The sequence below is a fragment of the Phragmites australis genome, chromosome 4 (genome assembly GCF_958298935.1).
Source record: "Phragmites australis chromosome 4, lpPhrAust1.1, whole genome shotgun sequence".
Lineage (NCBI taxonomy): Eukaryota > Viridiplantae > Streptophyta > Magnoliopsida > Poales > Poaceae > Phragmites > Phragmites australis.
In genome coordinates, this window is record NC_084924.1 from 7,012,259 (window position 1) to 7,080,314 (window position 68,056).

Consider the following 68,056-nt stretch of genomic DNA (forward strand, 5'->3'; position numbering starts at 1 on the left):
CACATTTGGATAGTAGTTTTTCTTTATTCGTGCTAAAATTTTGCAATTCAAAGAGACTCATAACTTTTCTAGCAGTAGCATAGTAGAAATGAAAATGTATTTTTATTAAAAAAGTATGTTTGGCTTGTGAGCTTAACGAACCAAGCTGAACCAACTTTCTGACTTGTTAACATAACAAACCGAGCTGAACCGACTCGTTATGATAACGAGCTAAAATGAGACAAGCCAAGATGAGCTGGCTCGATATCTAGGCCTAACCATCTCACATAGCAAAACACAGCTTTAGTGTTGTTGTCGGACGCTTATGCCACTTGTGGTTGGTGCCATGGACGAGCAAGAGCAAGCATATGTGTCGCCATAGTTGAGGATCACCAGATTTAAAAAATCCTAACGGTGTTTAGAAATGTTGAGCAGATCACTGGGCGATGCCGACACCAATCCCTGGTGGAATCCCTATTCAACCTTCACTCCATATGAATAAGGAGGCCCTTACAACTCTATCGGTTGAGATCGCTGACACTAGAGATTGTATATTGGCTAAACTTAGTCACTTCAAGTGTGGAGCTCTGATGACGGCTTGACGTTCTTCGTCATTCTTGGTGTTACGTGGTGTAGAAAGACTTTGATGTAATTTTTAATTTCTTTCAGGTTTCTTTTATAAGTTGTAAAGACCATTATGTAATTTTTGAAGTTCTCAAAAGCCTTTTTGCAAAAGTGGCAGTTGTAGACTCAAGGCTAATGCTACGAGTTGTCCCTTTTTTCCTTCTCCTCTTTGCAGCTCGCATCATCTAAGATCTAACATGCCTACAATAAGAACAAGTGAACAACTCTGTTACTATGAATCTAAGGACGGTAACTATCCTTTACCATTGTTCCTTTAAGATTCATGATAACTTTTCGTCGTAGACGTAGAGCATCAGCCACCTCCCGTAAAGGTAGATCGAAGATCTTCGATCAATACCCATGGACACACAACCGCGAACGGGAACGCAGTACGGTGGTCGCTGGCAGCCGGCGAACCAAACCGGTGGGCATGTCAAGCCACTCGAGATCCTGACAGAGCAGTAACTCCCTACGGACACGCCCGCCCAACGACCCAGACTCGCTTCCAAACTCCAACGCACCGGACGGCGACAGTGGCCGCCGCCGCCGCCGCCGCCGCACAAACTGAAACTCACACGTGCGCCGCCGCCACGTATCCCGCCGCACGGCATCTGTAAAGCCTCCCTTGTCGCCTCCCGGCATCCACCCCGCCCCCGCGCTTTTATTCCCCCCCCCCCCCCCACGATGCCGTCGCGCAGCTCGTCTCCCTCACCGGCCCGAGACCCCCGCACCCACCACCACGGCTCCCTCTCCCTCTCGCGCCCTGGCGCCGTCCCCAGCCGCCGCGATGCCGCTCGCGGCGGAGCTCGAAGACGCGGAGGAGCAGGAGGAGGATCGGATGAAGGGGGCGACCGGCGCGCTTGAGGGCCTCGTGGTGGGGAGCTACTGCCACGACGTGCTGCTCCGGGGCGGACGCGTGGTGGGGGAGACGCTGGGTGGGGCCGCGGCCTTCGTGTCCAACGTGCTCGACGCCGCGTCGCCCAGGGAGGAGGAGACCGCCTTCGTCGTGGTGTCCAAGGTCGGCCCCGACTTCGCCTACGCCTCCGCGCCGGCGCCTTCGCGGCATCTGCCGCTGCTCTGCGCCGCGCCCACCACCTCCTTCCACGCCAAGTTCTCCGACGCTGCCGCCTCGGCGCACGCCCCGGACCGGGAGCTCCGGCGGGTGCGCGCCTGCGACCCGATCTACCCCGCCGACCTCCCCGACCGCCGCTTCGCCTACGGACTCGCCGTCGGTGTCGCAGGAGAGGTGCTGCCGCAGACGCTCGAGCGGATGATCCAGCTCTGCCGCGCGGTACTCGTGGACGCACAGGCGCTGATACGGGCGTTCGACGGCGAGGGCGCCGTCCGCCACGTGGCGCTAGAGGGTACGCCGTACGCGCGGCTTCTCCCGCGACTGGCGTTTCTCAAGGCCTCGTCGGAGGAGGCGCCGTACGTGGGGGTGGATACCGCGAGGCGGCGGTGCTGCGTTATCATCACCGAGGGGAGGGACGGGTGCCGGCTGTACTGGGACGGTGGGGAGGCGCGAGTCGCGCCGTTCCCCGCCGTGCAGGTGGACCCCACCGGCGCCGGAGACAGCTTTCTCGCCGGTTTCGCGGCCGGGCTGTTGTGGGGGTTGTCGGCGACGGACGCCGCGCTGCTGGGAAACTTCTTTGGCGCCGCGGCCGTCTCGCAAGTCGGCGTGCCCACCTTCCATCCCAAGATGTTGCAGGTTTGCACCATTTGTACTTTTTAAGCTCCTTGAACACTCGAGTCAGAAAGAATCATTCTGTTAAGTGTTGATCAATAAAGTTCTTGGCATCACATATCAGAAGCAAAATCGTACCTTTAACATGCTACAGCTGCCTGCAACCTGGAAGTGACACAGAAATATCCATCAATGGCATCTCCGGGTGATTTAGACTTCTGTTGGAGCAGTATTTGATTGTCAGGCAAGATTTGAGCGTCTTGATCATTTTGGCATGACCCTGGAAGACTTGGCTTCAAACTTTCAAAGGTAGAATTCTGATGATATTGCAAAGGGCTGAACGATCTGCAACCGTTTAGGGTAGCTTTCAGGCTGGAAGGAAATAGCCGATCCCGTTCTTTCAGACTGGAGCAGTATTTGGTAGTCAAGCAAGATTTTAGCGTCTTGATCATTTTGGCATGACCCTGAAGACTTGGTTTCAAACTTTCAAAGGTAGAATTCTGATGATATTGTAAAGGGCTGAATGATCTGCAACCGTTTAGGGTAGCTTTCAGGCAGAAGGAAATAGCCGATCCCATTCTTTCAGACCGCAAGCAGCCATCAGAGAACATAGGTGGCGTTAGTTGGCAAATAAACAGTGTGTTCAGTGGAACTCTAGGAGTATTAGATAGCAGTCATCCAGTCACTAGCTACAATCAGAACAATGGGTATATGTCTAGTGAAGATTCCACTCCTTTATTTATGATCCTTCTATTTACGGTATGCCTGCAAAATCTATTTTGTGGCTAGCGTTAGCATATCTTTGACCTATCACTTCACATTCGATTATGTGGATGGTGATTAAGGTCGCTTTCTGGCTTGGTTGGCTGGAAGAAGTGAAGAACATATTCTTACATCCACGGTATCTCCATCTCTCCTTGAGGACCATTGATCAACGTATCGGTTGTCACGTTCATACTTTCCTCGAGATCATTTTCCTTCGGATGCCCAATAGCCTTTGAATCTGTTTCCAGTTTCCACAGTAAGAGTTATTTTCTACTCGTATATGGTTAGCTCCTTGTTGCTCAACAGTTGAATCCTTATGACCTGCTTATAGGATTTTCATATTCTTAATAGGGGACATATCTCAATATTGTTCACAGTGCAATTATAATTGGGCACACTTAACATTTCACTTCTATGGAATGTTAATGATCTTTTTGTTATTTGGATCGGTTGCAGGCTGTTAAAGAAATACTTGAGGAGAAGACAATAAAACGATTTAGTACATGTATAAACGACGCTACTTTTACCTTCGAGAGGTCAAATATACACGATGAATTGCACGCATCTCTCCGAGAAGCGGCAAGGCTGATGCTTGAGCAGCAGAAAACTGATCCTTCAAAAACAGTGATTTGTTCGACATAGGGACTGACGTCTCAGCCAAGTAGTGGATGCTGTTCTGAAGTTTGTGGCAAAATAATGCACAACTGCTAATCCAGATTTCACATTGAGGTCTGTGTAAAAACACGTAGCCAACATTGGGGAAACGTTGTGCATACGCTGTGTCTCCAGCTTATATTACTAGGATACTCGTTATCGGTTTATATATGCTGGTAATAGCTGACGAGAAAATGAAGACAACAGATCAGCTGAGCTATGCCGCTTGGGCGCTTGTACGCATTCTGATGGCTATATCGAATCATTTTGCTCTTGTGAGCTTTGAACGTGTGGTTAGCATTTTACCCAGCATATGTTGACTCTTACAAAATTCTGGCCTAGAAGTAGCAGAAAACAGAAGTACAAGCTGAATTCTCTTTCAACCATCTTGTTATTGAAAACAGAAGTAGCCGAAAACCACAGCAGAAATTTCATAACGAAATCTTTGGTGGCATCGCAAGGTATTCACATACTCAATTTAGATTCACAATAACTCCCAACAGATAGTTATTCTCTTACAGACAGATAATCTTGGATTACATTGTATGATTCGGCATTCAGACACAACAATGGTACAATCGCAAAGAAGAAATTCAAGTAGTTAATTAAGTCTCTTGGCTGACGCAAAGTAAGCCCCGTACCATTTCAAGTTTTCCATACATAGCAATAGACATCCAATGTTACACCTCTTTATTGTTTCTTGCCGCAATTCTTCCCTTGTAGCAATCAATAAGTTACAAAAACTACAGCACCCATTAGCACTGGACACACAAGAAAGCGAGGCAATGGTGTGTGTCTCGCCTTGTCACAAAATTGCTTGTCCTCAGGTATATAACTACCTCAGATGGCGATGACAGAAGCTCAGAATAGTGCTTCCTTCTGTGCTGGATAGGGCAACCGGAATTCAGTTTGGATCTTTTGGTGAGTGTGAGTAAAATGGAGCTATCGTGCATGTTATCTTGGTAGCATACAAAGTAAATAACACACAAGATAGAGAAGAACGAGTCCTTACCATCACATTTCTGGAACTGTTTCTTACACGAAACCACTGCTCAACCATGCTTTCTAGTTGTTGCTGTAGAGAAGGTGCTCAGAAGCAAGAACTGAATGGAACACGGTCAAACATGTGAGTTGGTGGTACAAGGTGCTTACAGTTGTGCATCAGTAGATGTCCGTTTCGATTTGTGCTTTGACTTCTTCTCTTTTTTCTTATGCCTGTGGAGATAAACGAATAGCAAAAAAAGTATGAAGGATTGGTGGGTAATAATAACGATACAATACATGCTGACACGTGGAAATAAGAAAGCCTACTCATCATGTGAGCTTGGATCCAAACAATGTTTCAGCTTGCGGTCAACATGCCTCATGTCCTTGACAGTAGGTATTTTAAGCTGGTCAACCTGCAAAGATACACAAAAAAATACAAAGGGCGTGACAAAGGTATAATAGCTATCAAAATGATAAATGATAATGTAATAAAGCATAGCACCTGGCATGTCCATATGGTTACCAAAATTAAGTGCAGAAGTGGCAGATCAGAAGAGTCCTCTATGTTTCCTACCATATTGATGACGGATGGATTCTAATCTTTAATCTTTGTAGGGCTCCAGCTCATCTACCAGTGCACTAAGCCCTAAGGTTGCCACAGTTTTAAGTTTCCAACGTAGTTGTCTGTGGGCCCTAGTGTAAGTTTTACAATACAATGGTCAATGGGGTTTGCTCTTGTATGAGCAAGCATTCAAAAACATTTTATTAGGGGATACAAAAGTCAAAAATGAAACTTAAGAATAAAAAAAGAAAGGTCCCATTTCTCCGCACTGCCCCAAGGTCCAGATGGGACCCAGGGTTGAGCATTGCTGCACCTTTTAAAAGTTTTTTACTTTGCTCTTTCTACATAGAATAACAAAATGAGCACCTCTATTTTGAAGTCAAAACAGAAATATTTTACTCGAATACATAAATCTTCCTGTACCTAGCAAGATACCACAGCATAGTACAGCAACACCATACTGGCACTCAATATTAAAATTTGGTAAAAGACTTTATCTAGTGTCCTCTATGTTGCTGCCTACTTAGGAGTTAGCACTCACTGCTCAGTGTTTGGCTCCAGCAAGCCTTTTCTTTACCATTGTGAATTCTCTTTTATGAAGGGGACACATGAAAGTTCTAGTCTTTACTAGTGGTGACTGGTTATACAACTCTACTGACGAGGTCTTGACCATCAGTAAATCCATGTGATTCTACAGCACTGGGAGTTTCATAATGTGGGTTAGCCTTATCATGTATAACTCCCAACCTACATGATGTTCCAGAGATCATACTGTATTCGGACAATAGATTATCAACAACCTTCCGAGCATTTAAACATTTTCAATTAACTATCGTGGTTTCTAATCATCCTGCGTAACACAAAGTGTAAACTAGTCTAGTGCAGCATGATGTAAGGCTGGTAGGTTATATCATTATACTAAATTGTATTGCCCCAAGCCAGGCAAAATTCCGTACCAAATAATTGATTGCATTGATTGACTGAACAAACTGTTCAACCGGGCAATCAGAATGTTGCCTTGAAAAGATACTTTCCAAGTATCTGCGAACAATCAGTGAATTTAGTAACATGAACAGTGAATAAATAGAAAGAAAGAAACTGCATGATGAGACACAACCCTGAAATATGTTAAATCGTAATAATCCAGATCAAATGCTCATGACCTTTCAAAATTGAGGACCCTGTGAACATCATTGGACTTGTGCAAAGCAGCCAATGCCAACTGCAAAAATTGAAACACGGAATCTAATGAGATCACATAAGAGATCGGATGAAACTTGGAAGTATGAGTAAGCTAAGCTTGAAAAGTATGCACGTTGGTTGGAAGCTTTCTCAATCAGATACAAAATCAAAGCAGTAAATTTATGAAAATGGTAATAATAAAGAGTTTAAGGTTACCTGTCCAGGAGTATATAGAAGAGGTGCATCAGTCAACATCATTTTGTCAACCTGGGATATCGCGGTTTGATGAAACTCCTGTAGCAAATGAGCGGAAAGCACAGAGGCTGTACAGCATAAGTATTATATAATGTCGTAATTATGTCGTTTCTTTCCATGTAAGGAATAAACTGAGAGAGCATTTATGGTATATGACCCAACTTGGAAATTCACACTATATCTGATCTCATAGATGGTTGGATTATCTTTTTAGTAAGTGTAAAATGTGTATGTATCTTTACTGAAAAGAATAATAGTCTTACGACTCATGTGCCGATATTCAAATGATGTACTTTACTGAAAGGAAGTGATATAAGTTAATATTCAGAAGTAGTGTGCCATAATAAATAGTAGATACACAGGCTGCACATATTGTGTTTCCTATAGTGTGTACATCGTTTACATCCAACATAATTTTCACATCTAGATCCATCCATTATTCCATCAATGTTTTGATCGCCACATATGAAATACAGACATTGTAACCAAGATAACTCAATCTTTGCACTTGTCACATGCAGAATTATTAACGTGGTGGTATTTTAACTATTCTAAATTCTAAATGTAAGAATTAGTGTTACAACCTTGGTACTAATAGCATCCGTACTCCCCTAGTACTATCAACCCTGTGCAATTACCATACCAAATGTGTCTAATAATGACTCCCAATTTCTAGATTGATTTCTGGCATTTGTAAGATACTGTGATGATGCAAGTGGTTAGTAGGAAACATTGTGCAGATGAACATAGTTTACGTAAGCTATTGCGATTTGAACATGTCAGAAAAAAAGCAAATACAGCAAACAATACCTTCAAACGTTGGAATGCACCATTACCTGCCCTGCAGAAATCCTTCATACAAAAAGAAATGGCATTAGACAATGAAGACTGCACTGAAATAAGCTGAACTGTGATGAATTTATGACACTGAATGCCATGGAACTCCTAAAACAGAGCAACACGAGAAGTTGAACTTCTTGATTTGCAGTATGAAACAAATACACGAAACTTACCTCCAGATCATCAATAAATCCTTCAATAGATCGATACGGAGCATAAACAATGAGATCAAAGTCTAAAGACTGGAAGCCAACAAGAAACTTAATGTCATATTCTGGTTGCTTGGAGACGCTAACAAAACCAAATGTGGAAATGGCATACCTTAAGAAGAATCATCTCATTATTTAGAATGATCTGATGGTCCTGCTGAATTCCTTTACCTAGTTCCTCCGCAGAAACATGATTTTCTTCCACTTTGCAAGAAGCATATACACATGTTAACCTGTCAAACGAAAATTGGTTTACTTGGAATTTACTGGGAAAAATTCTAAATGGAATCAGGAAAGACCTTGATTGTATAGGCATAGGACAAGACGCAACACACGTCCATACTTTTTACCAAGACACACACACACACACCAGTCTTCACATAATACGCTTATCTTAGCTAAGTATGAATACACTAGAAATCAATCTGTACGTTCTCAACCATAGAATCGTATTTGTTATCGTTGCTTCTTACATTATATGCTTTGGGTGATGCTCCATTACAGACCACTGTAGATAGAATCTTTTGAAATATATTATGGCAGTAGCCTGCAATCAATAAGCAGCTGTTAGCACAAAATCATAAGCTAACAAAGGCTCTATCTTGAAAGTAGGATCCTTTACCTGGATTTTGTGAGGGAACTTGAATGCTGCACATACTTCCTGAATCTTCTGCTCGTAAAATACCCGCGTCAACTGCTCCTCTTCGTAAGACAGAGGCTTTACATCCGAGCTCCCTTCAACTGAAATTTTAAAAATTCAACAATCAACACTAACATGACTAAATGTAAGTTGCCAAACAATGAAAGCACAAGACTTTGGAGTGAACCAAACACAAAGACACAAATTTGGGGTGCCACACATTGCGTGCGCAAGTAGACATACAAGTTCGAAACCAATGAATGGTGCGTACCATGATCCGGCGCAGGCTCCGGGTAGGAGAGCGCGCCGTCGACAGGGTCCACCTTCAACCGCGTCGTCCCATACTTCACAAAGAGCAAGAGAGGATCAATAAGCACCCCACCCATCCATCGATTAGCTAATAATCTCAACTGCTGAACAAATAAACTCCAAAACGGTGGCCGGGGAACCCAACACAACCTGCGCGAGGGTCTCCGCGGCTCGCTGGTTCGCCGCCGCCCACCTATCCATCTGCGAAGCACACACCAAGGGCGTGATACCGTGGTGTCAGAACAGGAAAGCAGCCGTGCCAACACAAAGCAAAGCAAACCCTGAACGCCAGGGGCGGAGAGGACGGGTCACCAGATCGTGCGGCTGCAAGATCCACCTATCCCTGTGCGTGGAGGTCCGGAAATCCGCCATCTTTGCGCTCCTCCTCCTTCACAGTCTCCGGTGCCGATCGATCCCTCAGTGCCGGTGATTACAGCGGATGGCTGTGGACGGGATGATACAATAGCAGGGCGCGACGAGCGGCGGCGGCGGCGGCGGCGAGCGCCGGGGGTTTTGCGGTGGGGGCAAGGGAAGTGAACAGACACCGTGTTGCGGTCGAGTCGGTCTTGCTTGCTCTGCGCGGTGCGGGCCTGCCCAGCCCAACCTAGAACGGCCCGTCCGATGCGGAGGGATGCCCGGCCCGGCAAAATCTTGAGGAATCCAGTCCATCCACGCGTTTCGGTCTGGATCAAGCAAGCATCCGTGTTCCGCTCCTCTCTCTCTCTCTCTCTCTCCCCTCGTTAGCCAAGAAGCGAGCCGTGTTGAACCGAGCCGCCGGTCCCGCGGCGCCGTCTCCCCTAGTCGCTTCTCCCGCCGGCGAGTGGCCGTCGCAGCGGCAGCGAGGAGAGGGGAGGGGAGATGGGCGACGAGCGGGTGAAGGCGGAGGCGCTGCAGATCCTGGGCCTCTTCCAGGTATTGCCCCGCCTCGTCGTCTTCGACCTCGACTACACCCTCTGGCCCTTCTACTGGTCCGTCTCGCGTCGCCCCCCCCCCCCTCTCTATCTCCTCCCAGCCCCACTCCCTTTCTCCGATCATTCTAGGTTCAGCTGGTGCCTGGTGAGAGTAATATTCTGTTTGGTTTCGTTTTCGACAGCGAGTGCCGGTCCAAGAGGGATTCGCCGAGCCTCTTCCGGCACGCCAGGGGCATCATGTACGCCCTCAAGGAGAAGGGGGTCGACATGGCGATTGCATCCCGCTCCCCCACCCCGGACATAGCCAAGGTGTTCCTCGACAAATTGGAGCTCCAATCCATGTTCGTCGCCCAAGTAAGAAGCTCCGTCCGGCCATAATTTCCACTTGGGTTGTCCTTCACCTTTTATGCTTATCAGAATTCGTAGATGCACCATAATTCAGGCAGCTTCTTCCTAGCAAACATTCGATTGGTAACTTGATAGTTGATACAACTGAAAATGGGCCTGCGCATGACTACACCCAAAGCGTGACATGGAGAGCTGGTGTGAATTGTGGGGATTTATGGTCTTGTTCATCAAGGGCGCTAGGAAATTATGAATGAACATTCGAGATAGAATTATGTTTTGTATAATTTGACCACATATAAAAGAAGGAAATCACAAGCTGGTCGCACAAATTTCAAGAATTTGTGAAGAAAATAGTTTTGGTGTTTCATCTTGGCTTTTAGTGTGCAGACTTCCTTAAAAGAAGTGTGCATGGCTACACTCAAAATCTCCGCCACCGTCGTATGATCTCGCCGAGACAGCGCTTCTGCTCCCCTGTTTTCCTGGCCTTTCTTGTACACCAACCGGTACTGTAAGCCCAAGAGTTTTACCAGCACTCTTTGTTGCTAGGGTGTAGTCAGCTGCAGATTCTTGAGGTGTACAAGGCTTCGCTGATCGGCGCGGATAAAAAATTCAGCATGCTGAAGGTACGGTCGCCATTGATCAACCGCCATAAGCACCGCCAAGCCTTCCGTCTCATATGCCGAAAGACCTTGCGCCCGTGGCTCCAAAGCCTTGCTCAAGAACGCCATAGGGTGACCCTCCTGCATAAGAACCACACCGATGCCTTTGTCAGATGCGTCCATCTCGATTACAAATTGCTTTGTGAAATCCGGGAGCACCAACACCAGGGCTGAGATTAGTAAGGGGACGACTGAAAATTCCGAAGTGGCACACAAATTTTCGGTAGTATCCCGCAAGCCCAAGGAATCCACAGACTTTGCACATCAAGGATGACACTAGCCAGTTCTTGACGGCAGCGATATTCTTCCTGTCAGCAGCAACTGCATCACCGATCATGTGCCCCAGATATGTCAACTTTTGAGCAAACTTGCACTTGGACCGCTTGACCTTGACCTGATGAGCAGGCAGAATTTCAAACACCCCACGGAGTAGCCGCTCGTGTTCTTCAATCTTTTCGTTGTATATTAAGATATCGTCTATGAATACAAGAACTCCCCTGCTAAGCAATGGCGCCAAGGTCACATCCATTGTACCATAAAAGGTAGCCGATGCATTGGTCAACCCATAGGACATCAACTTGAATTCATAATGTTTGTGATGCATCTTAAAAGCTTTCTTGTGTTCATATTCCGGTTTCATCCGAATTTGGTGCTAACCGGAACTCAGATCAAGACTAGTGAACCACTTCGCCCGAGCCAGCTCATCCATCAACTCATCCACGATGGGAGGGGAAAGCGATTCTTGATTGTGATAGTGTTTAGGTGGCAATAATCCACACAAAAGCGCCACAACCCATCCTTCTTCTTCACTAATAGCACAGGCAAAGCAAACAAGCTGGAACTTAATTGGATTGTCCCCTGCGCTAACATCTCAGCCACCAGTCGCTCAATCTCATCTTTTTGTGCTGGATTGTAGTGGTAACGACGGAGGTTATCCGTCTTGGGCTCTTGGCCCCAGGGAAAAGGGGAATTGCATGATCAAAGCTTCTGGGTGGCGGCATCCCCATCGGCTTCTTGAAGAGGGTTTCATACTCTTGCAGCTATTTCTGAATTGTAGGAGGTACAAGCGACTCGATCATATGGCCAGGCTTATCTTCTTTAGAAATCACATATAATTGTATCAATTGTGCAACTGCCCCTCTGTTATGGAGGCCTAAAACTTGAGAAAATGAATGTTGGGATAGACAAACACATTTGGCAGAACTCCCTGAAGCCACACATGCTGACCTTGGTAATCAAACGCCATTTATTTCCAAACCCAATGTACATCCATTGGATTGTGCTCCTCGAGCCAGTCCATGCCGAGAATGATGTTGTAACGTGCCAATGGTAGCACCTTTAAGGTTGTGCGAAAGGTGATTCCCTGGATCCACCACTTGCGGTTTGGAAATTTCCTAGTACAAGAACTCCCCCATCAACAATGTGCACCTGTATTGGTTGTAAAGCTTTGGATTCACCAGTTAAGAATTGAGTTGCCTTTTCACTGAAGAAATTGTTGGAGCTACCGAAGTCGACCAACATGAGGACTTCCTGTTTTTGGATCAATCCCTGAAGGCGGACGATGCGAGGAGTTTCAAAACCAAAGATTGCCTCCTTTGATATGGTCATAAGAGTTTCGCTGCACTTCGATCTCGACTCAGAATTCCCATAATTTGGTTTCAGCGGCCCTTCGTTATAGCATTTCAGCAAACTCAACAATTCTTCAACAATATGGAGTTGTACGGTAGGCGGGCAAGAATGTCCTTGACATGTCCTCTTAACGTTGCCAACTTCTCCAATCCGCTGGCTGCTCGAGAGCCCCCGGTACCACACCGATCATCCGCTGGCACTGCAGTCTTCAATTGCTTCGGCGGCGGGGGCGGCGGCAGGAATCCCTGGTGTGGAGCCCCTCAGGATGCCATGGCTGAGGGTTCCAACCGCCGCGGATCCTTGCGATGACCCGTATCCTGTACTTCCTCCTATAACATAGAAAGAGCATGGCCGATATAGCACTATAGCAACTCTGATTTCATCTTTAAGACCATCAATGAAATGAGAGACAAAAAACAATGGATCCCAATGTGAATTGTGTGCTAACATCGAATGCATAATTTCATTGAATCTCTCCACGCACTAAACTACTACTAAACTCTGACGAAAATGGAAAAAAGTTGACGCAATACTTGTGAGAATTCCTCTCTACCGAATTTCGCGTACACAATGTGACAAAACTCATCCCAATCCATAGCATGGAGCCACAGCTTAGCATTCTCTAGCCACAGTGTAGCCCCCCCCCCCCCCACCACCACCAAACAAAATGCATCATAGCATTGTTTACCCATGCCGAAACACCTAAAGTAGGACTCATCTCTTCTTCCACAATCTAGGCCTATCACCCCTAAATTGAGGAAAATATCGTTTCAGTAGGGGGTAAGGTAATGCGGGTTATGCTGCACGGGCCTATCTACCAAATCCACCAAATCTGTCACAAAATTGAATTGCATAGGATCATAGTTCGTACCCTTGATCGGGGTAGGTATCAGGATGGTAACCACCCCATTCCTTGACCCTCGGTGATTGAAATGTAGGTGGTGGCCATCTGGCCTGAGGTCGTCATGGGGATGCTTCACCAGCGACACCTCCTCCTTGGTATTCGCTGAGTGATCCTCTCCGGGCTGTGGCAAGATCGGGGGCAGATCAGCCGGCCACTCCTTGAGAACCGGGTTGCTAGCGATGCGGCTCACCTATGCCTTGAGGTCGCCCATCTCCGCCTTGAGGTCCATCATGGACATCTCCACTTGTTGAGCACGTTGAGCGATTCCTTCTGCACCGCCAGCATCGATTGAGTAGCCTTGTTCTGCTCCTCAATCCTCACTGGTGCCTTGGCGAATTTAGACATCTGCTGAACGTGCTCCCACATCTGCTGTTGCACACGAGTCTGGTAGCGTGGGATCTTCAGGTAATCCAGGATCTCCAGAATTGGTAGGTTATGTTACCAATTTGTCACACACTAGAATGATTTGATAGATTGGGAAGGGAAGAACTGGGGATTGGGGATTGAAAGAAGTTGGGGATACAAGGTTCAGACATTCTTCATCATACAGCTCGAGCTCTCACGCTAGCCTCGCCCTCTCCTTTTAACTCACACAAACTCACATGCCTCTTCACGCCGGGCTGGACCCTTGTTGCTTGCCCAGAAGCCAGTTGACCGGTCATACTTGGAGTTGGGCCTTCTCTTTCTGGTTCCTCTTCTTGGCCTCTTTGCTTCATGGGCTTTGGGTCTTCGGTTGATGTAGTAATGGGCTTTGGGCTTCGGGTCTTCAGTTGATAATTTGATCGTACATGTCATCAAATCTTGCTTGCCCCCATTCTGTATGTAGTAATGGGGATCATGAATGAAATGTCTTTCTGATAAACAAAACTATGCTTGAATTATCATGTATGCTATGCACCTTTGTTTTCCACACACAAGTCCTTCTGAAGCATGTGTTTTATCTTTTGTAAGAACAGAATACTATATGTCTGACTTACTCTTGGTCACTGTGTGAAGGAAATATTCTCCAGCTGGACTCACAAGACTGAGCATTTCCAAAAGATCCAGAGAAGGACTGGGATTTCCTACAAGTCCATGCTTTTCTTTGATGACGAGGACAGGAATATTGAAACGGTAACTCACTAATTCTTACTGCAATCACCTCATCCCTCAGCTATTATCCAAAACGTCGAATATGTTTACAGTGACTTCCCATTATGTGGCCTCTAGTGAAATTTTTATCAACTTGTGCAGTTTCTGTTCTCGTATCATGTATGGAATGTAAGACTAGGAAACCAAGATTTGAATCTAGTCAGGTCATATTAATATATTGCTTGGGGCTATGGAAATTTTTAGTTTTTTACATGCTAATTGATCCCTTACTCAAGTAATCATGATTAGAAGGGATACCTAGCTGCCTGCAAAAGCCAAAAGTAACGGTTACCTGAATTCTAGTCTAGCGGGTCTGCTTGTTCATATCTTCGCAATATGATTGACATGCTATTTTGGCATTATGTACATTGAATGGCATATTGTATGGTATATGTCAAGTTAATCATTGTAGAAACAAGACAGTAACTGCATCAATTGTGCTGCGTAACTTCCTTCAAGACCTCATGCTATGTGCTTGACATTTCAATAGATTTGATCATAATGAACACTGTGTTCCACAAGTTGCCGGAGATACATCAACTGGAAGACATGGCAATAATCAATTAGTAGTGCATGCTGCGGACATATGTGATTGCTTGATGCTATTGACTATTGCTGAATAACCTTTGATGGGACCAATATTATATGTTCAGACAGTTTATTCATACTTTCAGGATTACTTTATGCCTTCTTTTTGTGTTAGTGACAAAAACACACGTATAATTTCTATTGGAATTTCCATTATGATAATAAATAAAGAAAAAGGTGATTAGAATTTTCGATGATGTTCTTTATGTGTTCATGTTGTAAACAAATAACATATTAGTCATGTGCTAATTGCCATGATAAGTATTTCTAACGTTACAAATTAATGAAACACTTAAAAATTAATAGTTAATAAAATCAATTTAGATATTTAATTATACACACTATAAGTTTGAAGTGAAATCATAGTGGTTTGAAGTTGAACCCTGGTGCTATTTGGCCTCATCCACAAATAAACTAGTCGTCGTTTAGGCCACAAATAAACTGATTCAGCTAGCTGCTCCAAAAATAAATAAAAATGCAGGCTGCCAAACAGCTTTCTTGGTTCCTCCAAACACAGCCCACGACCATAGGGCATAAGCCTGTAAGTGCGATCATATTTTAGATTAATTAGTAATTACACTCGCATTAGTACCCATCTGGATTGTATGTATGTGCACATACTGATATCGGGGCGGCCAGCTGTACATGATATAGATGAACATGTATATGCAGCAGCTAAGATATCCTTGTCACATACAAGTGATTTTTATGAAATTCATGTTTCAAGTCACCTTAACTACGTATTTTTCTCTGTTTTCAGGTATCAAAAATGGGAGTGACAAGTGTTCTAGTAGAGAATGGAGTGAATCTTGACATGTTTAAGCTGGGCCTCAGTAACTTTGCTACTAACTCTGCTGCCTCCAGCAGAAAGCAAGACGAGTAGCCCCAAGGAAAAGCAATACATTATGAATACCTTTGAAACATTAAACTTGTATTTCTTGTAATCAATTGCCCCTATTCATGAACAGTGTTTACGGAAGGATGATATCGGAAAGTAGCTACCGAACTGATCCAGCGCCTGTCTAATATTTGTTTGAAGCAAAACACCACATGTCTTTGTCTTACGCACTAAATTGGTGTATTTGTGCATTTGTGATTTATGTTGTGCCAGCATTTTCGTGTGCTCTGCAGTGCCGCAAACATACCTGTAGATTTCATGGTTTTCCAATGAACTGCCTGGTTATTAGACGCCCAGCATAGCACCTGTCACCATCCAGCTAGCCGAATGATGTATGGCATGTTTACAACAGCTTCAACTTCTATATTCATGCAAGATTTGGAGTTTATAAGCTAAAATAAAATGATTTAAGTTTTTTAAAAGTCTAAATATGAACAAGATGGCTCATTAAAACAAATTCTCAGTCTACCCACGGCTCTTATTTTAAGATTTTTTTTTTGGAACGGAAGCTTATATCAAATAGACCTATGGTGGGTGTTTGGTACCTTGCTAGTGGAGGCTAGGCTAGACAAGGCACGGGAAGTTGAGCTAAATTGCTTTGTTCTCCTTCATGTCATGTCCCTCTCTTCCACTTTGTCCCATATTGCTCCCTTCCATCTATCACGTCGGATTTGTATGGACATCACCAATTTGTTGGATCTATTTACGAATTTGATTGGGTTGGAGGCGAGGAAATTTGAAAGTGTATCTAGACTTTTTATGTGGATTTTGGCTAATTGATGATAAATGATTAAGGGATTAATGAGTTTGCTGCAGTTATGAACATGTTTTAAGTCTCATTGGATAAGTTAAAAGATGTTAGCGTTCCTTAAAAAGAAAATAGAAGCGATATGTAGTTACTCAATAGGTTTTAATTCATTTTATTTTGAATTTGAGTTAAGGATATTCGTACTATCAGAGGGATCCGTGTTGATAGTCTTAAAGGTGGCTCAGTGACTCTGATCAGTTGGTCGGAGTCGGAGACTCCGGCAGAGAGTCTTGGTTTGAACTTGAGAGTTCAACCCGGAGTCTTCAGGTTAGCCCGGATACTCTAGTGTCTGGTATGTGGTTGGAGCCTCTGAGTGAAACTCCGGCAGAGAGTCTCCGGGTCCGGTTTGTGGCTGGAGTCTTCGAGTGAGACTTCACGAGAGAGCATCGGGTAGGCTTTAAGTGCTTAACCTGGAGTCTCTAGGTTGGCCTGGATACTCCGGGTTCTTGTGTTTTTGGATCCTTCGGAGAGACTCTGGACAGTGTTTATGCCTGCGTGCCCATGTGTTACCCGGAGTCCCTGGGTAGACCCGGATACTCCGGATTAATACAAAATACACAGTAATAGCTAGTTTTTTTTTTAAAAGTTGGCTATAAATACCACACACCTCCTTCTTCAATAGCCGCTGAACCAACTAGTGGACAAACTCATTCAAAGTCATTCAATAGCCCTCCTAACTCCTCTAGAACTTAAATTCTTGCAAGATTTGGAGGTTAGGGTTTGGAAAGTGAAATTGAGTGCTAGAGAGCAAAAATCCATTCTTGAGCACTTGAGGTCATCGCCAAGCTTCCGATTTGTGTTCTTTACTCTTGGAGCTTTGAGTTTCTAGATGGCAATGCGTCACCCGGAGAGCACCCAAGCTTGTGAAGTGTCCCAGGAAGTTTGTATTATCCTCCTTGATTTGAGTAAGAATCCTAGCTTGATCTTTGTGATCACTTGGGTGAGGAAAGAGTTGGAAAAGACTCAGCTCTTTGTGAGCTCCTCAACGGAGACGTAAGCACTTCCTTGTGAAGTGGTCGAACTTCGGGAATAAATCCTTATCTTCCTTACTTTATTGCACATTTACTTGTTCTAGTTAATTTTTGGGGATTTTCCCGATCTACTTGTTTATGTGCGTGTGATTGCAGGTTGTTGATGATAAGATATTTAGGTATCTCTTAGAATCTGTGGTAACTTATAGACTCATTTAGATTTACTCAAAAAATCATAAGTTTTAATTTCCTGTATAATCCGGATTATCCGAATAAGTCCGGAATATCCTGTTTCTGTATAACCCGGAATCTCCAGATTGACCCGGAGTATCCGGATTTAGTAATCCGCTGCGAAGTTTTAAATTTCAAGAAATGTCTATTCACCCCCCTTTAGACGATATTACGTACATTTCAAAATTTGCTTTGAGGAAGCTGGGAAAGGAGTGGCGACTTTCATGATCTCTTGGGAGACGACGAGTAGCTTCATCCTAGTCAGCAACCTCCTCTACCTTGGCATCAAAGTTGAGCTCGCTGACTCTGTCCAATTTTACAATAGAGTGGTGAGGGAAGGGGCAAGATCAAAGGAGCATTGCGGGGCACATTAGTCTTCTTTGCCCAGCCTAGCATGACCATTCATTTGTTTCAAGAGAGAACCATGTAGAAAGAAGAAGATGATAGCTAAAGAAAAGAAAGAATAACATAAAGAGAAAATAGGGAAATATTTTTTTAGCAAATTTTTTTTATCACATAAAGAGATTTTGTCCCGTAGCTGCATCCTTCAAAACTATTAGATACAATCGAGGAAAAATTTAGAAAGAAAATCAGAGCTTTCAGTTTAATTATATTTTGCGATTGCATTTCGCAACGGTATTACTGAAAGGAAAATAATGTCGTCTAGAGGGGGATGAATAGGTGTTTTTACAAAAATTCGTCCCCTTTTATCGTTGGCCTAAACTTGCAGCAGAATATAAATTAACGAATTTTTCACAAGTGAAAACCCTAAATATGTTAGGCTCAACTAGTGCACAATCACCTTAAATAAGTATGAAAGTTACAATCCTAAAGTGACAAAAATTATTCAATTCTAGCAAAAGATATGCAAGAAAACATTAATTGAAAAATCATGAAACATTGTTCATCGAAGACTCCGGGTTGATCCGGATACTCCGGGTTGTGTAGTTACGGAATCTCCGGGTAAGTCCGGATTATCCGAGGTCTGTACAGAGCTGAGCTCAAAACTGAATTTAAAGTACGCCTAAAGAGTTCTAGCCCAAACCAAGTGATGTCGTGTGTTACAAGTGATGATTTCGAATAGATCCATAGAGAACCTACAATCAAATACACACGAACAAATAGATCGAGCAAAATGCACAAATATTAAGCAAGAACTCAAATGAAAGGGGACAAGAGAGGAGACTGAATGTACTTAAAAGTGCCTAGAGGGGGGTGAATAGGTTTTTCTGAAAATTAAAACTAATCAGCGGATTAAACAGACCGGAGTATCCGGTCTAGTCTGGAGTCTCCGGTCTATACAGGAGCTCGAGAACAACTAAGAATTAACAAGAACAGCTAGAGTCTATAGGTGATACTAAATCTACTTAACAGCACAAAGCTTAAACAACAATAGACACTAGCAAGATGATCACTAAGACTAATTGTATGGAAAATACCAAAGCTACACAATTAAATGAAATTGCACAAATAAAGAGACAAGGGATTATCTCGGAGTTTTGCCACCTCACAAAGAAGTGTCTACGTCTCCATTGAGGAGCTCACAAAGAGCTGGGTCTTCTCCAACTCTATCCTCTTCTAACAATCACAAAGATCAAACTAGAATTTCCTTACTCAAGTTGATGTCGATTACAAACTTTCCGTAGCATTCCATAAAGATTGAGTGCTCTATGGGCGACGCCTTGCCGTCTAGGAGCACAAGGCTCCAAGAGAAATGATCACAGCGAATGCTTGATGATGAACTCAATGCTCAAGTGTCTCAACTTCGCTCCAAACACAATCTCACTAAATTGGCGCAAAACTAAGCACTAGAGTGGAGGACTTTTAAATGCTCTTGGAAGGCTTTGTGAATGCGGAGCTCAGCAGCAACAGCAAGCCATTAATGCTTGGGGGTGTGGAATTATATATAGCTCACTCTAAAAAACTAGTCGTTACTGTTCTGACACACTTACCCCGGAGTATTCGGTGAACACCGGAGTCTCCGGCCTAAAATCCAAAACGGCGTCAGAACGGTCACAAAACCGTGTCAGAACTAGCCGTTACGGTTCTGTTAAGTTGCCGGAGTCTCCGGTGAACATCGGAGTCTTCGGCCCTGACAAGGCTACCACACAGATAAGGTCCGGAGACTTGCCGGACTCTCCGACTTCTCCAGGTACCGGAGTATCTGGTGAACACCGGAGACTTCGGTCCTTTTTTAATAAAAGAATAAATACTAACCGACCACCCTCGCCGGAGTCGCCCTTGGAGACTCCGGCAAAAACATTTTTTCTTATCGGAATGTCCGGTCTAGTCCGGAGACTCCGGCCTTTTTCCAACAAAAAATAAATGCTTAATTGAGTGACCTCTGGCGGAGTCTCCCTTAGAGACTTCGGCCTAAAAACTCACCGACTACCGGAGTATCCGGTGAACACTGAACACTCCGAACAAATAGAAATTCGGAACCGAGCCTCTTCTGGCGGAGTCTGTCTCGGAGACTCTGGCCTAAATACTGAGGACCAGAGTATCCGGTGAACACCAGAGACTCCGGGCCCAGTAAACTTCTGTCTATCTTCCCGATGTCCGTGGCTGAGTGTGTCTCTCAACTTATTGGTTCTAAAGGTTATCTTGAGCATTGAGACATTATAACAACAAACAAATACAACCCTCTTAATAGTACGACTACCCTATACTCAATTTCAAATATAGAAAAATTTAAATCTTATTGAGTACTACTCATTGCTTCTCTTTTCTTTTCGAGGGGCGTCAACCGTCATAAGTCTTCACAATTGAGACTAAGACATGTTCATTACTTCGATAAACATATTAGTTCCTTAATCGTTTTGTCATCAATAAGCCAAAACTCACTTAGGGGGCCTAGATGCACTTTCAAAGACTAAGCCTTCACAATTGATACTAAGCCTTCATGCATATTGTCAATCTTTATATAGAACCTAACCCCACTCATTCTTAAGCATATAGTACACAAATTAGTCCATAAAACTCTATTGACAATGTCATACCTTTAGTTAATTGATCTCCATAAATAACTTAGTCTTCAAATTTATTGTCAATCTTATTGAGCTTTTTATTCTCCTTGTGAGCATCAATAAGAGCTCAATAACAACGATACATTTCTTTTGTTCTCATAGTATTTCTCAGTAAATTCATGATTCATCACTTATGCATCTCCTATGAAATAACCTAGAATTCATTTATCTTGATGCATTTTCAATCTCCCCATTTACTTATAGCTCATGCATATCTCACAATGTATTATCTATAGAACAATCTACTAATAAATTTACCACCATTGTTAGTCAATATGTATTATCATTAATTACCAAACCACACATAAGAACTAGATACACTTTCAATTACCTACTTTTCAGATTACTCCTACTTTAAGTCCAAATAAGAATGTAAATAGGTACTCAATAAGTAATTTTAATTTATTATTCACTTTTTCTTAACTTAATTAAGTGACAGTTAATGTTTAGTTTTTTTAGTTTTAGTGGACATTTGATTTATTATTATTATTTCTTAACTTAATTAAGTGACAGTGAATGTTTAGTTTTTATTAGTTTCAGTGGACCAATAACCCAAAATTATAAAACTTTCGTCCCTGCGTCCAAGGCTCCACGCCTGGCCATAGCACCGTTTTGAGATTTCGCGGAGCGCCTACTCACCTCCGACACTGCAGTAGGGTTTCTGTCTCCCCGCGCCGATCTCGTCCCCGCCGCCGGCCCGCCGGCCTTCCTGCTCGTCTTCTCCCTCTCTCTGTCGCCACCACCGCCCTCCTCGCATCCCCAGCAGCTGCTCTGCACGTTTCACCCCCTGATTTGGTTCATCGTCCGGTGGATTTCGCGGTGGGGCTGGGGTTTTGGGCGGGCGGCGTGCGTATTGATGCGGTAGGAGCGGACGCTGAGAAAGCTTCGCGGAGACGCGGATGGAGGCGCTCCCTTCGTCGCCGAGGCATCCTCCCAAGTACGGCAGCGCCGTCGTCCAGGTCCGTGCTATAGTTTACCCGCTTGTGGATTTGGGTACGAGCGCGTCAAGCCAACCAACAATCTGCCTGTTTGTTGGCATCGCTGAGGTTACCCTAGAACTGTCGAGTTCGTGGCGTGGTGTAGATTTAATACAGCCTTAAGCTGCTTGCTCGCTGCAAGAAGCTCGGGGTTTATTTCAACACATTTTAGGGTGGTCAGTTGGTTGAGAATAAAAATGCTGTCTTCACCATGGAAAGAGTACAGCATTAATTTAATTAGTTTAGTTCTGATGACCACAGCAGAATTACTTTAGGGTGTCTGAAATGTTAAGATACACTCACTAGTCACTACCATGCTGGATTTCTGAATGAAATTTTCATACGGAGAATGGATTTTCTTTCAGATTTTAGGGGAGCTATTTCAAGTGGGGATCGTTTCTGCTTTGCAAGCAAGACATAAACCCACCCTGCCCCTTACTCATCAACCCCACATAAATGGCAACACAAGACACATGTGGCTGCAGCATTTCGTTTTCTCCTTTTTACAATTCTCATGATGATCATCTAGTAATATAATTTGCAGTGAGGCAGTTGACTAAGTGGCTAAGAAATATCAAGTTCTGTTTCTTTATATTTGTCTTATAAGTGAGCCCCATGCGTCTTTCTAAATCAAAGTGCCCCTGTATGCAGTAAAATGTTGTGCCGTGTTGCTGAAAAAGGGTTTTTTGTTGGCAGAATGCTTTGGAGCAGCTGGCATCCATTGATCTCATTGAGCTATGCAAGGAGGCCAGAATTGAGCACTGCCGTGCAACTAGAGACTTGAGTAGCTGTGGCCGCTATGTGCATCATGTGCTTAACTCATGTGGCCATGCCTCGTTATGTGCTGAGTGCAGCCAGAGATGTGACGTCTGCCCAATTTGCAGAACTCCAATACCAGACAATGGAAATAGGGTCCGGCTACGCCTTTACTACAAGTGCCTGGAAGCAGGCCTTATATCTAAGCAGCACGATGAAAGGTTTCAGGAAAAGGAAGACCGCGGCAATCCTGTTAACATGGATGTCCAGCGGCTGCATTCCTTGTTTGATGTTGCGCTCCAGAACAATCTGACTTCTTTGGTTTGCCACTGTATCCTCTTCAGGAATTTGCTTTTGCGTTTCTATATAGCACAGCTTCTTTTCTGTTGTTTCCTTAACATTTAGATCAGATATCACTGACGTTTGTTTGGATGAGAACGCCGTGTCAAGTGATCCACTTCTGGCTTTTCTTTTGGATGAGGTGGTCATCAAGGACTGGTGCAAGAGGGCTGTTAATGCTCTCATTTCTGAGATTGGCATGATTTGTATCCAACAATGTTCGATTGTTTCTAGATCCAGTTGCATACTTTATCTTTTTACTAGTGTTTCGCCCTTCATGCATGCACGGCCATGCATATTGAGGGAGAGGTACTGTTAATCTGTCAAGTAAAACCTTAACAGTAGCTTAGATAGATCTGGATCAGAAATGATGAAGTCTAAGTTATCCCAACTGCAAAAGTTTGCAGGGCAGTTGGCAGGAATTTCCAGTGTGCTTGAAGTTATGATCGCATCTTTCACCGAAGCAGTTTCGGCTCATGTTAATGACCTACATCAACTCATTGAGAAGACATTGAAGGCAAAGCAGGTCTTGTATTGTAACTTCATTGCTGCTAGGGATTTTAGACCACTGCTAGCAACTAAATAATGAACTAGTCTAGGTACTACAATTTGTTCATGCATTACTGAAATTGCTATAAATGAGTCTATCAGGGGATGACTATTCATTGGATAACTTTGTTTCGAGATGCATGAGATACTTAAGGTCATGCAACACTGTAATTCACAGAGCCACGCACACGTGAGGGCAACACCTATTTATCTTTCTTTTGCCTTTTCTTTTTATCCTGATCCTGGACAAGTACCGACTTGGCTGGTCTAGGTATAATGTTGAGTCCATGTTAGTAATTAGTATATTCTAGAGCACTTTTATTGTTATGAAGCCATGTCCTTTATTACACTCTGATGCTTGCGAATGATGTAGCATTATGGCATAAGGCTGTAGAATAGCACTGTACCATTAGTTCCTTTGAGTATGTGATGCAAGATAGTTCCGAATGTACCTGTTTAAGGTGGCAGCGACATCAACAATCGTTTTAGTTGAATTCTTAGTATTATTTTACTTGATATATAATCCTATATTTTAAATGTCCCTCTAATAAGTGATGACCTATGTTCATTCCTCTTTCCCCATATCAGAGTTCTACACTATGGGTGTACACAATTTCTCAAGAAAATCCAATCTTGAAATAGTCTTTATCTGTTGGCATGTATATCTCCCATCGCTTGTTGCTCACTGAAATGCTTAAAAGGAGAAGTAATCAGATATTTTTTAACAATCATTATTTCTCATTGAAGTACTCATTGGAGTTTTTTTACAGCATTTGGAGGCCATGATATGGTGCATCAGGCATAGATTTCTTGAGGAAATTTGCTCACGGTACGCTGATTTTACATCGTGGAGCTCTGACATGATTAAAAGAAAGGCATCTGCAAAACAAAGACAATGGCCTGAATTTCCTGATGAATCGGCATGTTACAATGAAGCCAATCGCTGTACACTGTTCATTGAGCAGGCACTGCAAAACCTTGGGATTGAACAAAGTTATAGGGATAATGAGGAAGAAGTGTCAATTACATGCTTGCAGAATGAACAATCATCCTCTATGTTCTGTTCCACAATTACAACCGATCAGTTTAGCGTAAATCGATACCCGTTTAAAAACTTACGTGAGGCAGTTGATGTGCTCTTTCTACATGGAGTATCTGACATGGTGATTGCAAAGCAAGCAATTGTATCCTTTAGCTTTGTTATCTGATTGTTATCCAAAATATATACATTGTCCCTCACAAGCATGTTCCTTCCTTTCAATTTCCTTGACATTTTTCAGTTATTGTATTATCTATTTGATCGTCATTGGACTAGACCAGATTCAGAATGGAGGTATCTGGTGGACGATTTTGCTGCTACCTTTGGGATTCCTAGTAGAACATTGCTTGAATGCCTTGTATTTTGTCTTCTAGATGATCATTCTTCACAGGCTTTGGAGGTAACTGCCCCTTACCTGTTTTTTTGCTGGGCATTGAAATTTGATATGACATACATATCGTGCAAAGTTCTGATTGATGTAAATGCTGTAGCTGCTCCCAACTATCTTTTGCATCACTTTTGTGGACATATAAACATATCACTTAGCACTTTATAAATCATCTGCCTTTTCATTTTTTGTCCAAAGCTGTTCAAATTATAGTTTCTAAGGTCACATTGTACCGCTTTCATGGGCTAATTTTAAATGTATTAGTATTTCTGGAACTCAGATTTTTTTTTTGGTGAAAACACTACTTGGGATGATTGGGCTGCATTAGAACCATTAGACATGTCTGTATAATGATATTGATATTTTTTGTTGAAAGCGCAAGTGTGCAACTAAAGATACGCTGTTACAATTTTCCCAGTAGTTCAGCTGACACAGTGCCACTTTAGCATATATCTAGCCATCCAGGCGTCTGTTTTCTCTATATGCGTATGTGCTGCTTTAATGGTTTCCCCACTTTTACAATGTTGCACCCACTTTTGGACTCTAATCCTTTGATCAACATAGTTGGCTTCTATGACCAAACATCAGACTAGATGAATTTTACTATATGTATTCTTGCAACTGCTACTATAACCCAAAATGAATACATATTAGAATTGTGAATTAATTTAACAATTCTATTACAATTTTTTTTCATGGTACTTAATGAGCACAGCAACTGGAGAGATCACAGGAGTATTGTGTACTTGTGTTGCAATGCTTTTAACTGCTGCCTGCACTTACCCGAACACATTTGTGTTGTATTTGTAGTTTGTGTTACGTGTTGTTGTGTGTTGTTGTAGAACAATGATTTGTTTCCAAAACCTACTGGAGTCTCTCCTTTTCCCATTCATGGTACTGTTGACTTCAGAGCTCGAGTCTTATTTGTATATCTAAACACACTCCTGCTTATTCACTTATTTTTTCATTTACCTTGTCTTGGTTATCTTACATTTGTGATGCACCTCTACTTTCTGTACAGGAGGCATGTTCGCTCCTTCCCAAGATCTCTAGCAAGGAAACACATCCAAAGATAGCACAAGTTCTTCTGGAACGTCACAGACCTGATATGGCACTGGTTGTGCTAAAGTGCTCAGGGCGTGATAGCTTCTCTGCTACAGCAAACATTGAAAAAGATGTCATGGCATCTCTTAGTGAGGCAGTGACTGCAGTCCGGGTAAGACTTGAATATGGCCATCTAACAGAAGCATTTATGTGTCATAGGAACTACTGCTCTAGGATAAAAGAGCAAAGATCAGCAGATATGACACATGTTGAGGATGCACTCAGAAGCTCTTGGATTTATCATGTCGAGGTGATGATGACCGAGTTTTGCAATATCTGCATTGAGAGAAATTATGTTAATAAAATGATTGATCTGCCTTGGAATTCTGAGGAAGAGAAACATCTTCACAAGTCCCTCTTCGATTCTGCTCGTGAGATGCCCACGGAGCCATGTGGTAGTCTGCTTGTTGTTTTCTACCTTCGGGTAAATATTCTATATTCTTGCATTTTTCTATTCATGAACACCAGATTAAGTGGTGCTCAGGAATTTTTTAAATGAAACTAACTTTTAGGATATCCTGGACTCCTGGTGTCATGGAATTATCGGACTCATCATTTCTCATCTACTTACTGATTAACTCCATTTTGTTTCATGTGATATGCACATCTTTCAGACACTGAAATCTAGGACAGGATACTCCTGTATATGATTAACAGTTAGAATTCAAAGCAGTAAAGCCTAGCTGCTGTAGCATTTTTTTCATGCATACAGAATACTTCTGTATATGATTAATCTATATAAATCTAGGGCATACAAACGATGCTTACTAATTTGTACATGTAGAAACACCATGCATATTCAAAATTCAAGTAATACACTGAGCAAAAAATTCAATAGTTGCATCTTATGGTGCTGTTAGAAGACGTGCTAAAGAGGATTTCCTTCCTCGATATATCTCTGTTTGCGCAAGACTTTTCCTACCTCATATAAGTTTTCATAATTTGTTATCATGCTTCGTGATGACCCATTCTGTACTTAAATTTTAAATTTTAAAGCAACCTACATTTGGTTAGAGGTTTAAAAAAAATATTCATTTCAATCTTTTCCTCTATTGGCGGCCTTCTTTTTCACCAAGGAGACTTGCTGGAACATAAATAGCTTAGGATTTCTCTTTATTTGCCTGTTCTGTTAGCGTCATCGATATTTGGAGGCATATGAAGTTGATCGTAGTCTTCAGAGATTTGAGCAAAAGAAATTGGAAACTGCTACTGAAGAGATTGCATCAAAGATCAGAACAATTGCTCAATGGAGGGAAAGATTAGTTGTAAGTACTATACTTTCATACTTCTGCTTCATTATGCATGTCTACTTGTTATGTTTTGTTTTGTCAGTGCATTGACTTGTATTTTGTTCTCTTCATAATGTAATCAGAATATATTGACACTAGATATTAGGAAGCATTCCAAAACATTTTCTCCTTTTTTTTAAAAAAAAAATCTTTGGTTGTGAAACAAATAACAGTTAGCAGATATACAATTTTGCTGCTGAGATGTTAAAACAAATTATCTTAATTGTGAACATAATAATACAATGCTTTTACTAAAACATCACAGCATTTGTGATCACTTCCAAATACAACCCCATTAGACATTGTTACCAAATTATAATGACTTTTGCTAGTACACAGTTACCGTATTACAACGACTTCTGCTAGTACACAGGGGAATACCAGTTCCTTAATTACTTACTGGTTTCTTCCCACCCTCATAAGTGAACTAGCTGAGCATCTTAGTGGAAAGAGAGGTTTGAGTTTGTTGGCACAGTGGACAAAAACATATCTGAGAAAACTAGGATAGCACTCTATTTGAGGATTTTAAGCTTACGGCCATTTTAAGTTCTAAGCTCCCTGTCAAGGCTAATCATTGCTAGTGATTAATGTTCAAGTTATTAGTTAGGTTCTTATAGATTCATCACCTTTCTTTGGAATAGTGTGCCCATTAATCATTTCCCATGTTATATGTTGACAGACTCCCTTGAACCTTGCCTTCAATTTTTCTTTGCCTTTCCCCTTTTTAGTTTTGAAATGTCAAACTGTCCTGCCTTGTCTATTAACTATAATTATGAGTTTTTGGAGTTCAGGTCATTGCATGAATCTCGAAACATGATATACTGCAACTAATAAACTGTACACTCTCTTTATGGGCCAGTGGAACAAGCCTGTTGTTATGATCCTAAGATCATAACGGGGATAAACATCCGTCGGGAGGATAGCCGGACGGCGTTAGCTGCTAGGGATGAGAGATTAGACTATAGATGAGAGGGACTTAAAATATTAGAGGAGACTAGATTAATTCTTCTTGTTTGCTTGATTGATCCCGAAAAGGGGGTGGGGCTACTCTTTATATCCAGAGCTTGGCCGACTCTAAACTTACTAGGACTCGAGGCCTAAACAGACTTCATCTCGAGTCCTCCCTGATTACAACTTATCTCTTTCCATCTACTGACTCTACTTCTCCTAGCCGAGTTTAACTATGCTAACATATCTAATCCGACTTCTAACTTTATCTTAATCTTTCCTAAACCGAATCCAACTTTCTTATTCAACTTTCCTTTCCTAATACCACTCATAACACCTGTTTTCTCCAACAACAAATCTGCTCCACTCCATAATTCATTTGAGATATGTTTGTGCAACACTTTGATATTTTTTTTACTTGTTTGTACAGGCTAAATGCCTTGAGATGCTACCTGAGGTCCAGAGGGAGAATGTGAACGCTATCAACAGTGGAGAACAAAGTCAATTTGGTCGAACTGCTCAAATGTCTTCTCCAGTTAGTCATGTGGTCAAATCACAAAATCTTGCCATGGAGTTGAGCTCATCTTTTCCCCCTGTTCCTCAAAGGAAGTCCAGCCTCCACTCAAAAGATATCAATGCATTGACTGATTCTGGTGGCCTGCTAAGTAGTGTCCGTTCAGAGTTTGGCAGAAAGGTTCCATCTATTCTACAATCCAGAGCAGTTCCCCAGGGGACACCTACATCCAATATGAGATCGACCGCAGGGGGTATATTCCCCTCTGTGGGCCAGAATGGTGAGAGTCCATTTTTAAGGGGGGCTAAAGAACTCAGTTCTATAAAAGGAGAGTCAGGTTTTAGAAATGGAACTAAACCTGCTGATCATGATTCACGTCCATATTTCAGCTTCAGTTCTGGTGATACACCTATGAAAGACTGCCAAACAAGTTTGTTGAAGACTGAGGTTAACAAAACCAATTTTTTTCAAGGAAAAGAGTCTGTTGGAAAAGGAGAGTTTCACTTTGGTTCACGTGCTGGGAAGCCCTTCATCTTAAGTGGAACTGGTGTTGGTCAAAATGGCCTCTCCAAGGTATCTGAGAATGCTGGTTTTCATGAGGATCATATCCATAAAACCGGAGTATCATCTAAGGAGAACATCTTGAGGTAATTGTGATTCTGTAATGTGGTCTCTGGCATTATGTTTTATTGTGGTTGTTGATGGTACTAGTTAGTTGAAACTTAACTTCCGAGGTCTAAGTCTAATATTATTTAGAAGAAAATTTGTGGGTTTTGAGTAACTGATACTGGACTGGGGTGTAATTCCTGCATAAATTTTGAAGCTGACACGGGGAAACTGGCTGATATATCGCCCATCTTTTTTACTAATCAATTTTTAAATACTAAAATTTTGTTTAGAACTTCTGGCCAGTTGCAACTATCGCGGAGATAACTCACTGTGGCCAGTTGCGATGCCTCCGTACCTGCTAGTCCATTATTAACGAAGCCAATTGCAAAGAAGCTGGATACCGGAAATTTTGCAGGGAACCAACAATTTGTTGGCCTTATTATAGAACAATTATGTTAACGGTGAAAAATATTATGAAACTTGACCTGAATTGATGTAAATCGTCCATAGGTGCCCTAACTCAGCTCAAGATAGAATTCTATTTTTAACAGCAGTATTATTGGATGTTGTCCCCAGCAGGTATGGCTGTCATTAATGGCACCTTGCCCTTCTCTTATGGTTTACTATAACCTTCAACTGGATCCAGTTATCATTGTGGAATTGTTATGATATGGTGAATGAAATGTTTTAAAACAACTAACCATGATTTTATTCTGTAGCTTTAGCAAAAAATCTTCACTTGATGAAGCAGCAGCCGGCAAAGGTGGGTCAAGGTGGAGATCTGATGAGTCTAGTGAAGATGAAGACGAGAAAAGAATGAACATGGAGAGTGGAGCTTCTCTTGGTAGCAGAAGGCGACCAAGATTTTCTAGAAGATGATAGATCCTCATCCTCAGGGATTTTAATTGTTAGCAGGAGATAATTCTTTGGAATATCTTCAGTCGTTATCCCCTAAATGTGTAACATCATTTTTTTTGTGGAAAAGTGTATCGAAATGTAGTTCATTTAGATAATACTCATCCTCAGGGATTTCCTAGAAGATGTTATATTTTCTGGTGAGAGGAAATCTGTCGCAACTATCTTGCAAAAATTGCACTGCCATAGCCGAAATGTCGTTCTACTAAAGGTGCTAAAAATGAAAATGCGTAGGCATGTTGCATTATACCTGATATTTCAGCACATTAATTTCAACTGTGCAAGTGCAATAATCATGTGCTCATTTCCTGGATGATGGCAGTCTTGTCTATGCATTCAAAATTTCTAGGACCAATATGTGTAACACCGTGCACTTGTAGGATTATTACGGCAGGAAAATAAATATATGTGGGGCCTACAATGTGGCAATAATGTTGCGTACTCCTGGATTGTAGCAAAACCGGTGGAGGCTTTGGATCCTGGGTTGCGTGTACCGGGAAAACAACCTCAGTTTTTAGGTGATATAAATGATGAGGTGTGGGAACTTGGAACGCGACAGAACGGATTGTGTCCCGTTTGGCCACTGAAAATGACATAGCGCATACGATGCGATCGAGTGCAGGGCTTACTTGACCCCTAGTGTTTAGACTGGACAAAGAGTCGTTATCCTTTTGATGCGCTGGTTACCAGCATTTGATGTGGTGGTCTGTTTACTAGCACTTTCATTTCTGCCATTCTGTGTGCTGGGCTGCTGGCTTTTGCATTAGCTCATCGGCTTACTGTGGGCTCCCTCGTCATGGTGACAAAGGATTTTGATTTTTGCCCCCTCTGTTTGTTGCCAACCAAAAAGATGCTCGATTGTCCTTTAAAAAAAATCTCAAATGGGGCCTGAGTTTACTGTATCTGTACGGTTGGTTCATTATGAACTCTAAAGTCTAAAGAAAATGATGCGGCTGCTGTGTGCGGGGGACCCTAAAGTTAGCACCAGCACAATGTACACATACCGTGTGCGATTTGCTGCGGGTTCAGATAATAATAGCAATGACTACTCTTCAGCTTTCGTGCCCACGTTGATGGCGGAGTGGAAGCGTGGGACGGCGCAACCCTGAGCCTAGGCGCCAACTGTTTTGCGCACGGCAGGTCGGCAACAGGGGCCCCGTGCCGCCCCCGCCGTCGCACCGCCGCGCGCGTTGCCACCGCCCAGCGCCCGCGCACGCCGTGGCGCCGTGCGCCTCGCGGCTAATGCTAGCGCGGTCCCGGGCCGGCTCGGGGCAGGCACGCACGGCACGGGTGCGCTGCTACCAGCTCGAACACCGCGCGGCCTACGGCTCGGTACCGCGCTCGCGCGCTGCCACGCCCGGCGGTGCCACCACGACGATCGCGTACGGTTCGGTGCGGAGCGTCGCTGGCGGAAGCGTGCGGGTGGGTGGTGTCACGGGAGATTAGCCTAGCCTAGTGGTGAGCTGAGGCCAACGGGTCACCGTGATTTCTACAAATTTTTGGTGAAATTTTGCGAAGATTTTGGGATTTTTGAAAAGAACGAAATATCTAATTTCGAAAATTTCTTTTACTAACATACACGACTCATGGCTTCACAAATAACCGAATTTCAGTTATTTTCACTGGTGAAAGAAAAGAATTGTAAAACGAAATTGAAATTCCTGCCGTGACTCTGTGCCGTAAAATGAAAACCTTTGGCATCGGGTTAGGATTTAGGAATCCACTGAGCGTGGAAACTCACTTGACACGTCACCCGTGATTCCACCGCAGTGAAAACGCAGTCCACTCCTTCCATTCGCCGATTCGCGGTAAGACGTCAACATTGCACGCTTGCGCAGGGGTCGGATCAGAACAGGCCGATCGAGAGTGAAGACTGGAAGATGGACGAGCTTGGCTCTAGCGCAAAGATACAGGCATACAGCAAGCCAGCAATCCCAGGGAATCCGTGGAGACAAGGCCCGCCCAATCCAATCCGGCCGCCGGTGGCCACAAGATATTCTCAACACCAGAGTGCAACAGCGGCAGGCAAACAGGCAGCCAGGAGCGGATAAAATTTCATTTCATTCAGGGTCAGGGCTCACGAGTCAGGCAGGACCGGTTAAAACGTTGGCGTCAGGGTCACACGTCGCCTTTGCCCTCCCATCCCCGTCCTGCCGTGGCTCCACCACGAGACAGGGCCGGTTCTTCCCCTCCTCCCGAGCCGCCGAGGCATCGGGATGGCGACGCGTCTTTTGTTTACGTGCGTCCGTGACGGTGACGGAGACGAGTCGACAGAACTAATTTATATAGATTCTGTCTAAAAATATAAGATTCTATCTATACCATCTATAATATAATCTAATAATTAAATTAAAAATAGAAAAAAATAAATACATATAATCATAAAAAAGTCTTTAGTAAAAAAGATACTATAAAATTTATTTCTAATAATTAAATTAAAAATAGGAAAAAATAAATATGTATCATCATAAAAAAAGTCTTTAGTAAAAAAAATACTATAAAATTTGCTCCTAATAATTAAATTACAAATAGGAAAAAAAATAAATACATATCATCATATAAAAAAGTCTTTAGTAAAAAAAATACTATAAAATTTACTTTCGATCCAAACCCAGTGCTGTTGCTACCCCTCTTATTTTGTCGCTTGCAATCATTGTTACAACAGTACTACTTGTACCGGATAAGTACCCACTAACCATTTTTAATTCAATTAATACTATTAGTTTTCTAAATGATATGATACTTTTAGATTAGATTAATTAATTTGCATCTAAGTACCGGGATTCATTGATTGGCGAGTTGATGTGGGTTATTCATTTTGGGAATTGGTGAGGGCTATTGCGAGAGTAATCTCTTGTATAGTTTGGTGCATGAGCGAAGCATGGTTGGTTGAGAAAGTTGAATTTTGATATTCGGTACAAGATTTGTTGCTGAAGTTGAATTGTCCCTATTTCATGTTCTTTGGCAAATTTGTACACAATAGAGGGTTGTTTGGATGGTCACAAATTAGGCCTGATTCCATCGGGTTGGTGTTGAAACTCTACTATTTCTATGCTAGTCCGAAGTAACTGAGTTTACTCACAAACTTAAGTTGTCACAATACAATTGAAAACGGTCGGGTCCGTAGGGTTTAGGGGAAAACCCTACATTATGCTCTCTATCTCGTTAGGACAATATTTAGGAAAAGAAAAGGCCATCCATCACCCAAAAACAAGTTTTTTTCTAAAAACTGATTCTAATTCTGACCTTGAATATATTGTTTTTTTTTTCTAAAAGCTGATTCTGTAAAAATTGTGACCTTTTGACATGAAGCGTGATGTTTATTTAGATTTCTAGTTTCTGCTCCAAAAACTGACAGACCCAAACAAACAAGGCATAATAACTATTGTGAAGAGAGTTGTGCATTCATCCCCTCCAACTCGCACTAAAAAGAAATGAAAGAAAAAGAGCAGACAGGCCTATGTGGATAAGACCGACGGCACATGACTTCACCACCCCACCCGCAGGGAAGATAGAGATGTCACTTTAATTAGCGCTCGGCACCACCACCCTCGCCTCCCAGGGTAACAAGTGTCCTCATCTTCCTCCCACCCCCACTCCAGTCACCCAACTCTTCCTCCCTTCCGGAACTCGGCTCTCCCTCTCGCATCGCAGGTAAAGCAGCCTCCTCTCCTTGCTTACGTACAGCTGCGTGGATCGGTACTCGGTAGCACTCCATTCTTGCACCTCGAACTGGATGATCTAGAGGCGTGATGTTTCGAAGTGTTGCTTTGCTTTCTTGGATTAAGCAGAGGGGTTTGATGAAGCTAGCTGTACGGTTACGGTGTTCTTTCTCTCGATGTTTCGGAAAAGATCGTACTTTTTCTTGATTTCTACGCGAGCTGGTCTGTTTCACCTTCATGCCTGAAGAAATGTGAACTGCTCTGCTCGCCTGCTAGGCAGCAAAAGGAAATGGGTTTTAGGTGAGGAAAACAGGTAACAGTAGTAACGATAAAGAAATCTGTTTTTGAAAAAAAAAAAAAAGAACCAAGAAGATTGAAGAGCATACTTGCTTGATTTCTATCTGGCTGCCCATTTCTTGATCAGCTCCTTCTCTCCTCTTTTCGTTGTCTGTTTGTTTGGGTACTAGCTGGGGCAGCGTATTAATCCTTTCCGTTTGGTATCGTTACTGATGCGCTTGGACCGCTTGATTTTTTTCTTTCTCCTGCGCTAGATAGAGACTGTGTTTGTCATGACAGTCCCTGAGAGCGGTGCACGAGTTTTCCTTCTTTTTTTCTTCCAATATTTCGTTATTCTCTCTTTGAGATTTCAGTATTTTGTTCGTCAGGGCTTTGCTGAGCCTTCCTTTCAGTTATTGAAGTTAGAAGAAAAGCTCTCCTTGGTACCATAATTCCTCAGGGACAGGTGTGACTCTCCAGTTTTACAGTTAATGATTCGTTTGTTCGTTTTATTCTCGCATCTGCGGTGATCTGATAAAACCGAATCGAATGTCATGGGCAGTTGAGTGAATGAGCGGAGTTTAATTTCCTGAGTGGAGACGGCATTAGTTGGATTCTCTTTGTGTTGGTAATTCCTCATTGGTCCGTAGTCCATGCTATTTATTAAAATCAGTTCGTGGGATGGAGTCTCAGAATCATCAGGCCTGCCAAGAGTGTATAATTATGTTACTCTTACAACCTTTTATCAAGTAGGCTGAATATATTGGTAGCGGATTCCGCCGAAAAAAAGGGGGAAGATGTCAACGTGGATGCTGATTTATAGGTAGAATATGGCATATTGTCATGTCTTTAGCGAGCTGGATTATTTGATTCTGTAGTGGCCATTAAACGGCTTATTTTTGTGTGTAAAATTGCTTTCTTCCTCCGTTATCTTTTACTGGTCAGAGTACAAAATGATAAGTTGGACATCCTTTTCATCGCAACAGCACTTTGAAAACTAGCTCTCGTTTGGTATTGTGTCCTCAGTAGGATTGAGATAGGATTTGTTTGTTTATGTGGAATAGCACAATGACTACATTATTGATGAAATGCTTACACTTATCCAATCATTCTTATTGCTTCCTTTCCAATTCTCTTTTGTAACCACCGCGTGGTCATGAGCTGTCTCTTTGTGTTGTATGGCAACATCCTTATTATCTCTAGCCAACCTCACCTCATTGTTTAGATTAAGTAAGTAATCTTCCATGATTACCCTGGTCTGTGTTTTTTGCTTTGTACTCAAGTACTTGCCCTAGTTCTGAAAAGTCAACTGCTTGATACAAACTGCCTGCTTTGCTCCTTGATGATGGATGTTGATAAAAGCTTACTTTAAGATTGGATGCTAAGTTAGTATCTCCCAGTTTCTGTTTCTTTTACTATGCAACACAGCAACACTTGTGTCGTATCTCATGGACCAGGTAATTGTGAGAAGCACCATTCTTTCCATATGTCTTTGCTTATTTTCAATGTTTTAATCATTTCTAGCTTCTTAAATAGCCTTTCCATTTGTACGAGAGCTAGTATTATTGAAAACCAACTCAAGGTATTGTTTAATAATTTTTGGGACTGATTTTTTTTGGTTTTTGTGGACTCTATGCTGACATCCTGTATCCCAGGTATTGCTTTAGTGCTCTTCAAAGTTCGAGCACTTAAATCTGATTGTTTCTTTTGTTGTATGATCTGACACAGAAGAAAATGCAACGAGCAATGCAAGCCATTGGGTCACATGGCAATGTGCTTAAATCTGCTGTTCTACGGCACATCAGTGCTCCGAAACCAGCTATGCTACCTGCTGCGTTTTCGCGCTTCATGTCAGTTTCTTCTGCTAGCCTAGAGGAGAGTGGATTTGAAACCACCACTGTTGCAGATGTTTTGAAGTCTAAAGGGAAGGGTGCTGATGGATCTTGGCTCTGGTGCACCACAGAGGACAGCGTCTACGATGCTGTCAAATCGGTATGTGTTTTATGATGGTCATATTAGTTCTATGCAGGCAATGCTTATGCCTTGAATGATAAAACCCTTTTTCCAGATGACGCAACACAATGTGGGAGCTCTGGTGGTCCTTAAACCTGGACAAGATAAATCAATAGCTGGCATTGTTACTGAGAGAGGTAATGAACTATGTGTCCTTATTGGTCTTTAAGCTTGTGACTGATGGAAAGCTCTAGAATCATATACTACTACCTCCGTTTTCAAATAATTGACACTCTTGTGTCTTGACCAAAAGTTTAGTTCACCAATACTTGATTACTTGAATCACTATTCCAGATGCATATTTTCTTAAAATGCCCCTCCTAACTAAGCCATCTACTCCACTCCTTATTTGTGCTTGAGATAGCGGTGCTTGTTTTATTGTACAAAAATATGATTGCCAAGTGTCAAATATCTAAAACTGATGTAGTTACATTGACTTCTCTACCAAAAATTTAGATAAGGTGGTTTAGTTTCATGTGCTTGGAGAGTTCAGAGGTAAAAGAAAAGTGTGTACCTCAAACCATTTATTGTCATCCCCCTAAACTCCAGTCTTCAAGTTATACCGTCCCCCAAACTCCAATATACTCCTATATACCATTACAAATCAGTGTAAAATTCTTTTCGGATGATCTTCAAGTTGCCCAACTTCAACCAACACCACTCACAGAGATCTTTTTCGTTTATGTAATGTCTTATTGTATTAATTTCCCCTTATGCATCACGCACATGAATGTAACCAGCTAGCACCAGTATGCAGTCAATTAAACTACAGACACGGTGTTTTTGAGAATAGAACCCATGCTTACAAGCTTACAGTAAGGAAACAGAGCATGAAGATGACATGCTTATAAGCAAGATTGTCCTAGAACATCATTGTACGATACGTGACTAACACCTGATACTTGACTTTTCAGATTATCTCCGGAAAATCATAGTTCAGGGACGATCTTCCAAGTCAACTAAAGTTGGAGACATCATGACTGAAGAGGTACTCTCCCTCGTATTATGGTCTTTGTTTGCACAATACCTAGAATCTGATAGTTGGACGAGAAACTTAATTGATGAAGCATCATGCTGACAGAACAAGCTGATCACGGTGAAACCTGATACCAGAGCCCTGCAAGCAATGCAGCTGATGACAGGTAACCAAGCTCTGTTTCTTCTGTTATGCAACACTAGGATTCTCGAAAGGGATGAAATTGACCATGACGGGTCGTGCCGGTCTCTATGTGCAGAGAATCGTATCAGACACATCCCGGTGATCGACGACACAGGGATGCTGGGGATGGTCTCCATCGGTGACGTCGTCCGCGCTGTGGTCACCGAGCACAGGGAGGAGCTGAACCGGCTCAACGACTACATCCAGGGGGGCTACTAGGACGCACGCTTGCAGCGGTGCTCAGGACGGTGCGCCCCTTTGAAGTCTAATAACGCTCGGGACAATGACGATGACGAAATAGGCTGTGTGTTCCATGGACAATGATGTTAAATTGCGCAAGGTGTTTTTTTTTTCCTCGCTTGTTCGATGTGTATATCGTCACGGCTCGTGTGACATGATTCGGGAGCTGAGACCATGTGATGGTGGAAACACCTGAAATAAAGCGTGTCACTGTGTGCTGTCCTTGAAGGATGTTCATTTCATTATTTCACGGTCCCTGCTGTGAGTTTGGTGGTAGCGTATGAGACCGTGTTGATGTGTGCAGGAGTTTGCTGTTTAGAAACTGAAGAGAACGTTGGGTTGACATGGCATCTGCGTTAGTTCTCTCGCCTGCGTAGATCGTGGTCGTCGCCGGCGAGCTGCACCTGACGGTCAGTGCTTGCCTGGCTGACCCTCAACTTGAACAGTTCAGGCGTTTGTTGACTAGTCTTGTTGTGCTGTTAGCCTACTCATAGTTTATCGGTCGTGCCGATGGTATAATTGCTAGCCAAGTTTTTAACTACTCGTTGGTCTTAGCCGACACCTGAAGAAGATGCAGAATATTCAGCGTGTTGCGGCTTGCGTCGAACTGGCTTTTCCCGGTCAGGTGTCTCCAGGACACGAGCAACGACAGTCAATTGTCAAATGCATGAATGCGTCGCAAGTCTCCAGTCCAGAGCAACACACGAGCTTACAAGGCAACTTCGTTGGTTTACTAATTCAAACATAGTACAGCTGCTAGCACTCCGGAACTAATTCTCTTTCCAATTTGACTGCTTAATATTAAGGTGACCATGCGTTGCAACAGGTATTCATGTTTCTGCCTCATGCCGAATTCAGCCATTTAACACAAGCGAGTCAAAAAAACAATGCTAAAACGTTTGGATCCTGCTCGTGCCGAATTGGATCGCACTTGTGTTAAAAATGACCGACATGCCACTCGCTGCAAGCGCTGGATCCAGAAAAAGATCGCGCAGAGTAATGGGGCCGACAAGTAATCCTGTAGCCCACGTTCGTGCCATTGATTATGTCTCCAAATCAAAACGTACTAGTAGTAATTACTTGCTGATGCTGTCGAATCACGCCTCCTGCAAGCCAAAAGAGGAGGAAAAGAAAAACGAACGAAACTGCGCCTAACGGCAGGAGCAATCATCAATGGCACTGTAACCGTGTCGTCACTTGCCTTCAGGGTTCAAAAAACCGTCGGTAACCGCTCAAAAATCGCGGTTACCGACCTTCTCGGTCCGGTCCGATTTCAAAAACCGCTCGGTAACCGAAATTTGAATTCAAAAAATTCGAAAAAAAAAATTTAAAAAAAATTCAAAAAAAAATATTAAAAAAAACTAGACACAATTCTAAGAACTTCTGTAAAAAAAATTTTCAAAAATAATGTCGTTTGCATCATATTCTATAGGGAGAAAGTTTGAAAAAAATGAAAAAAATTGAAGCGTGCGGCTCAATTATTAACTCACGTTAAGGAAAAGTGTAACATACAAACACATATTTTTCTTGTATAAAACGTATTTTAAGAGAACCTTTAAAATTGATTTCACTTTATTTAGAGTTTTATTAAATTCTCTATGATTTTTACAAAGTTCACAAGCATAAAGTGAATATGTTAAGAAAAATCACTGTAATTAATTTTTTCATATCTACTATTATTTTTTCTACGTAAATCATAATATAAATAAGCTAATGAAAGTGGTTTCACTAATTTTTAAGGTGTGATGGGTCAGTTATGAATTAATCTAGTCGCAACACATTTACACAATCATGCATGTTACAATAACTAATTCATGAGTTCATATATTTTTAAAAGATATAGGATCATGTAAGAAGACTAACAAAATTAGTTTCATGATTTTTGGATTAGCAAAGAGTAAACTATGCATTTACCTTGGTTTAACAAATAAAATTTCTCACAGAAAATTTTGAACTTTTTTATGAGTATAAATACTTTTATCATGTAGATCATGTTACAAGGAATCCAACAAAATTTGTTTCACTTGATTTGAAGCTCGGATGAATTAGTTATTGATTTTACAAGATTGAACCCATTTTTAGATTTTTTGTTGAACTGCGCTGAAATTCGATAAAACAGCTCGATAAATCGAGAAAACCGAGCGGTTACCGAGCCAAACCGCTCGGTAACCGACCGAATCGAAAATGCGAGAAAATCGCTCGGTAACCGACCCAAACCGCTCGGTTACCGAGAGGGAAAAAACATGATTTTTTCGTAAAAATTTAAAATTTGCCGAATGAATTTTCTCCGAATTTTTTTGAATTTTTGATCGGTAATCGTGGTTACCGCGGTTTTTCGGTTACCGCCGGAGGTCGGTACCGACCTCCGGTCGGTAACGTGAACCTTGCTTGCCTTGCGACTAGAGCAAGAGCTCGCAACAGATCAAGAACTCGAAAAGGCTGGGGGAATTTTCATAATACCAACGGGCAATGCATTGCCTCGATCAATTTGCTTCTTCATTGAATACGCAAGAAAGAATTACAATCAACAGTCTCTACAATTAATACCCAATTCAGGGAGAAACAGAAGCCAAGCTGAAATAAAAGATCGATCAACCCGTTCTTCCCTGCTCCCAAATTTCAATCACCATGCTTCTCTTCTTTGTTCTTGCCAGCAGAATCGGAGGCATCGCATTTGGTCGTAGACGCATCGAGTACAATTAGTAAGTAGATCAGTAGTAGCAGCAGCGGCCATGGTGGCGGCTATCGGCGGACGGAGAGGCGGTTGAGCCAGGCGTTGCGGAGCTGGAGCTCGACGGGGTCGCCGAAGCACTGCGCCCGGGCGAGGCAGAAGTGCGTGCAGAACCCCGCCGAGGAGCGCACGCGGCAGGTGTTGAGCACGTAGCACGAAGCGCACTCCATCCCGCGCGCCTGCACCACCAGCCCCCACACCTGCCGCGCTGCCTCCGTGGCGGAGGCGCCTCCGTCCGCCGCCGCGGCGGCCACCTGCTCCACCAGGATGATCCCGTCCGGCCGCCGCTGCCCGCCCGGTCCCCACCGGCGCCGCACGTCCTTCCAGCTCTCCGGCGCCGCGGGCTCCCTCTGCATCGTCATGCGCTCCCCGCCGTCGTCGCTGCTGAACAGGTGCACTAGGAACGGCGCCTCCCCGATGTTCCGCACGATCTCTGCGATCGACTCCCGCATCCACCCCTCCACCTTTTCCTCCCCAACCTTCTCCACCACCTCATCCTCTCCTCTACCAAAAACGCTCTTCAACAGCCCCACCTCCCGCTCCTCCCGCCGCTGGGGCTGCAGCCCGCGGGGCGCGTCCGCGACCGCCGCGCGCAGACGCACCGACGCCGGCGGCCGCGTCGTCACGGGCGTGAAGGACGCCGGCATCCGCGCCCGCAGCCGCGGCGACAGCACCACCGACGACGACGCCGCCGGACCGTAACCCCGCACGGGAGGCGCCGCCGCCATCGCCCGCTGCACAGATCGGACCGCCGCGAACTCTTGCGACTGGTGATCCGAGACGCCGGAGTCGCGAGGAAACTGTTGGCAATCCGCAGCAGAAGCAGCAGCACGAGCCGAGACGAGTCGCCGGCGAAGAACCGGTGCGCGTAGATATATGTTGGGGGGAGGGCGTCGGATTGGGGGAGCCGGATTCCGATGCGCAACCGCGTGGTGCTTCCTTGAACGCCTCTTCTGCGAGCGTGGCGTCCTACGTGGACCGAATCTCGGGATCCCGTGCGGCCGAGCAGGGCCTGTTGGCGGATTTGTGGCGGATCGGTGGGCCGCGATTGGTGCGAACCCGTGCGCGGTGTGACGCGGGAGGGGAGGGAGCGTGGGGCGCGCAGGCGCGCGCGCCGCGGCACGCTCCGACACGCAGTGGGCGGGAGGCGGGAAGCCGGTTTGCCCGCGCCACGCCGGACGGGGTGACAGCTCAGCGCTCCGCAACACGGACACGTCGGATGGGGAGACGGGCTTTGCGGTTCTCGCGCGTGCTGTGTGTTTCGATCCAATGGCGGCCGCCGAGCCGCGTCGGCGCGGGGTCTGAACCGGCTGGAGCGAGCGAAGGCGCGGCGTGGTCGCGTGCGGGTCTCGTTTTGCTCGTGATCCTGGCGCGCCCGCGTCGTGCGGCAAGGGCTCGCTGGTTTTGGTCCCGGTGGACCCGAGGGTTTTGATTTGATTCTGCGTCTCCAATTTTTTTAAAGGAGAAAAATCTCAATTTATATTGAAAACTAAACAGAGTATATGAACCAGAGAACAAAGTCAAAAAAGAAAAAACATGCTAGGAAGACCAGCACACCGGACAAGTCCCACGAGCGCAAACAAAACACAAAACACAGATATAAGGTAACAGGAACAAGGAGCGCATATCAATCCTATTATACAGGAGAGAGCAGAGCTCAAACCTCATAAGCATCAGTTGACAACCCCTCAGTCAGAGTGAAACGGCCTAGCCATTTTCTGGCCCTCGAAGTGGCGTCATCCACCTTGATTTTGTCATCTCCTTTGAGGAGAGACTTCTATTTCTACACGAACGATATAGCAATACGTAAGACTACATATGATTGGTTTGAAAACTTCATCTTAATCGCTATGTTATTCCTGGACCTTCATATAACCCACGCTGGACCTGCCTCTCCAAATATTTTCTAAGGCTATCTCATTCTGGGACAGAGCAGTCGAAGCAATGCGAAATTTCATACAAATTCACGGTTTAATAACGGGGTAGAGGCTTGCGCTTGCTAATTCTACGATAGACAGAATTCAAGTTATCAAGCCAGACCATACACGTTACTTAAAGAGAGGCATTTTCCTTTGAATTTTTTTTAAACGGGCATCTTTACCGTTTGCTCGTGCCGGAGCTCGAACCCGGGTCGGCAGCAGCCCTTTCCCGCACCTTGATTGTCGCGTCCTAGCATCGGGTCCTTTTTAAAAATACAGGAATAAAGCATATAACTAGGACAGAGTATATTTTTTTGATCAAATTGAGGCCGGATCGCGCATGCATGTGTCCAATTTCTTCATCGATGCCAAACACATGGGGCTATACAAAGTCCTCTAATAGCATGTGGCCTAAACGAAAGACAATCGACGAGGAGATACGAAACACTAAGGCCATCTTCTTATGCATAACAGCTTTTCGCAGTAGCTTCATGAAAGAGTCTGTGCCATATCGACTGAAGGTGCTGCGCAAAATATCCCACTCCAATGCACGGTAGCTTGTTGTGGAGTACACGGAAACTGAGGGGAAGATTGTCTGCTGTAGTTTCATGTGGATTCAGAAAAATCTAGAAACCAAAAGTACAAAATCTCTCTGCAGACGTCTCAACACACTCAACGAGGAGATACTCTAGCCTAGTTCGATGCCAACTGGTCTGATTGACGCGTGTACGCCGCTCTATTTTTATTTTGCTGTGTAGAGCACGATAAAAAAAACAAAAAAATTAAGTTTACAAATTTTATACATTTCAATATTTATTTATAAAATTATTAATGTTAAACACATTAAATTAATTATAGATAAAATAATAGTACTTTTATGCATATACATAGTTTTAACGTGTAGGTAAAAGTAATACTAACTAAAAAAATTTGTTTCATATTTTTTTTGAGTTTTAGATATTTTTCTTTGCATTTTAGATTTTTTCAACTGATTTATTAATGCAACTAATATTCATTTCAATATTTTTCTAGATTTTTTTGAAAAGAAAATTACATATATATGTATATATGTGTATATATACATGTATACATATATACCTATACGTGTGTGTATATATATATATATGTATAGGTATACACATGTACGTAGTATATGTACTTGGGGCTGCTGCTACCATAGCAGGGCCCTGAGAGGGCGCTATTCCTTCCACCATTAGAATATAGATATTGATTAGGTTGAGTGACCATAGTTTTGTGAACCTAGTGTAGCTCTTCCACGTAGACATCACCTTTGCTTATATGAGTTGTAAGCAGATCTAAATAATCTCAATCATCTATCTAAATTGATCAAACGATCACCAAATTAAACCATGATCCTTCTTTAAAAAATATATTCAATATCTTATTATTTATCTTCTATATGTTAGATGTCCCATATTTATATTTCATATATTCAATCTCTTATTCTTTATCTTCTTTACATAGACGTCTAGTATTTATCTTTCATACATCCATCGTCAGGTTACTGCTCCCGCATTTTGTAGCCAGCGCTGGCTTTCTCGAGAGAGTATATTGCCATCCGCACGTCGCCTCCACCACCGTCTATGCGAGACTTATATTCATCTTCTCATAAATAGGTTATCACCTTGATTCTTCTCACAATGTTACTACGAACGATCAACTCTAAACGATACAGTCTCCTTCACCCTTCTATCATAGTTACTCGTTATTCTTTTTCATTCTGAAACTATATAATTATATTGTAAATTTTATGTATGTAATTTTTTTTATATTATATTCTTTTAACTTCTTGGGATGTGTTCCATATGCCGAACCGGATACTTTGGTTAAGCGGGCCTCCAGATTCGCCGTATTTTGAGCAGAATCCGATGACGCACCAGCTGGGCCACGGCCAGACGACGTCCGTATCTTTCTCGCTTTTGTTAACCGCTCGTTCCTGACCGGCCCGGGCAGCAGTTCGTTTTCCTTATATCCCTGAAGGCGCCGGCGCGGGCATCAATCGCCGCATCGGTGATTCGGTGCACCGCCCTGCTCGCTCAGCGGATTCAGTGCGGCAGACGTACGCGGACGCGACGCGACGCCTAAAAATATTCCACTTGTCTCCACTCCTCGTCAACCGCGCTGCTCACTCCTCCCTCAGTCCCTCTCCCTGTCCTTCCCCGGGTCGAGTAAAGTAACCTTCGCCTCCTCGCCACTGGAGCGGACGGCCCCGCTTCCGCACAGAAGGAAATCAAAGCTCTGCGGGATCAGATCACCGGCCTCTATCTGATCAATCGACAGAGTCGACGCTTCGGTCCCGGCCGCCCCGTTGCGGGCACGAGCGATGGCGGCGTCGTCGTGGGCTGCTCCGCCGCCGGGGTACCCGCAAGGGCACGGCAGTAACCAGCATCTGGCCGCGCCGCAGCCGCAGGCCACGGCCGTGGCCGTGACTGCGGCGAGCAACGGCGTGGGCAACCCCTACGTGGTCGTCACCCCCGCGTCCGCGACCGCGCCGTCCACCTGCCAGAGTACGTACATCTTGAATCCGCTCATCTTCTGTAACCCCAGCGCAGGGCGCGCGTTTTTACGTGTTTGTTTGCCTGGGTGCGTCGCAGCCGTCATGAAGGCGCTGGGCCGGTACGGCAAGCTACTGGAGGACGGCACCCGCAAGGCCGCCGACGCCACCGGCAACATCTGGCACCACCGTTCGTGCACATCCTCGCCCACTCCCTCACTGATCAATTCATCTCAAGCTCACACTGACGCTTGGCATATTGTTTCCGGTCTGTGATCTTTGCTTTCTTGGGCAGTCCGGACGGCGCCGAACATGGCGGACGCGGCGGTGGCACGGCTGGCGCAGGGGACGAAGGTGTACGCGGAGGGCGGGCACGACAGGGTGTTCCACCAGACGTTCGGCGCCATGCCGGGGGAGCAGCTACGCAAGGCCTACGCCTGCTACCTCTCCACCTCGGCTGGCCCCGTCATCGGCACGCTCTACCTCTCCACGGCGCGCCTCGCCTTCTGCAGCGACAGCCCGCTTTGCTACCAGGGCCCCGCCGGCCAGCCGCTCGAGTGCATGTACTACAAGGCAAGTTGCAGCCTGCCTTTCTGTTGCGTTCAGTGCTTCACGCTCAACTTCAGTACAGTTCGATCACTGGTCAATCAATGCACATAGCTGCAACTTCTTCGATTCCATGTGAGTTCTAGAGTGACAGAAGAAAATTGTTAAACTTCTTGTGTCTGATTTTGGCTTGCAGGTGCTGCTTCCCCTGAACCAGGTGAGGTCAGTGAACCCTTCTGCCAGCATACGCAACCGGGCGGAGAGGTACATCCAGATCACGACCACGGATAACCACGAGTTCTGGTTCATGGGGTTCGTGAATTACGACAAGGCTCTGAAGAATCTCTACGAAGCCCTGCAGCACCGCGATGTCCACGACCACCACCGCAGCTGATTAAGCTTCGGTTTGATCCTACTAGGCTACTACTGTACAGTCTGTACTCTACTTCTTTCGTGATGAACTGTGACCCTCTCTATCTCGAGTTGTTCTTGAATAAGGAAGACACTGAAAAATCCTGATCTTTCGTGTTACTAACCTTAACAGTGTAGATTGCTGAATATAAATGAAAGCTTTAGTTAGTCGTCACAAAAACAGTAACATGTAGCTAGTTTTCTCATGTCATTAGACTCTGCTCTTACATTACAGAGTTTCAACCCTGAACCTCGCATACAAACTGCAACTTTACTACTGAATATTACACCGCAAAAGCTGCTGTTTCCGCATCGATCATATACAACAAGAAGTAGCAATACAGACTTATATATATGCTCAGCTGAAGCTATGTGGCTTGTTTCTCGCGATTTACAACAACATTACAAAGGAAAACTGTTGTTGGCATGGCGTTTGGTTCTATATATAGTTCCATGATCATGGGGGCAGTGCTATTGTCGTGCATAGCACAGTGTAGCGATGGCGCGCTTCGCTTGAATTCACCAGGCGTTCGATCAGTGGTGTAGATTTCCGAGGGCGTGGGCGCTCTGGTCGATGGAGTCGACGCGGTTCTTGAGCGCGGCAAGCTGGCCCTTGACGCTGAGGTCGATGACGTGAGAGTCACCGGTGCCGTAGCAGATGATGAAGCCGGCGATCAGCGACGGGTCCACGACGTTCTCAACCGTGAGGTTCACAAACCCGGTTATCCGGCGCATCTTGCGCGCGATGAGCTCGGTCTGGGGCGCCTCCAGCTCCACTGCGGAGGTCACGACCACCCTCAGCGCGAGCAGCTGCGGCGGAGGTGCTGGCGGCGCGGCGCCGCCCTCGGCTTCCGCGACGGAGCTCACGCCGCCGTCCCTGTCCAGGAGCGACCGCAGGAAGTCGAGCGTGAGCGGCTTGAACGGCGGCGCAGGGGCAGCGGCTGGGACGGCGGTGGCCCCGTCGCGCTCGATGCCGACGTAGCTGCTGGCCCGGCGCAGCGTCTGCGCCTGCCACCTTGGGGAGTGCGCGTGGGACCACCCCGCGGCCGCCGTGCTCGGCTGCGCCGGCACGCCGTCGAAGCGCACCGAGGCCGGCATCAGCTGGCCGCTGTCCTTGGCCGCTGGGAACACCGGGTGGCCGCCGGGGTTGATGGGCTGGTTCAAGATGTTCATCGCTCTGCATGAACACACTCCGGAATCAGTAAAATTTCATCGAGCTACACCTCCCCAGGCATTTGAGCAAGTTTGCATCAGCGCAAACGTACTAGCAAGCAGCAACTTGCAATTGCGCACGAAGATTAAACTAATTCGTTCACACCAAAATCGGTTTCGCTATCTTCAAAGCACGTGATACTATCAGGAACAAGAACAAGAGCGAGAGCTCATGATTGTGAGAACTACCATCACATCGTAAACAGAGAAACGCACGAGCACCGAAGGCTGCTAACCTGCGTAGTAGAGCAGAGCTCGGCACAAGAAGCGGGTGATCTGAGGGAGCAGCGAGGAAGAGAAGAAGCCAACGGGAGCAGAAGAGTGCGGCAGGAGGTGTCGTGCGGGGCAGCGGAGGGGGTAATAGCTAGCGGGGTGAGGAGCAGATAAGCCGGCGGGGAGGGGGGGGGGGGGGATAAGGTAGCTCGCAGTTGGTGTCGAGCGGGCGGGGGGAGGAGGGGAGGCGACGGGAGAATTTGGCGTGCACACGAAGCGGTCCCGGCAGCCGCACACGCCCCATCCGGGGAAATCCCCGTGCCGCGTCCGCCAATCCCGTGTGGTCACCGGTCATCCGATCACGAGCCCCGCTCGCCTCCTACGTGCCCGGGCCCCGCGGCGCGGCGCCGGGCGCGACGGGTCGGTCACGTTTTTGGACGGCCGCGATCGGGTCCGGCCGCCGAAAACATAAAAAGACGAGGTGCAGCAGGACTCGTGTTTTTCACGGACGCGGAAGCGCGGGCGCCGCTGCATGTGGCTGCCACATGCCGTGTGGTGCCCCCCGCGGGGGGGGGGGGGGTGCGTATTGCGGCTGGGGCTTGTGGTTTTTTATGGCTCGCCTAGGCTCATTCGGTGGCCTGCCCGTTGTAGTCTTGTAGATTCAGATAGTTTTTGACACTTACTGTTTTTCTCTTTCGAGACCAGCCAAATTCTGGTCGTGAAACAACTGGCCACGTACATCGTTAGCTTGCGACTTTGTATATTTAAGTTGAGGGAAAGTATGTTAAATGTAGTTGTTGAAAAGAAGATTGTTTGTTTGGTTATATTTGTTTGTAAGACTGAATTGAGTTTTTTTTTTACTAAATAGGAGTTTGTACGAGCACATGCAAGATCTGAGATTGTGATTGGTTGCTTGTATATAAATAATTTTATGATGTTAATAAATAAGTCCGTATATATTAATAGATACAAGAGACTATATCCACTGAAGCAGATCACATAGGGAAGTTCGAATCAAGCTTTCCTCTAAAACCAAGTTGTAGACGTATATTTACATTTGCTAAACTAGATTACAACAGTAGATACGGATAACCAAACATATATATCTTTGAGATTATACACATACAACGAGTCAGCATCTATATGTACTGACAATCCATCACACTTGACAATGCACATTGCGTTAAGGTTTGCTTCTGTAGTTGGTGGATACTCCCAAATTTTAAAAAATAGCTCGTCCTTCCCTTACCAGTTTCGGCACTCGTATACTTAAAAAAACGCAAAAAAAAAAGTTTACATGATCTTGTTGAAGTTTGGTAAAAAAAAAGTCCACAAAGTTTGGTAAAAAAAAACGTGCACTGTACGAAAAAGATAATTTTTCACTGTTAATCTAGAAAGAAAATTTGTCTTTTTCATACAGTATAGCGTGCATATTTTTTACCAAAATTTGCGGACGTACCTACTTCAACAAGATATATATTTTTTAACAAGATGTACATGTATAGATTTTTTGCAACTTTTAGAAGTGTAAATGTGTGGGAACCGGAAAGGGAAGGACGAGACTCGAGAGTGCTCGCAAATTTTCGGCTGACTTTTCGGTCCATGCATCAGCAGGCATTTGACATGGCAAACAAACGCTACAACAGAGTAGTACAGTATAGGCTCATAAGATAACAACAGCCAGAGGGACAAAAAGGGTCTGTTTGGACGAGGGTATTTCATTGGAAGGTTTCCGGATTAGTTCAATTTGAATTAAGTACAAAGCTTTCTAATGAAATACCCTCAATCCAAACATGCCCTTGCTGGTAATTATATCTTCTTTGTCACCCTTCTTCGTTATTATAGAAGTAGTCATAAGTATTACTTCATTAGTGTCGGTTGTGAAAAAAAGTTACTAAAAATATATCACTGCCGGTTTTTAACCTCAAACACTTGAACATTCATTGAGCTGTTAAGAATCAACATTGAAACTAACTATTAGTGTCGGTTCGTGTTACAAACCAACACTGATACATTAGTGTCGGTTCGTGATACTGATGTATCAGTAGTGGTTTAGATTAGAGTTAGGGGGTGACAATTTTAATAGCACACTGCAATTAGTGCCGGTTCTAGTTACGAACCGCCACTGATATATTAGTATCAGTGCTAGTTCTAGTTACTAACTGTCACTGATACATCAGTACTGGTTCTAACCACGAACCATCACTGATGATTGCTACAGTAATCGAGCTGGAGAAAAATTCATAATATTTTCATATGAAGTTGGATGAAGATAAACTTTATATAAAAATTATAACTCCCGGCGAGATCTCCAACTTTGTAGTTGAAAACTTTTAATTTGAGGTCGTTTAAATATCCAAATAATTATAATAAAGTTTTAGCCGACCATTGTGGTCGATGACAGATTATCTTAAAAATTCATAACTTTTTATGTCTCCTAATATTTTGAAGCAAATCGGAGAAGGTCAATTTTTAATAAAAAAAACTTCAGATGTCCTATCAAAAGTTTTTTAGCCTTTTTGGCGGTCAAGAAAGGTATTGGTCTAAAGACTTATATTTTTTTTGGATGCCTTCTCGTAAGCTTCAAAAGTAGAGGTCGAACGTCGAAATCAAACTCCGTATGTAAAAGTTATGGCTGTTTTACTGAATATTGCACGGATTGGACGCACTTTTTCATACGGAGTCAGATGGAGACAAACTTTATATGGATATTGTAGAACTTGATTAGATGTACAATTTTGCAGTTGATAATTTTTTTACTTAAGATTATTTAAATGTTTAAATAGCCATTCAAATGTTCGATCAGAAGATGTCAAAATGATTTATTTTGCTATTATAGTTAAGAACGAATGAGAGGTGAGATAGTTAGATGGGTCATACGCGCAGAGTGGAGCTGCTGACGTGAGGTCATGAGTTCGAGTCCTGGGAACCACATACGAGCGAAAATCGAGCTGCTGTGAGCTTGGGTGCGATCAGGTGAGCAGTGACTGCTTGGGTTCCTCTGGTAATTTTTTTTGATTTTTTAGCCCCAAAAATGTTGAATCAGGAACAACTATCATTGTGCACCTATCACTGCCGGTTGGAGCCACCAACTGGCACTGATGAGGATTTTTATGTTGGTTTTATAACCGACAATGATAATATATGATTATTAGTGTTGAGTAATCAGTGGTGATTTAAAAACCCGCTACTGATAATGATTTTAAACCATCACTAATAGTGTTTTCTGCTATAGTGCTTTTTCCATTTTTGCCCTACCAAGTGTGAGTGTGCTGGAAGGCAGCACGATAGTGTTGTGTTTTTTGTGTTGTGCCTTTTTAATAATAGAAGAAAACTATCTCAACCTCAATATCTGGAGATATATAAAGTCGATAATTATTATAAAAGTTTTGCTAATATATAGACTACATCTAACATATAGCCACAACTTGCCATATAAGGGAAAGTGATTTAACAAATAGCAAATGTTCATTACGAAGCACCTAATCTATTGCTAAACATCTATCTATTTTTGGCAAAGATATTTATCGTTGCACATAGTTTCCCGCTCCTCATTCTGTAGCAAGGCCTAGAAACGGATACAGTAAGTACACTAAAAATAACCTTTATGAAAGAGTGAACTATTATCTTATTAAATACAACATCATTTCGATTGAACCATATTGCTCAACACATAGCCCCTACCCCAACCAAAATTTGCCTTTTCAACTTCCGTCCTATTCCATCTGGCTATTGGCCAAACATATTAGACACATTCGTAGGAGGTTGTAAGCCAAAAGAAATCTGTATAGTATAGCAAATGAATCTAGTGAAGGAACAATCAGAGAAAACATGTTGTATTGTTTCATTACTACTCAAAAGCAACACTTCGATACATTGTTATTCGTGACTATCACTACTTGATGCAAGTACCATAGGAAAATTTTATTTTTTAAAGATAGTTTAAGTTTCCACAAATACCGGTTGTCATCTACAATATCAGAATCTATAAGAAACATGTACATAGAGTGAACCAAAAATTGCTCATGCTGATGCAAAGACCACTGAAAAAAAAATGTGATTGATCTTTCAACTTAATAGAAACGAATATTACCACCAAATTATGCCATGCCTCTAATTTATTCCTCACTAAACCCCTCCTAAAAGAGATGTTAAGGGGATCTGAATGAAGAACATTTGCTATTGTGTAAGATTTTCTATGAACTATATTATACAAGATGAGGTATTGCTCACGAAGTGTACTATGTCCTAGCAACTTCTCTTCTCAAAGTCTTATTTGAGTTTCACTCCGCGGCTAAAAGTTTTCAAGACTTAAAGAAGACATTTTTGACACTCATTAAACTAGACTAGAATTGGGAGTCATCTGGCTTCTTTTCAACTAAGAAATTGTTTTATTATGTAGATATTTGTTTCAAAGTAATTTTTGTCATACTCCATCCCTATTTATCAGTTTGAATAGCCATTTACTTAATAGGCACGTGTTCAAGACGTGTCTGCTGTTATTTTGCTGGTAGTCTGCCTTCTACCACCGGCGAGAATGCATCCAGTAAATAACAAGAACGGGCCAACAGCCCGTGGCCTGCAACTGTATTCGCTGCGCTGAGCTAACTAAGTTAGTACTCAAGCAGGCTGCTTACCGCTGCAGCTTGCACAGGAGCCCAGTCGGTGTGCGTTCTTCTACCACTCGCTGTGAGGTCACTTCACGTCTTCAGATAAAAGGGAGCGGCTGTGTGAGGCTGAGAAATCAAGAATTTATATATAAGTGCTATCGTACGTATATGATGTAGTATAATATTTACCACCTATAATTCAACATCTAATTAAACTAACAACATGATGTAACACAACTAACCACCTAACACCTAGACCAACCCACTCCCCTCTGCTACTGTAGCAGCAGGCCCAACCTACTCCCCTATGGTTATTGTAGCATCGGAGTAGACCTTTAATAACTGACATGTTGTAATATTATTATAACATGGAACTACTAATACTCAAATTTTATCATAATTTGGAACTTTAAAGTTATATTAAGAATTTGTTATGAGTTAGATTCAGTGTTAGAATTTTGTATGACTTGGATTTGATAGTTTTTTTTATAATATTCAGTTGTCCTTCAGTAGTCCTATTATTTCTTCAATAGAATAAATAAACTAATGAAGAAATTTTCTATAACTTGTACTCCTAAAAATTATATTAACTTGGATTAGTAGTTATTCAATACTCCTCTATTTTGCTTCAATAATACTTCCAAATCCTTCGGTAGGGTAGTTTTCTGATATGGAACCGTGTTGAATATTTTTCTTTAGTATTTTTTCATTCCTTCAGTAGTTCTAATTGTTAACAAAATTTACTAACTTAGATTTGACAATCCTTAGTAGTCCTTCTTTCTTATTTAGTAATCGACTACTGACTGATTTTACCATGATTTGGAAGTTCAAAAGATATACTTTTAGTAGTTCATCCCTTCTTTTGGTAGTTCATTCATTCTTTCGGTAATTTGGTTCGGTAGTCACTTCCATGCTATAGCAATATTCAACACTTTAGTAAATTTGTGCCAGTAGTTCTACTTTTAAAGATTCAGTGGTAAAATTATGTTAATAGTTCTACTTTTAAGGATTCAATAGTAAAATTGTACCAGTAATTCTAGTTTCAAGGATTCAGTAATCGTCAGTAACTTCAAGCCATAGGAAATTTACACATGCCATAGTAAATTTTTGGTACTTAGGTTATTTTTTAGCATCCAAATCATTGTAAAAATTCCTTTTAGCATCCAAATCATTTGTAAAGATATCACATGATCTTGTGCACGGCTATCTGGGGCAGTAGGATGCAGGTGCAGCACACGTCTTAGTCGAGAGGCTCAGGGAGCCACATGCTTCGGTCAGGTCTAGGGCCAGTCCTGATATTTTAATGGTCTAGGGCGAAACTAAAAACGGGGCCTATTGAATATAAACATCGAAATATTTATATATCAATTACAAAGGTAATACTTTAGGTAGAGTCCGCGAGCATTTACGATAATCTAGAACAACTTAAAATATGTTCGTTACGATAAGTTGGAACAACTTAGAATGCGTCCGATCGGACGTATTCTAGGTTGTTCCAGCTGACGATCGGATGTATTCCAGGTTATTCTAGCTTATTGTAAATGCTTACGGGAACAAAATTATCGTAAATACTCGCGGAAACAAAATTGTGAGGGATCAGAGTACACGTACATATGCTTACGTTAATATATGCTAGCTAGGTAGAGATACTCACTTGATCAGCTGTATTTGTATGCCTATATACAACTTGCTGCGTGCAACTCTAATTACTCACCAGTACACGTAGCAGGTAGCTTGAAACTATAGTATAGCCTTGGAGCTATCTGCTCGCAGGTGCCAACACCACAACACAAATGCTACGATGATAGACAGATGCTTACTGCTAAACGGCTAGGTCCAACTGCTGGTGGTCGATCGACTGTGTGCTTCTGTGATTGGTAGCGTGAACGGTCAGGTTTTGTGACGTCGATTATTAGGCGCACGCGGGAGCCACCCCCGTACCGTGCAATGGAGCCAGACCCATCGATCATCTGTTGAACGAGTGACACCTTTTCGGTATAAAAACCGTGCCGTGCGTCCGGCCTGACGTCACTGAGTCATTTGCTCCCTTTCCAGCCAAGTGAGCAGCATGACGTCAGAGAGGGCGCTGAGAGGGAAGAGAAGAGAGGAGAGGGGAGGGAGGAAGAAGAAGCGACGAAGCCCTGTCAGAAAAAAGTAAAATAAACTCTTAGTCTTTTTTAAACCTAGTAGTAAAGCCACTAATGGTAGGTTTTGATATAGGTTAGATGTTAGATCTATGGTTTACATATAGGTTAGAATGTAGATCTAGGTTAGAACTAGGGTTAGACATAGGTTAACGATTAGATCTAGCCTGTAGGCATATGTTAGCAATTAGATGTAGTATTTAGACATATGTTCGGTATTAGATGTAAGATTTAGACATATTTTAGATAGAACTTAGCTAATAGATGTAGGATTTAGAGGTTTTTGTTGTAGCGACCTAGTGACTTCTTTTTGCAATGTAGAGTAAATATTGGACCATATTATCAATCAATGTTGCAATATTGTAGATGTAGGTTTACATTTTTTTATTCAATCGGAATAATGGTAGGGTTTTATATCAATTATTGCAGGTACATCGGATAAGTGGTAGTTTTGGATTTTTTTTATAGGGACAGTGAAATATTTTATGGTCTAGAATGGATAGTACGGTCGGTCTTTGAGTCAATGGACAAGGGTATTTCTATACTATGCAACAGAGTGTCGGACATTTGTACGTCTGGTTGATGCGAGGTTTCAAAATAGACACCGATGTTCAAGAGATGGCCATTACCATTGTGAGCAACCATAGGAGATATTGTGTGTACTGGGAGGTGTACCTGCTCAGGAAAAATCAAGTTTGAAGGAGGTACTTGCAGGATGTAGTGGGAACAGGTTGTCTACATATCTTGCTTGTATAATGGAAGAATAAGGAGGGAGTTAGGAAGATGCTGGGTCGGGGGTACGCAAAGGAGGATGAGGGTGTTGAGGAAGAGTGTGATGATGAGGAAGGTAATGAGGATGGCGAAACAAATACTGGATAATCATTGGTTGATCCGATTGACCCTACCAGTGAGGCAGATTAGGGGGAACGAATCCCTACTCTAATTGAACAGATGGAGCGGGATGATCTTGAGGTCGATGAAGCCCTTGAGTATGGCATGTCTGATGATGAGGATGATGCTTCTGTTCTTGCGGGCTGGAACATTTTGAATTTTAACAATCTTGTTGTGAATAAAGGGAATCTGATGTCCTAGGAGTATACACAAAATGAGGTGATCAAGGGGGCCAAGTACTCTACTAGTCAGGCAATGAAGGATATTGTGATTCAATGGGTGACATCGTTTCAATGATAGTTTTCTGTTGTGAAGTCAAGCAAGAATGAATACGATGTGAAGTGAGTGAAAGAGGGTTGCCCATGATGGGTGTACGACTTCAAGAGGAAGTGTGTTGAGTATTGTGAGATGTCAATTGTGGTTGTCCACACTTGCACGCTTGACGAACTTGAGTCTAGTCACAGGAATATCACATTAGTCTTTTGTTGCCAATGTGATGCACACCTAGATTGTGAACAACCTTAACTACAAACCAGAGTCCATAATCAGGGCAATTGAGGAGGAGTATCAGTACACTATCAGTTACAACAAGGCATAAAGGGCGAAGAGGAAGGCAATTGAGACGAGGTTCGGGGCATACAAAGCGTTATATGACAATCTCCCATGCTTGCTTCAGACCATTGCTCGAAGAAACCTAGAGACTTATTACGACTTTGGTAAGTACCCATTGTTGTCTGAACCTTGCAAGTATGTCCTGAAGCACAACTTTTTTTGCCTTAGGAGTATGTATCGAAGCTTTCGAGCATTATCGCTCTATTCTCTGCATCGACGGTACTTTCCAAACCTGCATGTACAAGGGTTAGATTTTGACTACTTTTGAGGTTCATGGGAACAACCAAGTGCTACCATTGACCTTTGTATTTGCGGAGAGTGAGAACACTAACAGTTGATATTAGTTCCTGTACCATTTCAAGATGATAATTATGGGTGCTTGGTCGGGCGTGTGCCTTATACATGATCGGCATGCAAGGATGCTAAAGGCTATTCTGGATCTACAGAATGGTACAGAGGATGGCATGATAGTTTTAGTTTGACTAAATATTCAGAGTAGGAGGTGCATGATGTATTTGGGTGCAAATTTCTTCCGGCAATTCAAGAACAAGAACCTTAGTAATATGTTTTAGAGGCTGTGTTGTTAGAACCGATAGTGGAAATTTGACATCCAGTGGAAGACATTGGATAAGTGGAAATTTGACATCCAGTGGAAGACATTGGATAAGTTGACGCAGAAGCAAACACAGGAGCGTGCATGGAGGCTAGTGAGGGGACCTGTAAAACCATGTTCCTGAGATCTCCTATGCCTCATGTATCAGCATCTAGATCAAATAACTGATATGCATAGTATAACATTTGTAGTATCACAGTTAAACTTTGTACATAAAGTATTAAGGTTTTAGAGTACAAAAGGTTTACAAACCATATTGTATATTATAGACCTGGCCAAGCGACCATAAAAAAGCACAGTGAAAATAACTACCTAAAGCCACATGCAACTAGGGTGCGAACGTGATGACTAAATCTACTTTTCATCCTCGCCTTCTCCTCCAGCGAAGTCGGCGTCAGCTTCCTCATCTAAATAATAGCAAGAGTGAGTTGAAAAGTACTCAGCAAGTTCTATACTACTTTAAGGTGTTGATAGATACATAAAGGATAACTCAATGATAAAACTTTATGATTTAGTTTTAAGCGCAAAGCAGTTTATATAGGTATTCAATTGTATCCTTTAATGTTAACTTTAAAATAGTTTAAATCTAGAAAACAAGGTAACAAGTTATATCTGGGGGGTTTTCGTCCTGGGAGACGCTACACCTCACTCTGCAGTCCCTATCATCACATATGGTATACCTCTAGTACCACACAACTTCTTACGGGTTGAGTCAGTAACCTCATCACACGGATATCTAGTCCACACACTCACTCATCAGGACACACGCACCCTGAGTCTAGTCAAAAAGGTTCTTCTTTCGCCTGTCCATGACCGTGGACACGACTATTTGGATAGATTTACACTCTGTAGAGGTTGTATACTGTACCCACGTGATATTCTCAACCTCCAACCGTTACAAGCATAGGAGAAAATCATACCGAGACACTTCAATCAGCTTTCTTGCCGATCTTTTCTACGAAACTCCCCAAGTACTAGAGGCCTTGTACTAAACGACGGTTCCCTTTTTAAGCTGTTGCCAGTTCCAAACATTCGAAAAGAGGGACAAATAGTCACTTGACCTCTCATTGCTCTTAGCCTCCTAGTATGATGCCCAACCTGGTCCGATGGTAGAAAAGTCAAGTCTGGCCCATACATGACGCATGGTTGTACTGGGGTGGCTAAGCACATCAGCGAAATGACTCGGTCCTTAAGCAGCCAAGGTAGACACCTTCTAGCAATGAATACCACAAAGGTAACTCAAACCCCCAAGAGCATCCTCGTCTAGAGTGCTACTCTACCTGCCCTTGCCAAAATAGTTTTCACCCATTTTTACACGATACTCGTCATATCACACACGACATCAAGGATTTAACAACCATCATGAAATTCACAACCATCAAGGATTCATGGTATATGAGCTAACATTGATAATGATCAAGCGATGTCTCTGAAGAGACGTATTTTGAAAGCGACGTCTCTAGAGAGACATATTCAGTCCTAAGCATTCTAGATATCAAGATATCATCTGATGTTAATATAGATAACGACATGTAAATCCTAAGGTGATATGTATTCTGGATGATAAAAATTAAGGCATGCCAATTGTTTGATAGGATTAACTAGTATGACCAGTTGAAAAGCATCATCAGTAACCCAAGTTGGGCCAAAATGGGCTTGGATTGGGTCGGACCAGGCTTGGAAGCTGGGATGGCCCACTAGGGCACGACCTTTAGCGGCTAGGCAGGCTTGGCAGAACGATGGCGCGTGGGCTGAGCGCGGCGTGTGAACGGGCGACGAGCAATCATGGTGAAGCTGCGTTGGAGGACTCGCCAAAACTGGGTTTTCGCTGGAGTCCCACGATGACATGAAAAAGCCGGCCACCTACGCACTACAAGGAACTTGGCTAGGGGTTCGTCGATGGCAGGTTGTGACCGGAGCAGTGTCAGACGACGGCTGGAGAAGACAACGACGGTGCAAAAACACGAGCAGCACCTCCCCTACACCACGCATGGTCTACCTACAAGGAAAAGGAGCCTTGTGCTCCTAGGATACACGGCATGACAGCCGGTCCACACGCAGAGGGTATGTGCATGCTAGCGGTGAGAGTTCAACGCGGCGATGAAAGAATAGCTGGCTGCTGCATGCTGCTACGCAAAAATGGGGCACAAGGATGGCAATATGCTACCTAGGAGGGTGCAGGAGAGGACGGGGGTGCTCATCGACCTTGGAGACGGTGATGGGCTGGACGGTTACCGATGATGCGATGGTGCGGCGGCGGCGGAGCTGCTCGATCTTCGGCTCGGGTGCGGTCCCTTCAGGATCCTGGGTGATGGAGAATGGCACGGGGACAGTGAGGAGCTCCTGGTACTCCTCGACTGCTTGGGGAAGAGACGGCGACGAAAAAGCTATAGCGACGGAGCAATGGTGGCGACTCAGTGGTGGTGGCGAGTTGGGAAAAAAGGAAAATGGAGGCTAGGCTACCCTATTTATAGAGGGGGAGGGATGAACATAGAGGCGGTGCGGCATGATATGTTGTCCTCGATGAGCAGGACGATGGCGAGTTGGCATGCTGGTGCCCACCTCATTTCCCGCGGTATGGCGGCTTTGTGCCAACCATCGCGTGCCACAGGTGCCGAAGACAAGCGGCATCAGATGGCTCGAGCGGCTTGTGTGAGAGAGCAGAGAGGGGAGAGAGAGAGAGTGAGAGAGAGGCAAGTTTTCAACACATTGAATGCACCAGCCGTCGTAGTGGTGCGGGCAGACAGCACGACGCTGTCGTGCTAGAGGAGGAGAATGCGCGATGGCAGGGCCTGCATGCCAACGAGGGCGAGTGGGCGTGGTCTGGTGGCCGACGCGCGGACGGCTACGTTTGCGTTCCTGGGCGCGCATGAGATGTGCCGAGGCACGTCGTGGCCCAGGCGCACTGGTGGGGAGCAGGGGAGAAGAAGGGGAAGCCGGGCCAGGTGATGGGCTGCACCGAGGGGAGAAAAGGGGCGGCCTGAGAAGGTGAAAGAGATTTGGCCAGGGGTGAAAAAGAAAAAGGGAAAAGGAAAAGGGTTTTGGGACAATTCAAAAGAGAGATTTGAATTTGAATTTGGCTTTGGACTTAGCATAAATTCAAATAAGTATATTTGAATTATGAAAAGAAGGTAGAGCTCTAATATTTAGAAGATGATTTGAATAAAAAGATTTGAATTTGAATTGGGTTTGAGCTGAAAAAACTAAGAATAGATTTGAATTTGAGGGACACTCAGATTAGAATCTCCACTCAAGGAGCCATAAGAACAATAAACCAAATGCACATGAATCAATTTAATGCAGGGATTAATTTAAAAATAACTCTAGTGCACTTTGTAATACTTAGTAAAGTTAATACATTTTAATTTATATACTCATAATTTTGATTTTAAGTTGGTTTAATTAATTACAATTTTTTTAAAATTGGAGTGAATTTTCTATAACCTATATGCTAAAAGTCAGGATGTTATAGGATTGAAGGACGAACCAGTAGCTCTTAAATGCCTGCCAACGGACAATAAAGCTGACACAACATGGAGGACTGGTACATCTACATGGTCATTCAGCGAGTGGATTTAGAATGAGTCGAATGAGAAGTGAGCTCTTCTCTACAACATAAATAGGGGCTAGATATGATATTATGACTACAAATTTAGCAGATGTGTACAAGGTGATGAAAGGTGTGAGAGGCCTACCGCTTGTTGGCATTATAGAGTTAATACTTCAAAGAACCTATAACTATTTAAGGGACCGTTATGTATTAGCTCAGTCAGCGCAAAATGATACTTGTATAGTTTATGGGACAAAGATCACTAAGTACATGGAAGACAAAATGGAGAAGGCAAAGATGCACCGGGTGAAACCCATGGGTACTTGTCGGTGGATGAACACCGCAAGCGGGGATCCTGAGGGATCCCCTTTGAGATTCGGCCGAGGGGTTGATTCTGGATCTACCTTGTACGTGGGGTTAATGCGTGTGTATGGGACTTAGGCGGAACGAATGATCGTCAGCTAGTAGGAGTAAATGCACCAAGGATTTAGACAGGTTCAGGCCGCACGGAGGCGTAATACCCTACTCCTGTGTGTCTAGTGTGTTATTAATGCTCTTGGAATGCCTTTCTCTAGATCTCTAGCACTCTCGTTTTTCTCTGTGTTACAAGCTCTGGCTATCTGAAGTCTCAAGTCAGGTCTTTTGGTCTCCTGAGCTTGTCTTTCGGGTCTCTTGTTGGCTTGTTCTTCTACGAAGTGCTCCCCCTTTTATCTTACGGGGGGAGGCCCTCCAGGGAGTGCCCAGAACGAGGGCACAAGTTCCCGTAAATAATAAATAAAAAACAACCATTATTGGTCTACAGTTGATGTTACAGAGGGTTGAAAATGCACCCCTCGAATGGTCCCATCGGTCTTTACACCCCAACTTTAGCAAGTGCAGGGGGGCCCACCGGCTAGCCTCTGAGTACCCTCTCTTGCCTATCCGATCAGAGTAGGTTTGACACGGTCTGATGCAACGGGGCGATAAGCGATAAGCCTCAAGCCCATCGAAGATATCTTCAAGTTGTCTGTCTCCATGGACCCGCGAAGGGACATGCGATGGGACCCACCGTATTAATTGTTCCCACGTCTTCCTGCCAGGTGGTGGCACTGACTGACGTACTCAGTACGGCAGGCGTGGGGGAGAGTGGTTGGATGTGACCGGCCACGCTCCCCCTTAAATGCAGCATAGGGTCTCCCACCGATCGACACCTCATCGTGGAGTCCTTGCGGGGTCCACTGGTAAGGGGCTTCTTGGGTCCTCGGGGAACTCTGGGTACTCGGGGACCAACTGTTCTTGGCCCTGAGCACCCCCTCCTGGACCTAGCTCTTCTCGGGTCCTCGGGGAACTCTGGGTACTCGGGGACTAACTGTTCTTGGCCCCGAGCACCCCCTCCTAGACCTGGCTCTTTTCGTATCCTCGGGGCACTCTAGGTACTCGGGGACCAACTGTTCTTGGCCCCGAGCACCCCCTTCTGGACCTGGCTTTTCTCGGGCCCTCAGGGAGATGGTCCTCGAGGGAGGTTGCCATGTGGCACTGCGCTGTCCTGGCCTCGGGACTCGGGAACCCCCGGTTCCCATATCACCGATAGTACTGCACAACACATATACAAAGTTCTTTTAAGGGACAAAGGCAGGAGGGGTGTGGGCAGGTGTGAGAGAGTTATCCAGGAGTTCACCCTCTTCGATGACATGTGCGTTTGTAGCTGCTATAAGTCAATGCTTCTGCATAAACCATGCTCACATGTTATTACTGCGTGTGCTATGATGGCCATGAGGACTCGAAGGTACATCCCGGACTATTTCAAGAAGGAAGCTCTCTTCAGCATCTGGAACCATGATGTATATGGTTTTGGGATTTATGGTTCTTTCACGAAGGATCCTAGACCAAATTGTGTGTTCATCCCTGATCCCGAGAAGATGAAGTAGAAGAAGGGAAGTCGTAGGACAATGAGAATCCGTAATGACATGAACGGAGCAGAAGTTGACTGTCATGCGAAATGGTGTAGCAAGCGCAATGGAATAGGGCACACTTACAAGAAATGCACCATTGGTGTACATGTGCCAACTTCGATGAAGTAGGTCCTTCTAGCTCAACTGCAGATGGGAGACATCCACTTGCTCATCGATCGGTGGCTTCGTCTACTCATTGAGTTTGATTCATGTTGTAATTCATGGTGTGATGAATATTCGTGTTCGCAACATTATAGTTTCCTATTGATCTAGGGAGACTGTTATTATGTTTGAGGTTGTAATGTGTTAAGTTGTGATTGCTATTTTTGTCGAGTATGTTATGTCCTATCGAATGTATGTATGAAACTATATTAACATAATTGTGTGCGCATTGGACACTTTAATCTTTCATATCATATGTTGCACTCTTACTTGTTACTGTGTATTTGATTTGCTTAACAAAGTGTAAATAACTTTTGAACTTGCAGGTATGACGCACCGGGAGCTGCTTGACCTTCATCTCGATGTTAGGCACCGTTCGTACCTCACCGCCGTGTAGACTGAGGAGCTCCTGGTACTACAACCCTGTGTGCTAGATTTGCTCATGAAGATTGACGCTCGATAGATCCCGAGGTCTGTAACATCTCAAAATAACATTGTTTACGGCTTGTTGTCGCAAGTCTTCGCTAAACGTATTTTGTTTGCAGGTTGTGTGTTACTCACCTTCTTCCACTTTGTCAGATGGTGGAGGTGGACGCGTTGCTGGGGGGGCACCGAGTTGGCCATGCGCTTTAGCTATGATAGGGCCCTGCTTGCAGCCCTTGTGGACAGGTGGTGTCCCGAGATGCATACTGTCGGAGGGTTAACTCCTATCGCAGGGACCTTGAGGGACCCCTTTTAGAGATTCAGCCGGGGGGATGATTCTGAATATGTTTGCAGAAATAAATGGGTATAAATGCAATGGCAGGTGGTGTGGAATGATTTGATGAGTTCGAAGTGGGATGGAGATAATGAGCTCTTTAGTTGAACTGGCTGCTATCTTTCAGAATGCAGTAAATGCACTGGAGGGATTTTTAGATAGGTTCGGGCCGCACTGAGCGTAATACCCTACTCCTGTGTGGATGCTATAAATGCCCTGAGAATGTCTCCCAGGGATGTGCTGGTTACAAGAATGTCTGTCTATCCTAGAGCCTCGAGCTCATTGTTCTTGTTCTTGGTGATCTCAGCTTCTATGCTTGTACGAAGATGTTCTTCTCTGTTCTTGGTTCACTGAGATTCACCTTGGATCGCTTCAACTTGGATCGCTTTAACTTGGATCGCTTTAACTTGTCTTTGTACGTGCCTATCGGCTGCCTTAAATACCCGCTGGCGGTAGCATGCCCTGAAAGGGAGGGCACGAGTTCCAAGGTGCCATAAATGGAAAGGGAGTCATCATGGCCTCTGCGCGAAGTGACAGGGGGTTGAAAACGCGTCCCCCACCCGGTCTTCGGTCGACATAATGGCGCTGGCAACGGGCGCCGTGGAGAGGGCCCACCGGGCAGCTGCAGAGCGGCCCGGCGTGCCCGTTCGGTCTTGTACGCCTGCCACAGCAGGACAGCAGACGGGGCGCCTCGGGCCTTGCGAAGCTATCCCGAGGTGAGCCGGATGACGCGGGATGGGACCCGTGCATTAAATGTCCCCACGCCCTTCTGCCAGAATATAGCAGGGACTGACACCGAGCGTGACGGGAGCAGTTGGAGGTGACAGGCCACGCGAGCTCTTAAATGCGGCATCGGGCCTTTCACAGGCTGACACCTCATCGCTGGACCCCTGTGGGGACCACCGATGGAAGACTCCTTGGGCTGTCGGGGAACCGAATGCTCGGGGGTCACTGTTCATCTCCCCGAGCACTCTCTCCCGGAAACGCCCTCTCTTGGTCCTCGGGGAACCGAGTGCTCGGGGCTACTGTTCACGGCCCCGAGCACTCTCTCCCGAAATTGACTGTTCGGATCCTCGGGGAACCGTGCGCTCGGGGGCCGCTGTTCGCAGCTCCGAGCACTCTCTCCCGGAACTACCTTCCTTGGGTCCTCGGGGTACTCGGGTGCCCGGGGGGCCACTGTTCGCAGCCCCGGGCACACCCTTCCCGGTACTCGGCCTTTCTGGTCATCGGGGGACTTGGGTGCTCGGGGGTCACTGTTCACCTCCCCGAGCACTCTCATCCCGGTCACTTAGTCTTCGCAGATTATCAGGGAACCCGGGTACTCAGGGACCACTGCTTATGGCCCCGAGTGCCCTCTCCCGGGACTTAGTCTTTTCGTACCTCGCGGAGATGAACCCCGCGGGAAGGTGCCACGTGGTGGATAGCTGGCCTGGCCTCGGGATTCGGGGACCCCTGGTTCCTAATTCACCGACACATACCTTCCACCTCTCGTGCAGCGAGATGGCTCCCATGCTTGAGGATGTCTCCTTGCTGTGGGGCATGCCTTATGCGGGTGCTATAGTTGGCGCGAGGGACGTGGGCGTGGAATGACACGATGAGTTCCTTGCCCGCTTCTTTATCGTTGCTAGGAGGGAGAGCCTAGCCCTCTTCAGGTCTTTTCCAGGGTCGGAGAAGCACGGCTCGATGAAAGCCTTTCTCGTTCAGTTTGTGGTACAATGCTTTTAATGTTCAATCATATCATTTATGTTATAAACTGATGAATTTACCTTTTGTCTTTTCTTCATTAACTGGCGGACAACATCACCCATCGGCAGACGGACAAATTATCTAATCAAATGAAACTTTTGTTTACAGAAGGACATACTTAATAAAATTGAGGTCGAGGCACGAACAAACCATGAGCAGTTGTACAGTGGCCTCGACATCTCTAGGAGTGAGTTGAGCGTGTCATTCAACCGAATCTACAAGCAGGTCTAGAAGGTGATGAAGATTGCGAGTTGCAGGTCATCCACGGACGTTTTGATGGGACCTTGAGCGCTGGCTCCTCTTTCTCCACGCCCCTCGGCCATGTTGACCACCCTGCCATAGCCACCGGTACATCCCACGTACGTCGCCGAGCCCTCGAGACCGTCTTCCACCCTGCCTGATAACCCCTTCTGCGGCGGCGACTCGGCGAGCTAGTCGGTCACTGGTGGTGGTAACATGCACTACAACGGCCCCTCAGCGATGCACTCTTTCTCTACTACCGGTGCCGGTGACAATTTCTACGGCAGCGATGAGTCTTCGCAGCCTTTCATCGTGGACGTGGGTCCTTCCTCTTCTCTCGTACCTGCCCCAGGTATGATAACCACTTCATGACTAAGTAATTGTTACATATATCAGGGTTTATCAGTGCTAATATGTTTTCTTTGTTACTCATAATGTAGAGATCGAGGATCTCGCGGACGTAGATGCGTAGGCCAGCTACATGGAGCATGTCACGTCCCAACATCTGTAATTACATAATTAAGCATAAATATGCTTCTTAAGCATTATGTTTAATTTTGTGTGATTTTGTTTTGTAACTATAAAGCAATTCATTTAAAATTATTTGAATAAGAGAAAGAAATTTGGGAGAGAAAAGAATAGAAATCATATTAAAAATACCTCCTTTCTCTATCAAATAGGGCCCACATGTGGGCCAACCACCCCACACCTCTCTCCAAGTGGGCAGCTCACTCACTCTCACCCTCCCTCACTCCCCATGCCTCCCACCCTTGCAGCAGCTGCTGCTGCCCCCCCTCTCCCTCAAGCTCTCTCTTTCTCCTCGGATTTCTCTCTCTAGGAGCAAGATCAAGGTATGCATGTGGTATCTACACGATCACGATCTCATAAGCTATCCATCCCTCCAATTCGTTTGCTCTTTCCTAAAGGATTCAAGCCGATTTTGGTGTCTTTTGGTGTTTAGGGTTGAAACATGAGCAACACCGGATTTCTTCGTCTCCTGGACGATTTCCTCCATTTCCTCTATCACTCGATGATCACCCAACTCCACAACCATCTTGGGTAAGTCCCTTAGGTTTCCTATGGCAAGAATACATGATTTGGTTGGTTCATTTTGAGTTTGGAGCTTAGGTTATAAAGTTATGGTGTTCTTGAGCTTTGGGGTGAATTAAAAGATTTGGATGAGTTTTGAGTTAGGAATCGACTTGCTAGGTTAATGAGTGAATTCTAGACCCCATGAACTATCCCAAACATGTTCCCCTTTGGCTTGGAGAGGCTCCCAAATCAAACCGGCCAATTTTTGCCTTCAAAACAGCTGTTCTGGACCTATGCGGAGTATCCGGATCAACTCGGAGTACCCAGACGGCCCCAGCTGAAAATGACAGAGAATCCCCTCTCGGAGGTTCACTCGGAGACTCCGGTACCCGGAGTATATGGATCAACCTGGAGTATCCGGGTGGTCCCAGCTGAAGATGACAGAGGACCCCCACCTAGAGGGTCAGCCGGAGGCTCCAGAACCCAGAGTGTTCGGCCCAACCCGGATAATCTGGATTTGCTGTTTGTCACACTTTTTCCTTTGTGCTGATAGTTTGTAAAATTCATAGCTAATTTATACGAGCTCCAAAAATTTTCTTTATGTAAGTTTTATTATCTACTTGTGAACATATTTTCCTTCTTTTGAAAATTTAATATTTAAATATTGCTTTATTAATTATAACATATTTTTTATTAATAATTTATTCCTTTACAAGTTTGCCCAGGCTCTCTCATCATCCTAGCTCTGCCACTAGTTAGTTCTATGCATAGAGGTTTGATTAATGATGGTGTCTTACACGTAAACAATACTTGTGGAAATTGAAACTCTCCTTAAAGATATTTTAGGGTTTAGGGTTGTGACATTAACAAAAGATAATTTAGTTAAAAGGCAATGAAAAGGTAGTACCAAGCGTTATTTTTTAATCTTTATAAGAGTATACAACACCTATTTTTAATTGTCATTTTGCTAAATTTATATAGCGTACGATACAAGTTACTTTTGGTTTATCTCCTTCAAGTGTTTCTCACATGTTTGGAGACTAGTTTAATGGAATTAAATATAAACGTAAGTACCAAATTCTGTTGGGACAAATGTCATTTGTTGGACAATTTAGTTAAGTCGTACTTATGTTGTTATTGACAGACATCAGTTCACTCCTCCATGCAGGTTATTTTCAGAGGCATATTTTGAGTTTGCTTATGGTCCCTATTGCAAAAGAAGAAGACTCACCGTATAAACGTGGCATGCTGCTTGTTGGAGTGTATTATGATGGATATCTTCGCTAAATATGGATGATTATTTAGTAATAGATGCAATGTTTAATTTACTATCAACAATGATTTTGTGTTTAAGGTTTTAGATATTCCAATGCGGTGTGAAAACATATAGCTGCAACTTTATAATAATGAATAGTTATGTGCAGCTTATAGTGCAGAGGCTAGGATAGTTTTATTCCATTATTAAAAAAACAAATTTGAAGATGCATCCATCCATATCATCGTCATTCAAGTTGTAAAATCGTCATGTTTGATTCACAAAAGTCTCCCAACTCCCAAGTCCATCAAATCTCATTTCATACACTGGCTGGAATAATCAATAGGAACCGCAATTAACGGTGTTTTCATCAGCTAAATTGTGATGGATACAGGAACATTCAGGCTGAAATTAAGGAATAGAAAATCTAACAACATGAGACGCAACCACAGAGTGTCCAGATCATTCAAAGCCATCCACCCATCGAATCGAGTTCAAGTCATTCGTCACAATTAAATCGTGAATCGACACAATTCCCTGATTTTTTTTAGAGGACACAATTCCCTGATGGGCCATGAGAACATCAGACGAGAGGAATAAGCTAACTAACTATTCAAGGCCTGACGAGCTATGAATAATATTTTCTTTTCTTTGGGCCTTCACACCAGGGATCAGGCCACAAGGGCAGAACAGATCCATGGGCAGCTTCTAAAAATTTGAGTACCACAGCAACAATCTTCTTCTGTACAATAATGATTTAGCTTCTGCATGTCATAACGGTTTAGCTGGTCCTCAATTCAATGAACACAAGAACTGAGGCGGAAGAAAACGAAGAAGCATACACGTCTATATCACCACCATCTCAATGTAGATTGTAAAAAAAAATCGTAGCATTTGATTTGCAGAGTTTCCCAAACCCACTAAATCTGCTGAGACGTGTTTGTTTTTGTTGCGGATTGTCATAATCTAGATTTTGCGGATTCATATGAGATAGTGAATTGTATGATTTCATAGTACAATATGTGAAGAAACCCATTCATATGAGATTGTGAGAATCAGCTTTTAGATTGTGACAGTCTGTTTTTTGCTTCGGTGGCTAGAATCTATTATCAGGATAAAAACCAAACAGGGCAGCCATACTGTGATACACAAACTCAATAACAAACAGGAACTGCAATTAACGGTGTTTTCATCAGCTAAATCCTGATGGATACAGAAACATTCAGGCAGCAAGTAATTAAGGAACACGAAATCAAACAGCATGACGCGACACAACCGCATAGTGTCCGGATCATTTGAACCCACCCCCATCAACCGTATCGAATTCGAACCCCTCATCACAATTCACAACTCCGGCGTTGTTCCTCCGTCTCAGTCAAGACTTCCTTAGGCTGG

At 44.0% G+C, this 68,056-nt stretch overlaps 9 protein-coding genes across 17 annotated transcripts in view; 5 read left to right on the top strand and 4 right to left on the bottom strand.

Annotated features, from left to right (window-relative positions):
- The first annotated feature begins 794 nt into the window (after positions 1 to 794).
- LOC133915494 (inositol 3-kinase-like) lies at positions 795 to 3,993 on the top strand. 4 transcript variants are annotated; one of them, XR_009909339.1, is made up of 3 exons: positions 795 to 2,311; positions 2,412 to 2,779; positions 3,509 to 3,643. XR_009909339.1 is itself a non-coding variant. In XM_062358676.1 (2 exons), exons 1-2 carry the CDS (start codon positions 1,391 to 1,393, stop codon positions 2,460 to 2,462), a joined length of 942 nt encoding a protein of 313 aa, XP_062214660.1. In that variant the 5' UTR covers positions 796 to 1,390; the 3' UTR covers positions 2,463 to 2,779. The 4 variants fall into 4 exon arrangements, 2 of the variants coding, with proteins under 2 accessions (XP_062214660.1, XP_062214658.1); XR_009909340.1 differs by having other exon boundaries at positions 2,412 to 2,596; positions 3,509 to 3,640; XM_062358676.1 differs by lacking the exon at positions 3,509 to 3,643 and having other exon boundaries at positions 796 to 2,311; positions 2,442 to 2,779.
- A 177-nt stretch (positions 3,994 to 4,170) lies between these two features.
- Positions 4,171 to 9,260, bottom strand: LOC133915495 (cyclin-H1-1). 3 transcript variants are annotated; one of them, XR_009909342.1, is made up of 15 exons: positions 9,003 to 9,260; positions 8,841 to 8,891; positions 8,653 to 8,725; positions 8,364 to 8,482; positions 8,215 to 8,288; positions 7,854 to 7,974; positions 7,706 to 7,774; positions 7,503 to 7,544; positions 6,654 to 6,731; positions 6,419 to 6,477; positions 6,212 to 6,296; positions 5,018 to 5,106; positions 4,859 to 4,921; positions 4,719 to 4,781; positions 4,171 to 4,585 (listed from the first exon to the last, which is right to left on the bottom strand). XR_009909342.1 is itself a non-coding variant. In XM_062358677.1 (13 exons), exons 1-13 carry the CDS (start codon positions 9,060 to 9,062, stop codon positions 4,855 to 4,857), a joined length of 987 nt encoding a protein of 328 aa, XP_062214661.1. In that variant the 5' UTR covers positions 9,063 to 9,260. The 3 variants fall into 3 exon arrangements, 1 of the variants encoding a protein (XP_062214661.1); XR_009909341.1 differs by having other exon boundaries at positions 4,171 to 4,590; XM_062358677.1 differs by lacking the exons at positions 4,171 to 4,585; positions 4,719 to 4,781 and having other exon boundaries at positions 4,855 to 4,921.
- Positions 9,261 to 9,396: 136 nt separating this feature from the next.
- Positions 9,397 to 15,924, top strand: LOC133915496 (uncharacterized). Its single transcript, XM_062358678.1, has 4 exons — positions 9,397 to 9,658; positions 9,784 to 9,955; positions 14,138 to 14,254; positions 15,621 to 15,924. Exons 1-4 carry the CDS (start codon positions 9,549 to 9,551, stop codon positions 15,741 to 15,743), a joined length of 522 nt encoding a protein of 173 aa, XP_062214662.1. The 5' UTR covers positions 9,397 to 9,548; the 3' UTR covers positions 15,744 to 15,924.
- Positions 15,925 to 21,371: 5,447 nt separating this feature from the next.
- LOC133915497 (E3 ubiquitin-protein ligase HOS1-like) lies at positions 21,372 to 30,396 on the top strand. Its single transcript, XM_062358679.1, has 10 exons — positions 21,372 to 21,753; positions 22,468 to 22,858; positions 22,938 to 23,072; positions 23,217 to 23,392; positions 24,186 to 24,599; positions 24,696 to 24,854; positions 25,864 to 26,370; positions 27,080 to 27,211; positions 28,614 to 29,344; positions 30,026 to 30,396. The coding sequence occupies exons 1-10, from the start codon at positions 21,694 to 21,696 to the stop codon at positions 30,183 to 30,185; spliced, it is 2,865 nt and encodes a 954-aa protein (XP_062214663.1). The 5' UTR covers positions 21,372 to 21,693; the 3' UTR covers positions 30,186 to 30,396.
- A 3,311-nt stretch (positions 30,397 to 33,707) lies between these two features.
- LOC133915498 (CBS domain-containing protein CBSX3, mitochondrial-like) lies at positions 33,708 to 37,808 on the top strand. 4 transcript variants are annotated; one of them, XM_062358683.1, is made up of 7 exons: positions 33,708 to 33,875; positions 34,549 to 34,625; positions 35,888 to 36,151; positions 36,228 to 36,309; positions 37,087 to 37,160; positions 37,254 to 37,314; positions 37,408 to 37,808. In XM_062358683.1, exons 3-7 carry the CDS (start codon positions 35,894 to 35,896, stop codon positions 37,548 to 37,550), a joined length of 618 nt encoding a protein of 205 aa, XP_062214667.1. In that variant the 5' UTR covers positions 33,708 to 33,875; positions 34,549 to 34,625; positions 35,888 to 35,893; the 3' UTR covers positions 37,551 to 37,808. The 4 variants fall into 4 exon arrangements, with proteins under 4 accessions (XP_062214667.1, XP_062214665.1, XP_062214668.1 ...); XM_062358681.1 differs by having other exon boundaries at positions 34,573 to 34,625; XM_062358684.1 differs by lacking the exon at positions 34,549 to 34,625 and having other exon boundaries at positions 35,891 to 36,151.
- Positions 37,809 to 40,019: 2,211 nt separating this feature from the next.
- Positions 40,020 to 41,199, bottom strand: LOC133915501 (uncharacterized). The gene has a single exon (XM_062358687.1). The coding sequence runs from the start codon at positions 41,028 to 41,030 to the stop codon at positions 40,314 to 40,316; it is 717 nt and encodes a 238-aa protein (XP_062214671.1). The 5' UTR covers positions 41,031 to 41,199; the 3' UTR covers positions 40,020 to 40,313.
- Positions 41,200 to 44,223: 3,024 nt separating this feature from the next.
- On the top strand, positions 44,224 to 46,102 carry LOC133915500 (GEM-like protein 1). The gene is made up of 4 exons (XM_062358686.1): positions 44,224 to 44,749; positions 44,837 to 44,926; positions 45,032 to 45,309; positions 45,479 to 46,102. The coding sequence occupies exons 1-4, from the start codon at positions 44,566 to 44,568 to the stop codon at positions 45,674 to 45,676; spliced, it is 750 nt and encodes a 249-aa protein (XP_062214670.1). The 5' UTR covers positions 44,224 to 44,565; the 3' UTR covers positions 45,677 to 46,102.
- Positions 45,859 to 47,314, bottom strand: LOC133915502 (ATP synthase delta chain, chloroplastic-like). Its single transcript, XM_062358688.1, has 2 exons — positions 47,142 to 47,314; positions 45,859 to 46,870 (listed from the first exon to the last, which is right to left on the bottom strand). The coding sequence occupies exon 2, from the start codon at positions 46,864 to 46,866 to the stop codon at positions 46,228 to 46,230; it is 639 nt and encodes a 212-aa protein (XP_062214672.1). The 5' UTR covers positions 46,867 to 46,870; positions 47,142 to 47,314; the 3' UTR covers positions 45,859 to 46,227.
- A 20,501-nt stretch (positions 47,315 to 67,815) lies between these two features.
- Positions 67,816 to 68,056, bottom strand: part of LOC133915499 (syntaxin-111-like) — a 1,255-nt gene continuing 1,014 nt past the window's right edge. The window contains exon 1 of the mRNA XM_062358685.1: positions 67,816 to 68,056. This exon is cut by the window's right edge and continues 1,014 nt beyond it. Coding sequence (XP_062214669.1) covers positions 68,037 to 68,056 — 20 coding nt within the window. The 3' untranslated portion in view covers positions 67,816 to 68,036.

What these genes read in the sequence shown, in the direction of transcription:
- LOC133915494 (XM_062358674.1), top strand. Translation starts at nt 1,391, where the DNA reads ATGCCGCTCGCGGCGGAGCTCGAAGACGCGGAGGAGCAGGAGGAGGAT. An exon ending in TCCATCCCAAGATGTTGCAG is followed by an intron (nt 2,312 to 3,508) that starts GTTTGCACCATT and finishes GATCGGTTGCAG; the next exon opens with GCTGTTAAAGAAATACTTGA.
- LOC133915495 (XM_062358677.1), bottom strand. Translation starts at nt 9,062, where the DNA reads ATGGCGGATTTCCGGACCTCCACGCACAGGGATAGGTGGATCTTGCAG. An exon ending in TCTTGCAGCCGCACGATCTG is followed by an intron (nt 8,892 to 9,002) that starts GTGACCCGTCCT and finishes TGTGCTTCGCAG; the next exon opens with ATGGATAGGTGGGCGGCGGC. An exon ending in AGGGTCCTCAATTTTGAAAG is followed by an intron (nt 6,297 to 6,418) that starts GTCATGAGCATT and finishes GATTGTTCGCAG; the next exon opens with ATACTTGGAAAGTATCTTTT.
- LOC133915496 (XM_062358678.1), top strand. Translation starts at nt 9,549, where the DNA reads ATGGGCGACGAGCGGGTGAAGGCGGAGGCGCTGCAGATCCTGGGCCTC. An exon ending in ACCCTCTGGCCCTTCTACTG is followed by an intron (nt 9,659 to 9,783) that starts GTCCGTCTCGCG and finishes CGTTTTCGACAG; the next exon opens with CGAGTGCCGGTCCAAGAGGG. An exon ending in AGGACAGGAATATTGAAACG is followed by an intron (nt 14,255 to 15,620) that starts GTAACTCACTAA and finishes CTCTGTTTTCAG; the next exon opens with GTATCAAAAATGGGAGTGAC.
- LOC133915497 (XM_062358679.1), top strand. Translation starts at nt 21,694, where the DNA reads ATGGAGGCGCTCCCTTCGTCGCCGAGGCATCCTCCCAAGTACGGCAGC. An exon ending in ACGGCAGCGCCGTCGTCCAG is followed by an intron (nt 21,754 to 22,467) that starts GTCCGTGCTATA and finishes TTTTGTTGGCAG; the next exon opens with AATGCTTTGGAGCAGCTGGC. An exon ending in TCTAAGGAGAACATCTTGAG is followed by an intron (nt 29,345 to 30,025) that starts GTAATTGTGATT and finishes TTTATTCTGTAG; the next exon opens with CTTTAGCAAAAAATCTTCAC.
- LOC133915498 (XM_062358683.1), top strand. Translation starts at nt 35,894, where the DNA reads ATGCAACGAGCAATGCAAGCCATTGGGTCACATGGCAATGTGCTTAAA. An exon ending in TCTACGATGCTGTCAAATCG is followed by an intron (nt 36,152 to 36,227) that starts GTATGTGTTTTA and finishes CCCTTTTTCCAG; the next exon opens with ATGACGCAACACAATGTGGG. An exon ending in AGCAATGCAGCTGATGACAG is followed by an intron (nt 37,315 to 37,407) that starts GTAACCAAGCTC and finishes CTCTATGTGCAG; the next exon opens with AGAATCGTATCAGACACATC.
- LOC133915501 (XM_062358687.1), bottom strand. Translation starts at nt 41,030, where the DNA reads ATGGCGGCGGCGCCTCCCGTGCGGGGTTACGGTCCGGCGGCGTCGTCG.
- LOC133915500 (XM_062358686.1), top strand. Translation starts at nt 44,566, where the DNA reads ATGGCGGCGTCGTCGTGGGCTGCTCCGCCGCCGGGGTACCCGCAAGGG. An exon ending in CGGCAACATCTGGCACCACC is followed by an intron (nt 44,927 to 45,031) that starts GTTCGTGCACAT and finishes TTTCTTGGGCAG; the next exon opens with TCCGGACGGCGCCGAACATG. An exon ending in TCGAGTGCATGTACTACAAG is followed by an intron (nt 45,310 to 45,478) that starts GCAAGTTGCAGC and finishes TTTGGCTTGCAG; the next exon opens with GTGCTGCTTCCCCTGAACCA.
- LOC133915502 (XM_062358688.1), bottom strand. Translation starts at nt 46,866, where the DNA reads ATGAACATCTTGAACCAGCCCATCAACCCCGGCGGCCACCCGGTGTTC.